The sequence below is a fragment of the Drosophila santomea genome, chromosome 3R, assembly GCF_016746245.2.
Source record: "Drosophila santomea strain STO CAGO 1482 chromosome 3R, Prin_Dsan_1.1, whole genome shotgun sequence".
In the NCBI taxonomy this organism is placed as follows: Eukaryota; Metazoa; Arthropoda; class Insecta; order Diptera; family Drosophilidae; genus Drosophila; species Drosophila santomea.
The window spans coordinates 10,215,615-10,283,678 of NC_053019.2; the positions used below are offsets into that span (position 1 = coordinate 10,215,615).

Genomic DNA, 68,064 nt, shown 5'->3' on the forward strand with positions numbered 1-68,064 from the left:
GCCCTCATTGAAACAACAACAATAGCCACGACTGTTGCGCTCTGTAATAAAAACAAAATGTCGGCCGAGTCGTGAGTGTGTTTGTGTGTGTGCGTGTTTGGCTTTGTGATTGTTGTTGCCAAGCGCCGGTTATCAGTTCGCGCTCTCTCCCGCTCTCCCTCTTGCGCTCTCTCGCTCACGCAGCCGCCGCCCAGTTGACTTGGCTGTCCGTTTCGCTTTGGAATTTGTCACGTTTCACGTGTTTTATTGTATGCCGCCGACTTTTGTTGTTGCTGCTCGCCTTGAGCTTCTGCGTCGTTGTTTTCTTCAGCTATTCGTATATATGCACATTTATTTTATTTTTCCTTTTTTATTTTATTGTTTTTGCCCGGAGTGGACCCACTGTAACGGTAACTCTCCAGAGTCGAAATTCGTACTTGAGTATCATATGGCGCGCACTTAATGTTAACCACAACCATATCGGTATCGGCTCGGCCAACTAAATGCTTATAAATATACATATATAATTCACACGCAACTCATTTAAGAAAATCTTGCAACAACAATAACGCTGCCAGTGGTCTTGTAAGTTGCGTGAGTGTGCGAGTACGTGTACGTGTTGTCTAGTCATCAAGCCCCCAAATGTCGATGATACAATGGAGCCAATCAGGGTGATTGGCTTATGTCGAATAGAATGCATTTCGGGCTTTTGAAAATTAGAAATGTGACTTACCCTTACAAGCACGCAACATATTTTGAAAAAAAAACATTTTAAAGGAAGTCGCCATACTTGCGAGTTGTTACTCTTAAAGTAGGCAACATTTTTTTATACTTAATTAGGTGTTACTTAATAGGTGATACATTAACATGGTAACTTACCAGTTTATAAATTTGATACCTACTTCAAATTTTACGGCATCCCCTGCTTAAACAACGGCAATCTGGCAAATTGGCCAATCATGCCGTGCGAATTGTCCCTCGGGTGTATCTCCCAACGGATTTTGTGGCCATACAACTCGCGTTTCAGTCCCACTGTGGCAATCACGTTCGCCGCACACGAAATGCCTTATCTCTATTCACTCTCCCAACAACACATGTTGCTCTCTCTTTTGGCGTTCACGTCATTAATTTGGCGCTCTCTCGCCTCTTTTTTGGGGTCTCGTGCGGCCAGCGAGTTTTATTCATTCATTTCAATTCTGTCTCTTGTCGCGAACAGACGTTTGGGAAATAGTTCACGGTGCGGGTGACGTGACAGTGCAAAAATTATATACAAAAAAAAAAAGGAAAACAAGGCAAGAGGGAGACCACATAAAAAACAGCAAAATTAGCTGGAGGGGCACAACAACAAATTTGATACATACCTATATATACATACGTGCTTTAATAGTGAAACACACGCACACGCACGCACGTTGCTCGCTCGCCCGTACATATATTTATCGGTGTGTGTGTGTATATAGAGGCGGCTGGTAAAATTCCACTGTGAAACGAAAGGAAGTTATTGTTTTCTGTGGCTCTATGTATGTACCATATATGTACATATATTAACAAAACAAATAACAGTGTGTGCATAAAATTGATAAAAGCTAAAAACGTGTAAACAAAAATTAAACAAAAAACCGCGCTGCGCAATCACGTTTTCCGACACTATTTGTGTTTCTTCTGTTGTTTTTTGTGTGGATACCGCGAACGAGAAAGAGAATTGCTCCAACAAGTGCACCTTAATTGAAGCTCCAGTAAAGGAAGAAGAAGGAGAAGTACGAAAAAAAAAAACAGAAGGAGGAGTAAACGCGTTATCGCTATCGTTATCGCACCCACACACTCGCACACGCACACCCAGTGATAAGCGGAAAGAGTAAACAGGCGGTACACACTTATCAGCATTTTTCACTCGTTCCAACATAAATAAACAGGCCGCTTCGTAATGCCATTCTAAAATTTCGAATACAAATCCGGGACGTGAACGTGAAACGTGAAAAAAAGAACCCGAAAGAAAAGTATAAAATATCTCTCATCTCAGCTTTGGAAGAGAAAAGTAACTCGCCGCGCAGTGAATTCGCCGCACAGCCATCGACTCGACAACCTGTTTGCTCGCCCATAAATTCGCCCCCGGCATTTATCTCACAATTATTTCTGCACTGACGTAAGGAGGAGCACTTCCACCATTCCACCGCAACTGCAGCAAACCACGTCGACGCAGCAGCAGACGCAGCAGGCGCTTCACCAAACGGTCACACTGCCCAGGAGCGGATTCGGTGCGTTTCCAGTCCAAGCAGCCGGAGGAGGAGGAGGCGGAGGCGGATCGAGGAGCAGGAGCCCCATTGGCACCACCATGGAGCCCTATTGGAACGAGTCGAACGGACACGCCGCCCATCCGGTCAAGTATGAAAGGTAGGTATACTCAGCACAGATCCCCAGATCCCGCTGCAAGTCGAAAGCAAATAAAAGCCAATCCAATGACTAAATCAAACCACTCACTTTCACCTGTGCGCGTTTAGCTTAAGCACGCAGAGAAAACCTATCACAAAATGTGTTACAATCAGAGAATCAAAATTTTTGAAAATTGTTCAAATTTCATCTGAAACACAAAGTAAACCAATTGAATCTTCTTAGAATAAAGATGTACATCTAAACAAATCGTTAATCTAGATGCCTTAGACTTGTGATACGTTTTCTCTGCGAATTAAATAATGGTTTAGTGTATCTTAGACTCCTAGTGGTTAAGCCTAAGTCTCCGCCTTCTTCCCTATAACTAATGGTCGTTATGTACGTGCATGTCAGGATCGGGTGTGGACCATTCGGAGCTGTTTTGGGTTGTGTGGGCCGCGTATTTTTAGACGTCGAGCTAGAAAGCGTTTTGCATTTGCAAAACAAACGCGAAAATCGGGCAAAGAAAACGTGGGCAGACACTGTCGAGAGGCTATTCTTGGCCGAGATGGGTGCTTCAGTTTGCGCTTTATTTCATCTTTATTTTTTCGTGTTTGCCAGAAGGCAAAACACAAAACAAAATCCAACGCACGACTCGCCAAACGTGATGTTTCGTTGATTTTTGCCCTGCAAGTCTCCCCATCCCCACAATCCCCCCAATCGCCCATTCCATTTAGTTTGTATTTTTGAACTTGAATTTCGTTTAAACGTGTCCGAGCGGAATCAGAAAAAATTGCGATTTGCGTTGGTGTGGCCAGAGTGGGGATTAATAATCCAAGTGAAGTGGTGTGGCCAGCGCTGCAAATGAGTAATATAATCACGGTGCTTAGGGGCTTTACGCCTGTCTTATAAATGTCAACGGCCAAAACGTGGCTATAAATATCAGTTAACAACAGCGTGGGTCTATGCTCCCCCAACCAACTCCTTTGATTGGCCATCGAGTGCGTGTAGTGCGGGGAGAGGGGGGGTTCAGTTCACGTGCTCGGGTGGCCTTTCTAGCTTTTGGGTGGCGCGTTGGGCCGTGTCCTTTTGAAGGTCAACAAGTTTTGTGTTTCGCTCAGGTTTCTGTTGGGGTTCTGTGGCTATGTTTCTTGATTGAGCTTTATATTTGGCTATTTTGGTATGTGGTGACCGCAACCGGTGCTCCTGGGAACGTTTTCCTCTATAAATACACAAGGGCTAATCGAATGAGTCGCTCATCAAATATTCAGGTCCCCAATTTGATTGGCCTTTGGATATGTTTTCGTTTCATAGTCGGGTTTTTTCCAGTTCGCTTTAGTGTTTCACTGTGGATTTCGGGGGAAAGTTACGAATGGCTTACGAACAGAAAAAGAAATGATTACGTATACGTCACGTGTGCCGCTTAATTATGTGTCTAGCCGGTTTAATTATCCAAAAACATATGATTAATGAACGGAACTGGTTAAACATAATTGCTAATCTTTGCCCACGGGATCAGCACTGAAAAAAAAGTAATCAAAATAAATATTATAAATTCGGTTGCGGTGGACTGACTCCTTATCAAATGCCACTTGTGGTAAACACGCGTCTTCGTCGCGGCTGAAGTGTTTATAATTTGCATTACGCGCTGCCATCTTAATCAACACCCAAGTCAGTCATAAAAGCGAAAAATAGCAGAGAGAAAACACAAATAGAGATAAGCAAACACGCGATAAAAAGCGAAACGGGCGTGACGCACAATCGCTCCTCTCCAAAACGAAATGTATCTATCTATCTATAAGCATGGGTACACACATGTACAAAAGTATATATGTATCTATAAAGTGTCCAGAGTTGTCAAGCGTCAGTGAGATCTCGGGTTTGTTGCACGACGAGACAGTTGCTAAACCCCCAGCAAAACAATCAAAATACACCCCCACAACCCCATTTAGTACTCAGCTGTCTCTCGTTGTTTTCGATTTCGGGATCTTGACAACGACGCCATCGAATTGAAGACATTGACCCAGTGATTAGTGATACGAGGGTCGTTTGATAAGTCCGTGACTTTTTGTATTTGCCGCGCACCTGCTCTAAATACAACACTGCTCCTGTCAGCAGTTATCGATTAACAGCTGACTGTAAAATTTTGAGAAAGCTGCGTTTTTTGGTTTGCGTTTTATAGGCATTGAAAGCAGACGATCTCGTGAATTTTAACGAAAATGGAAAAAAGTGAATTTCGTGTGCTAATTAAGCATTATTTTTTGCGTAAAAAATCCATCACCGAAACCAAGGAAAGACTTGATAAATATTATGGGGACTCTGCACCATCAATTTCAATGGTTAAGAAATGGTTTACTGAGTTCCGTTGTGGTCGTACCAGTACAAGTGATGCCGAACGTTCAGGTCGCCCAAAAGAGGTCGTCATGCCAGAAATCGTCGACAAAATCCATGGAATGATATTGGATGATCGGAGAATGAAAGTGCGTGAGGTAGCTGAGGCTGTAGGCATCTCAACTGAACGGGTACATCACATTTTACATGAATATTTGGACATGAAAAAGCTTTCCGCGCGATGGGTGCCGCGATTGCTCACACACGACCATAAGCGCAACCGTGTGACCATTTCAAAGGAGTGTTTGGCGATGTTCAACCGCAATCCAAACGAATTTTTGCGCCGTTTCGTTACCGTAGACGAAACATGGATCCACCACACCACACCAGAGACCAAAGAACAATCAAGACAGTGGGTTTCTCCGGGTGAACGTGCACCAAAGAAGGCCAAGGTGGGTCTGTCGGCCAACAAGGTCATGGCCACAGTTTTTTGGGATGCACAAGGTATCATTCACATCGATTACCTTGAAAAGGGTAAAACGATCACCGGCGAATATTATTCAGAGCTTTTGGACAGATTCGATATTGATTTGAAGCAGAAACGACCGCATTTGGCGAAAAAAAAAGTGCTGTTCCATCAGGACAATGCACGGGTGCACACGTGTGTAGTCAGCATGGCAAAATTTCATAAATTGGGCTACGAACTGCTACCCCATCCAGCATATTCTCCAGATTTAGCCCCCTGTGACTATTTTTTGTTTCCAAACATGAAGAAATGGCTCGGCGGTAAGAGATTCGGGTCAAATGAAGAGGTCATCACAGAAACAAACGACTATTTTGAGGGCCTTGAGAAAACCTATTATTTGGAAGGAATAAAAAAATTGGAAAAACGCTGGACTAAATGTATAGAGCTAAAAGGAGATTATGTTGAGAAATAAAACGCTTCTTTGACGAAAAAAATATATTTTATTCAAAAAGTCACGGACTTATCAAACGACCCTCGTATTAACAGCTCACCATTCCCCCATCCCAATGGACGCCATATCTGGAGCAGCATGAGATCTCTGAAAAAGTGTGTTTGTTTGCTGACTACGTCTGTGTTGCAGGGATTCCAAATGGAATTCCTGCACAACATGAACTCACAGATGTTCAGCAAGACAACACGTCAAAAAAATCAACATGAGATTCAAGATTGAAGTGATCTACCAACTAACGAAAAACCATCAAGAGTGTTGAAATAATCAAAACGCATAAGAAAGACTTAAATGGCCATATTTTTTTACCTATCTAATTGCTTTGAAAGTGGTTGTTTTCATGAAAGTGAGATACTTTTTTCATATTTACTAATTAATGGCAAAAATCCCATATAAACACAGTTGTTTTTAATTTATTCACTCTTTCGATCGCGCTTATCACCAAAACGAATAACAAACGCATGCAGCACGCTAAAAATAGCAGAACGGAGTGTTATAAATTATATGAACAGATATATATCCGCCTGCGTCGAAAATATCCGAAAATGTTGGCGATCCTACCCGATCTCGATCTCGATCCGATTCGATCCGCATCGATACGTTTCGTTCCGTCGCCGGACTTATCGCCACCTCCACCACCACCATCATCATCATCATCGTCCGCTCGGTACGCCGTCCATTGGCATTTGAGAAGCGGGCACGTAGTCGTTCACGTTCCATGCAGGCTGACCCCTATAGCCCCCTCAAAAAAAAAACCCCCCCTGTAAAGCGACAGTCCTCAACTCACGGGCGGCAAACGTGCCGCAGATATTGTGAAATTCGCATGGTATTTGTGCAGTATGTGGCGGATTTTCGTGATTAATGCACTCGTCTTGGTGTTTTTTTTTTGCTTTGGGTCCGCTGACTCATGACCACTGCATTTGATTGCCGCTAAACGATTTAAATAGATGGATTTGAGTGTCTTTTGACCCAGTTATGGCCAGTGCGGACATTCATTTCAGCCGGGGAATGCGGATGGGGAATATGAAAATAGTTGGAGATCTGCGATGCATGATTGCGGAGGAATTTGGAGCGTACGTTGGGATATTATAAGAATACTTGAACTATTACTAGCTGGTAACCTATTAGTTGGGGATAAGCTGAAGTATATACAATCCTTATTATATATAGTCCTTCTTTTGATGGGCTATGACAAAGAGTTAATACATCGGTTCTGTTACCAACTTGCCTTCATAAGGCACCAACGCTGCGCCGAATACACAAAATGACGATTTCATAAATCAGCTCTGATTGTGATTCACTTTCCTTGGAACAAAGACAGCTCTATCTCATCACCAGCTGGATTTGCAAATGAGCCGTGATACGAAACTTCCATTTGCACTTTTCCAGCGCTACTTGAAGATTCGTTGAAGAAGCACCAGGGTATGCGTAATAAGCCAAAGGCAGCCGCCTCCAAGTGGCCTCGTATTTGTATCTACATATATGTTTTCGTTCACTGCATCTCTGTGTGTGTCGTATCTGTATCTTTGCGCGTCGTGGTTGTGTCGGTGTATCTGTTTATACTCGACTCGACTCGACTCGCATCGAATTGTTTTTCGCCTAGACAGCACGCCAGAGAGCAATTTGCCGGGGATTGTTGCCCTCGATTCCATTTCGATTCCATTTACAATATCCAATCCCAATCCCAAAGACCGAGCCCCAAAAACTGTTGCCAAGCAATCCATCCGGCACGTGTGCACGTTTGTGTGTTGGTTAGGTTGGTTAGTTGTTGAATCAACTGAAATGCGAAATTCGAATTTGTTGCGCATCGAATTCCGCTAGTGCAGCAACTTTTTTCTGGTCTTTGCACTTTGGCAAAAAACAATTATATCACGTGCCCGCCCGGTAAGTCGCAGTTTTTTCAACTGAATATTTATGACCGCTACGCGGCATATCCAGTTTCGATATTAGTTTCTAGTTTAAGTTTCAGTTCCAGTTTTGGTCATCTCACGTGATTGTGTCGCTCACCTGAACAACAGATGCTCCGCTGCACTTTTGCACTTTCAGCGTAATTGGTGCTAATCTAGCCGAGTGTGTTCGTGATATAGTAATAGAATAGAAGCATATACACACCTTATCAGCCGACCGACAAACCCAAGGTCGTCGATCAGGCGAGAGCCAGACCAGTCCAGTCCAGCCCCGCCCACTTTTGTTAATTAGACGCTGGGGCAGACTCTTCTATGCATTTAGCTTCATGATTTATTTTTTCTCTCCTCGAGCTCGGCGTCATCGTTCTGCCGTTTGTTGTCTCGTTTCGGTTGTTTTCCACTCTCGCCCTCCGAGATTTCACAATTCAAAGCAGCGCATTTCCATTGCCCAATGTCGATATGGAAATTTTTGTGACACAGATCAGCGGCGGAAACTGTTGGCATTGAATGCCACGATTGCCCACCGTAAACATGTTAGTTGTGTAAATCAATACACAAGGAGAAATATCATGAACCACTTGATTTTGACGAAAAAGAAATACTTACCTTTGCGGTAAACTTCAGTTTCTATGAAATGAATCGATTTAATCAATATTTTCTAGAAATAGGTTTAATGTGTAGTAACAAATACTAGTTGAGTGTGAACCTTGAATTAAAAACAAGTCGTACTGCAGTTTTTCAAGTGCTAATTGTTTAAGTAATAAGACGTTGATTGAATTATTATTTTTCCCCTCTACATTTGGACACGATGTAGGCATTGTTATGCTCTTAGCATCGCCGAAAGTTTCATGAATCACTTGTGCTCGAATGAGAATGAGTCAACAGTGTATGACATATGCTGTTGATTATCGTAAGATTTTGAGACCAAGATATGACTGTCCCGTAACTGATTAACATTATAACAGACTTCTGAGGTGTTTGCAGATCCCAATCTAATCAGACTTTTAATTTGGAATAACCCATTCGAAGAAAAGATTAATCAAAACCGAAAAGAACAAGTTGTTTTCGGCTTTAATCAGTTACCCCTAATACTTATGTGTCGAAAAAAAACGAACAAAACGGCATAAAAACGGAAAATAATATACTAGAAAAGTCGTCACGTGTAGCGTGGCAATCTAATCTGCAGGGTTTAATTACCCCTGATAAGGACAGGAAATGGTTAAACACAAACTTGAATATCAATACACAAGTTCATAGATACGAGTATTCATATGGGCTCTCGAGTTCGTTTGAAAATTCTATTATATGTTACTACGACACTTGGCACATGGGCTAATTATCACAGACTCATGCGTACGCAAACGTGTCGATAGCTCCCCATACAGTAAATTACGATCCGTATTGGGGAATGCTGTTCATGCCTTTGGCAACCCGCGGATGGATGATCGGAGGAACTGTCGTCATGGCGTGGGGCAGGGTCGCGGAGTACTTGTAGATGCCATCGTCAACCTCGTATTCCGATGCCAATTACTTAATAGTGCGACCACAAAAACGGCACACGAAAAGTAAACAAACGTAAGACATTTCGGTGGGCCAGCGCCATTCAAACGGGGGCACATTGCCAACTTGTTGGGGTCTTCGGCATGGCTCTCATGAATCAAACGAGTGATTCTCACTGACGTTCCCAGTTTGCTGCTCTTTGGTCAATGATTAAAAGTACGCCACCCGAGTACACGCCCTGTTCACGGGATTGTTTGATATCTGCCCGATGGCGCAGCCCCCCAAATTAAACGGGAATGATGGCTAATACGCTGGCAAACGTTGTCATCGGCGTAAATTTATCAACGACCATGAACAATTGCAGATCCATATTGCTGGGTATGAGACTTAGAGTTGATAATAACGTTTGCTTCATGTCATTCATCTCGAAATCGGATTGTGACTCTCACAAATCCTATAGCGGCTTAAAAGTAAAAACATTAACTGATCGAGTTAACCAGTTACCCAACCCAATTCTTTACTTTCCCGAGTGCAGTCAACCTGCAATCCAAGGCGATGCCACGCCCAGTCCAAATCACTCTATTTGCATTACTCATACGCAGTGTATGCTCGGCAGCACGATAATTGGCCACGGTTTATAAATCGAATTCAGCAAATTGCGCTAAACGCCAAGATGAAAACAAGTTGCTGGCGCTTTAATTTTAGGGGGTGGGGGTGGTACAGTCGGATAAACAAGTTCTAGGCGCCAGGGACTGGTGCGTTCTGGTATCTGAGTATCTCGCCATATACTAGATGGTTAATTAGGACTCATGTAGTATGCGAGATGTGCGTTTGTTTGTGGTCGCCCGCTTATCGCCCAGAGCCATGACACTTATTACTATTTCGCTCTTGTGGCCACTCTAGTTTATTTTGGTTTTCTAGCGCTTTCTGGTCGATGCTTGTGATATGTTTGTTTTGGTTTTGGTTTTGGCTTTGCTTTGAGAAATTGGCATTCAATGAGTCTGTGAATCGTAGAATTTTGTGGGTTTTCTCTTTGGTTTTACCCCCGTGGCGCTTGGCAACAGTTTTTATCGTGATATTCGTTTCTTTACAAATTATGTTCAAGTTTTCACTCAGCTTTTTATTATATTTGTTTTTCGTTTTCGGCACATGGCAATAAAAACGTGTAGGTTCTATATTTGGCTGGTCTGATATATGTAGTGGAAATTCAAAAACGTGTGTCGTTTCTTAGGGCATCTGGCGGGATAAATTCTGAAAACGAATTTATTCTCATATGGGTTTTTAGTAAAAATGGTTTTATGATCCACCCACGATCCTGACATCTTGTCCAATTCAATGTGCGTGTGTAATGGTGCGAGAGCGATCTTCTGCCTGGACTGAGGATCCAATCCGGATCCGGATACCGTATCGTATGCTAACCGTACTTTAAGGCATTTCCACCCGTTTTACTACAACACAAACCAAACAAAACGCTCGTTTGATTTTAGCCAAGCGACCAACAGCCCAAAATCCGGCTAACTGATGGAGAGCTCATTGAGGCACACTGATTGATTGATTTGGCTGATCCAAAGCGATTTCGAGTCGTACCGAAAAGATTTAATCCACTTTCTCTTTGTTTTCTTGCAGCCTTAATTTATTTTGATGCTGAATTTTCAATAAATGAAAAGAAACTGAAAACAGACAATAAACCATATTTAAAACGCATTTAACTAATAATCCTAGACTAACTAGCCTAAGTTACTACACCTAAGTTAAGCTAAGTTATGCGCCTAATAAATGCATTACTAAAACGAATAAAAAAAATTTGAAAAAGAATTACCATCTAAATACGAAAATTTGAACGAAAAACAAAAAACAATACGAAACAAAACCAAATAATATAAATCATATTTGAACAAGATTTGGACTTACCTGTGTTTCTTTATCCTTCCCACTTCTTTTTGCATATCGAAACGAATTATAGCGAAGCAGCTGTCTCCAGTTTTCCTTATTGCACAGAATCTAGTTTAAATTTTTCAACATCAGCCACGGCATACAGCGAGGACGATGCTGAATATGCCACCGGAAGACGTAATAAGACATCGAGGGTAAATATTACAATTTAAGAGCGACCCAAAACTCGCTATCATTTGAAATATAAATTGAAAATCAATTGCAAAAATATATCGAATTCGAAATCGAATACAAAACGACTGAGACAAGATCAAAGGATCAAAAGAGCATTAGAGCAGCGCCCGGATGATGACCACGCCCACTAGCTATCACACACTCTCACCCACCACCAACTACCACCCACCACACACACGTGCAATGACCTTGAGCCATGATGACCATGCCGCCATCGAAGCAGCCGCCACTTTTGACCCTTTTTTATTGTTAGAAACAAAGAGCACTGAAACAAGAACTGATGAAAAAATAATAAAGCGAAAAAAATGAGAACCGAAATTAGCGAAAATAAAATGAAACAAAATAGCAAAAGAAAATCGTCTCTCAGCAGAACAATCATTACTTAGGCTAGGGGTCTAAACCACCCACTAACTACCCTTCAAAATGGGTTCTCTAGTTAGCGGAGCTTCAAGCCATTATTAACCAGACCATCTCTACAACCTCTGCCCACAGCAAGATCCACTTTCCCATCGCATCATCGAGAAACGGAGACGAGATCGCATGAACTCCTGCCTGGCGGACCTGTCCCGCCTCATCCCGCCGCAGTACCAGCGCAAGGGGCGTGGCCGGATCGAGAAGACGGAGATCATCGAGATGGCCATCAGGCACCTGAAGCACCTGCAGAGCGAGTGCCAGCAGAAGGAGAGCGACTACCGGAGTGGCTACATGGACTGCATGAAGGAGGCGGCCAAGTTCCTCTACGACGTTCACATGCAGGACTTTTGCCACCGACTCTTGGGTCGCCTGCAGGAGCACATCGATGAGATGTTCAAGAGTGAGTACATAACTTAATACCGAAATGAATCACCAAGTAACTAATGGTTATTCCTACACAGCGGACTGCTTCAAGTCGACGCGCAGCTGCCACATGCCGGATAATGTGAGTGCCTCCAGCGGCAGTCCCCACCAGGCGTACCACCCACCGCTGTGCCACCTGCGCGACATGTTGGCCACCTCTGCCTCGGATGTGGAGCACAGTCAGGACCATAACGACGTCAAGGATCTGAGTTTCCGGAACCATCTCAACCAGCTGCAGAGGAGCCAGCAGGCGGCGGCAGCGGCAGCAGCAGCAGCAGCCGCAGCAGCAGTTGCAGTCGCCAATGGCAGTTCGCCGGCTTCGAATGCCGGCATGGACTCGAAGGTCCCGCTGACCAATGGTGGCGGCAACGTTGGAGCACCGCCAGCTGCTGATAATGTGCCCAGCAATTCCACGGGCAGTGGACCGGCAGCAGCGTGTGCTGGGGGAAACAGCAACAGTAGCGGCAGTAACAGCAGCAACGCAGCCAGTTCCACCACTTGTCCGCCGGCCGGAGGTAGCTGTCCAGCCAAGATCACACCATTGGCGGCACACCAGCAGCCCCACCAGGCGCCAGTGATTACATCGACGGCCCCGCATCATCATCACCACCATACGGACAGCAGCCACCACGATTTCGAATCGTCCAGGGAGCCGATCCTTCACACCGATACCTCTAACATGCACTCGCCACCGCCCAGGGATCTGCTGCTGCAGCAGCATCCCCACCTGGCCCATAGCCACCACACCCAGGACAGCCTGATGTCCGTGAGGATGCGCAACTATTCCGAGTCCTCGCACGAGGTGGAGCACAACAACAACTACAAGTACAAGAACCACATCAAGGAGCGGTTCGTCCACGAGCTGCACGACGAGGAGACGAGCAGCGAGCATTGTCCGGTGGCGGCCCACCTCCAGAGCGATCACTCCCACTTGCAGGCCTTGTCGGAGCACTCCAAGGACGGCACCGAACCCGAAATAGCCCCCATTATGGCCAAGAAACGGAAGTTGGCCGAGGCAGCGGCCAATGGCGAAATACCCCTGGAGGTTCACACCGACTCCAGCAACGCGGGAGCGAGTTCCGCCAACCGGCTGGACAAGCCCTCGCCCTCGTTCAACTTTAGCGACATCAAGGACATCAAGGCTGAGCTGCACAACGGCAACTCCAACTCCAGCCCGCTGCTGGCCAAGCTGAGTGCGGTGGCTGCTGCCGGTGGCCAGTTGAGCACTCCGAGTAGCACAACCGCTCCATTGCCGCCGAGGCACTCCTTCACGGTGCCAATATTCGCACTGCACGGACAGGGCAACTACTACGTGCCCCTGAACGTGGACTACAATGCACTGGTGCCATTCCTCAACGGGATGGATCTGCTCGAGAAGAGCTACACCAGCATGCCCGTGGTGCATCCCATCAACATCAATGTGAACTTCATGCCCACTTCACCGTCCGCCTCGCTCTTGGCCGCTGCTGCAGCTGCCGCCGTCGCCGTTGGCAAGCAACAGCAACAACAGGCTGTGGTGGCCGCCGGAGCGGGACATCCCCTGTCCACCAACTCGGCGGCGGCTCAGGCAGCCGCTGTGGCCGCCGCTGCGGTGGCCAAGGCCAAACTGGAGCAGGCCATGAACCAGAGCTGGTAAGGAAAAGCAATCGCAATGCAACGGGTCGACAGATGGAACAACACTACCTCAGTACTTCTGTGAATAATCATCAAATGATTAATCTCAAAACAAACACACTAAGCGACATCTGCGCCCAAGTGTATCTACCATACAAAAAGGGTTAATGAAATGAAAGGAGGAGATGAAAGCGAATTCACTGGGGGTGTTTCTTAAATCTCTGGCGGATTAAAAGCATAGTTCATAGGTCTTGTATCTTGTATTACGTTTTTGCAAGCTTTTGTCCACAGAGCATGAGCTATGTAGCTAAAACCAGTGCTGCACTTGAAACTCACTGAGTGATGATGTTGAAATGCTCTAGAGATTTTAGAAGTACACCGATTTGTTACCTTTGGATTAGTTTAAACCATAGAGACAGCCAGGAGCCGCCTCAAAGGCTGGGCACCTACTAGTGAAATGATTTCCAATTGTTAAACGAGGTGGATAAAACAACTAGAGTAGCTATGTAGTTGTTAAATATTTTGAACAAAACTTGAATGTCTATTATAGTGCATGCATATAAATACAAAGAACATATATGTACGAGTATGTTCTGTGGAAGCCAATAGAACGTATATGATGCCAAGAGTCAGTCCCACGTAAAAAATCTAATGGATTTTAAAACAAAACAATATGTGAATTAAATGTATTTTTAGAGGTTTAACGTTTTTTGCAATTTAAATAAGTGTTGTGGTTTCATATAAGGTAGTCAGATAGCCAAGTGACTCCCGTCAAACAAACAAACTAATCTATATATACAAATCAAAAATATATTGATAAAAACATATATATATAGTAAACCACTAGTCAGCGAACTTGTACGAACACGTAAAACAAAAACAAAATGGGAGAAAAAACAAATCAAAAACCTATTATATTCTATGTGTAAATATTATTAGCAAGCAAATTGTCCTTTGTTTAAGTTTGTATTTTAGTGACAAATTACGTTAAGTTGGTTGGTTAACACATGGGGAAAAAAAAAACAAAAAAGATTTGAAAAATACCCAAAAACTTTTCTATTCAAGAAATGCACCACGTTTCATTCTCGAAATGCGGTCTATAGTTATTATTATTATTATTATCTCTACTGTCTAACACTTAAGTTGATTGTTTCTTTGTGTTTTTGTTATCCAAGAAATTAAACGCAATTTCAAGATCTTTCTGTCACCTGTTTCCAATGCGAACACCTAGATATTTTTATAGGAACTTCGGAAATGATTCTGTTTTGAAAGCTAAGCTTCGTTGCGGCTAAACTAAAAGTTGATAGCACAAAGATTATTAATGTTTTATGACTCTTATTAATGTGTACGATTACTTTTACTGTACGGTACTGTTAATATACAACTACGTTACTGTTTAATATATTTTATAGATGTATACAGATGTAATAAAAAATTTAAAACGAAATCAACACTTTTTTTCTTTTTGTCGGAGGTAACTAATTGGTGAAATATTCAGTTCTTATATATATACATAGATAAATAAATACACATATAAATTATACACATATATTTTTGATCAGGATCAATAGCCGACTCCATCTGGCCATGTCCGTCTGCCCAAAGCTGCCACGCCCACACTTTTGAAATTTTTTTTTGATATTTTTTCACAGTTTTGTTAGTCTTGTAAATTTCTCACGATTTGTCAAAAAACTTTTTGCCACCCTCACTCTAACGCCCTCAAACCGCACTTCTCTTTTCTCCTTTGCACTTCCACCAGCTGAGTAACGGGTATCAGATAGTCGGGGAGCTCGACTATAGCGTTCTCTCTTGTTTAACCTTCTTTCTTGGAAAAACTGGATTGCTCTCGATGCATTTGTTAATCACGCCATAGTTTATATCCGAAGTTGCAGCAGATGACGTAAATATGGCCACTCAGCTTTATTTTATCTTAGTGGTAAAAAGTCGCCAGGCAACGTCAGATTGTTTCTGAATTCCCACAGATATAAATGTTGATTCACGTGATATCGGGGCGAAGAATCAAAGTGGTTTGCGAAACAAGTTATTCTGCCTCCAGTGGGCCAGCGGAGCAGTCATCTCAACGATCTCGGAGCAAAGTAACGATCCTGCTGCTTGAAATGAGTGGCACTTTATATTGGATCTCCATATGGAGCTTACTTTTGGCTGGTATTGCTGCAGATATCTCAGACTGCGATTTCTTTGACACCGTGGACCTAACGCACAGTTTCAAGTTTGCAAATGGATCGTATAGATACGAGGATCTTGTCATACCCGCCAGACTTACAGGAGAGTATGACTACAGGATCCTTGACGGCGGAACCAGGGAGGAGGTCTCCAGGCACGTCAGGGGATGTATTTGCAAGCTAAGGCCGTGTATTCGCCTCTGTTGCCATCATAAGAAGCTGATGAGCATTACCGAGTGTTCCGAGGATGTAGATGAAGGCCTCACCTACAATTATGCCCTAAATATAACGCTACCAAATGGAAATGTGACTGAGAAACACATCATGAAGGACATGATCGTTCAGCAGGATCTACCGATGCCATGCCAAATCCATTATCATCTGGATGCAGAGCAGTACGCGGAAGACAAGTGGACATTATTTGAAGTTAGTTTGAAGGGATCTGGAATGGTTAATAACTTGCATTAACGTTATTTAAAATTCCAGAATGGCACCCTACTGCGACATTATGATAATGCGTTTTTATACAAGCAGGATTACTGCTTACAGCCCACAAAGTCAAAGTCTGGTGAAGATTACTCTATTGTGCCCTATAACTGTGTCATCCAGCCTTCGATGACAATGGCCTATGGTAATAGTCACCGAATCGAAACGCAACCAATCTAATTTTCCTTTTAGTCAAACTAGCGTCCGTAGTGTTCATGGCCATGACAATTGGTATCTATTCGTGGCTTCCCTTGTTTCATACCGTCCATGGCCAATGTTGCATTCTCTACTTCGTAAGCCTAATGGCTACGTTTCTACTCAATGTAGCCAGTACGTTTGGGGTATTCGTAAACGATCTAATGTGCCTAGTCAACGGTGAGATTCTACGATGCAGGATAGACAACTTTATATTTATAAGTATCTTTGTACTATAGGATACGCGGGATACTACGCAGCGATGGCCACTTTTCTATGGCTTTCCGTGATCAGTTTTGATGTCTGGAGAAGATTTGGCTTGCATCAGAATCGAGAATTCTGCAGAAGCATGGGAAATAGATTTCTTCATTACAATCTCATCGTTTGGAGCACTGCAGGCATCTTGACTTTGGGTGTTCTTGTAGTAGATCTACTCTTTCCCTATTCCGGCGACTCAGATTCAAATTTTGTGCCAGCTGTGGGCGTAACTTCCTGCTGGATCATGAGTAAGTTTATAAGTGCTTCCTTGGACTCCATTAAGCCTAAGTTGACTTCCTTTTCCAGCCGATGGCTGGTCGGGTATGTTTTACTTTTATGGCCCGATCTTCCTTCTTATTTTAATGAACGGGGTTATGTTCTATTTAACAATCCGCAACATTCGAGCGGAGAAAAAACTGAGGACAAAAGTCATTAGAAATTGCGACGAGAAAGAAACGTCGAGACTCCGTGCTAAGTACTTATTATATTATTTGTCCTTTCCAAATGAGAAATCAGTATTACTTGTAATACTTTTAGTTTCGGCCTATATGTGTACCTTTTCGTAATTATGGGTGGCTGCTGGATTCTGGAGATAATGGCGTTTATATGCGAAACCAAAAAGTTTTTGATGCCATTTACCAAAGCGAATGACCTGATAAACTGCAGTCAAGGCATCATAATATTTCTTTTAACAATTTGCAACAAGGAGGTACTGAAAACCATAAGGGACCGGTATGTTTTTTGTTTTTAATATTATTTTATGCTTGTTTTTAATACTATTAATTATCTTCAGAATACAACCGAAACGCACTAGTGGCATTGAATTTGAAACTTGCACAATGACGCAGGACTGTCACCTGATGCATCAATTAAGCTAGTTCCAAAACATTCTTATATATTTTTGAAACTTGTTTGCTTATCGGTCCGTAGTGTAGTAGTCGTTCTCTCAATAAAATGTAATATAGTTATACCCGTTACTCGTAGAGTAAAAGGGTATACTAGATTCGTTGAAAAGTATGTAACAGGCAGAAGGAAGCGTTTCCGACCATATAAAGTATATATATTCTTGATCAGGACCAATAGCCGAGTCGATATGACCATGTCCGTCTGTCCGTCTGTCCGTCTGTCCGTCTGTCCGTCTGTCCGTCTGTCCGTCTGTCTGTCCGTCCGTATGAACGCTGTGATCTCAGGAACTACAAAAGCTAGAAAGTTGAGATTAAGCATACAGACTCCAGAGACATAGAAGCAGCGCAAGTTTGTCGATTCATGTTGCCACGCCCACTCTAACGCCCACAAACCGCCCAAAACTGCCACGCCCACACTTTTGAAAAATGTTTTGATATTTTTTCATTTTTGTATTAGTCTTCTAAATTTCTATCGATTTGCCAAAAAACTTTCTGCCACGCCCACTATAACGCCCACAAACCGCCCAAAGCTGCTACGCCCACACTTTTGAAAAAGGTTTTGATATTTTTTCATTTTTGTATTAGTCTTGTAAATTTCTACCGATTTGCCAAAAAACTTTCTGCCACGCCTACTATAACGCCTACAAACCGCCAAAAACTGTGTTTAAGACTCTCCTTCTCCCTTCCACTAGCTGAGTAACGGGTATCAGATAGTCGGGGAACTCGACTATAGCGTTCTCTCTTGTTTACATATAGAAATGCACTTTATCAATAGCAAACCCGAGTATCCTTGAGTATCGCAAAGAACATAAGTGGTTAGTTGGCTTATATAACGACTAATCGCCGCTCTTTGCAAGAAATGTTCATGTGCAACCTATTTTTAAATATTTTCAATCTTGTGAAGAAAAATGCGATAAAGGAACCAGCTGAAGTGGCCTTTTGCGATCGGACATTTATTCTGCGTCGAGCAGTCGCACTTAAAAGTCGGTGGAGCGGAAAATTTACCTATTAACTATAAGTGAATCACAATGGGAACGTTCAGCATTAAGTATTTACTCTTAAGTATCCTTGTGGTTAGTGTTCAGTCCAGAGACATTCCCAACTGCGATTTTTTCGATACGGTTAAGTTAAGGGAAAGTGAAAAGCTTTCTAATGGATCGTATAAGTACGAGGATGTCGTTATTCCCGCGAAACTAACAGGAGTGTATGACTACGAGATTGACTACGATGGCGATAGGGTTTCGGTGCCCAATCACATCCGTGGCTGTGTGTGCAAACTGAAGACTTGCATTCGGTTCTGTTGTCATCCCAAAAAGCTAATGGCGGGCGACGAGTGCTCAAAAAACGTGTATAAAAACCTGACCTACGAATACGTCCTGGACATCACGCAGCTCAACGGATCAGTAGTAAGGAGACACGTCTTAAAGGACATGGTCGTGCAGCAGGATCTTCCGCTTCCTTGCGAGAGACACTATTCATTGGATGCGGAGGGTTGCCAATACGATAAGTGGTCGCTACATGAAGTGGGTTACGCACAATATCAAATATTAAATATAATAATATTTAATGGACCAAAACCTTTAGAATGGATCGTTATTCCGGCACTTCGATCAGCGATTTCTTTCCAAGCAGGAGTTTTGCTTGCAGCCCAATCCGACAAGTACCGGGAAGAACTACAGCCTCATTGTCGCCTTCAACTGCATTAAGCTACCATCTATGAAAATGGCATATGGTAGGTTTGAATATGTACGGAGATCCAGATTACCGATTGCTCCTATTCCAGTGAAGTCCAGCTCCGTCTTCTTTATGGTCATTACAATTGCGGCGTACCTTTGGCTGCCGAAATTCAGATCGCTGCATGGCAAGTGCTGCAATCTGTACTTCATCTGCTTGGCGGTCACCTTCTTACTGAATGTCATCAGCTTGTTTGGAATTTTTGAGCTGAAGACCCCTATTTGCTATCTCACCGGTAACCAACCACCAAGTTCTTCCATCACAAAATCAAAAAAGGATTTTTAATACTGACTGAAAATTGCAGGATATGCTGGCTACTTCACTGTGATGGCCACTTTTCTCTGGCTTTCCGCCATAAGCTTCGATGTTTGGAGAAGATTCGCCATGCGAAAGTTCCACGATTTTTACCAGAACAACAGGAGCAGTTTCTTTAACTACAATATCATCGTGTGGAGCATTGCTGGACTCTTAACATTCATAATTTTTTTAGTGGATCAATTTGTTGAAACAAATGTAGAAAATCCTTATACTCCTGCAGTGGGAGTATTTTCTTGCTGGATATTTAGTGAGTAAAAATCTCATCTCGTCATTATTATACTTCATGTTTTTGAGTAAACTATTTTCAGCCAATGGATGGTGCGCAACGATTTATTTTTACGCACCATTGGCGATTTTGATAATTCTGAACAGCGCCAGTTTTTTCCTAACAACCCGATACATTTATGTGGAGAATAAACAAAATCAGAAAGTGCTAAATAAAAGCGAGCAGCAAAAGCTCTCCAGGAACCATGCCAAGTACCAAGTAAAACACTGTTCCTGATAAAAAAAAGCTCATTACCCTTTTTTCCAGCTATCGAATATATCTTCGACTCTTTATCATAATGGGCGGAAGTTGGTTTCTCGAAATCATTGCCTTCGTATGCGAGATGGAGAATAGGTGGATGCCCTTAATCGTTCTTAACGATTATTTAAACTGCAGTCAGGGGATTATAATATTTATAGCCACATTTTGCAATCAGGAAATGTTCAGGTTAATACGCAAGCGGTGAGTTTACAGTGAAAGTATACCGTCAGATTTTTAAATTATCATTTGCATTCTTTCAGCATCCAAAATCCAAATATTACTTCCATAGACTTGACCAGTACGAGTCGTCCTGCGGAATCTGAGAAAATGGCCGACGTGGCACTAAGGAAATGAGCTAAATTAAGTAACTGATTTGCCTTTATTTGCCAGCACTTCATTATTGGACTGTAGACTTCCTGAACAATATCTTGAATTGTATTTCTTATATTTAATATCTTGAAACATAGTTCCTAGGCTTGATTACATGTGTATATTTTCCACATGCTTCTTCTGTGAAGCATGAGACTAATTAAATCGGTACGTTAATTACTTGTACCGCAATTCAAAAGACATTGCTAACTAATATTAGAGCTAATAGTTGAATCGAAATGTCGAATATCAAAAGTATATGTACGTATTTGTATGCATGTGTAGGTATGAGCAGGTTGGAAGTCGAGCTTCGCGTCTTAAAACTAAGTTGTAGATTACTTAAATGACTTCAGTCGAAATTAGGACGCGTTTCAAGTTTTTGAAAAGCGTTTCGTTGCACTAAGTAAGGTATAGGTAACTAAATACTAAATACAGCACACGTTGTTTGTGTTTAGAACTGAACTAGATGCACGCAACCTTAGCGAGTCTTACAAACTAAAAAACTGGTTATAGAAATTGGTTCACTACGGTAAAAGCTGTCATATTTCAAATTTGTTTATCAAGAAGTTTGCATTGAAAGTTTTAAAAATTATGACTGTTGACATTTTTGCAGCTTTTCTATTTTTACCAGTCCGTCTATGCATTTGGGTAAACTGAAAAATAAGTTCATAGCATCTCGTGGTGTGTGCGTTTCAAGTGAAACTCCACCATGTTGTCGAGATCACTGATGAACATCTTGGACTTTCGGATGTCCGAGTTGAGCACGCGCAGATTAGAGGTGTAGTCGGGCAGGCTGAGACTCAAGCCGGCGGCCATCTCTTTACCCATCTTCTTAACCATCTGGGCAAACGTAGGTCGCGCCTTGCCCAGCCGCTTTAGGGGGTTGAACTGCTCGTGCACCTCCTTTAGTTCGCCATAGTCGAGCACCAGCCATTGTCCGCTCTCCATGTTCCAGGTAAACAAGATGCGGCTTTCGTACTGCCTGTTGTGAAAAGCACAGTCCATTCGGCCAGTGCAGTGCAAGCATATCGCCAGCGGCTGATCCCGCGCCGAGAACTGGGCCGTTAGCATGCAGGCGATAGTCTGACTTAGTGGACACACGTTGATCACCTCGTACGCCCAGTCGTAGAACACGTTGTAGATCTTCTGGTGCTTCTGACACAACAGGCTGATCACGTAGTACGTGAAGGTCTCCAGATCAAACGAGTGCTGGGTGATTACCACGCTACTACAGCGTAGCCGCTGATACGACGCTTGTGAAATCATCTGCATTTCTGAGTAACATGAGCCGTGCACTTCCATCGGCAGCGATGTGTGATAGCCGGGTGATATGCAGTCGTCTGATGAGAGAACAGATATTCACATTAATGCTTACTGTTAAACGAATTATTTTACCCTCTTCGCTGGTGATGACGGAGGTGGCATCATCCTCCTCTACATAGCGTCTTCTTAGCTTCTTCGTGCACACCGGCTTCTCTGGCATTACACCGCCCTGCACAGGCATTTCCACAATTCGTGGCTCATCGCGACGCGGTGAAAGAAAGCTCAGTCCGGCGTTTGGGGACATGGAACCACCGATTTCGAAACGCTTGGCCAATGACATCTGGAGTGGGGAAAGCGCTCCCAGCGGACCCACAGGCTTGTAACTAAGCATTTGCTGTGTGGCCTGCGACAATGGTGGCGATTTTTGGTTGAAGAGCTGAGCCGAGTTTGCATTTCGGCTTGGCGAACGCATTAGCATGGAACTGGACGGTGGTGAACGGAATCCCAGATGAGGGGGCGTCTGTGCCGGCTGGGAAGGATGTGGTGAAGAGGAGGGCGAAGCGCAGGGCGAGTTGTGAAAGAAGTGCGCCGTGGGCGAAAAGCGATGGAAGCTGCGAGAGGTTGTGCTGGCAGTGGATGAGTTGAAAGACCGACCAGCCAATCGCACTTTGGTGAAGGGTATGATATTCTCCGAGTTGTCTTCCGAGAACTCATACTTCTTTTCCGCCAAACGTCGCTTTCGAAAAGTGGAGATCTTTTCGTACTTCTCGTTGTCTTCCGAAAATTCATATGCATTCGATTTGTCCGTCATCGAATTGGCAATGGGAGGGCTCTATGAATTAAGACAAAAGTATTACTCGATGTACCTAAGTTAATTACTTAAACTAAACCCCACCTGCAAATCTATGGTAGTAATTCCATTACGGAACTTGGTGACTATGCGATGGTTGCGCCTCCGTGGCGGACTAGATTCGTTGGCAAGCGGCTTTGTGACCGGCAGGGTGGTTTCCGGCAGAGTCATACTATTAGGGCCCGTAACCACAGTGGGGCTGTAGTGTGGCGTGAAAATTAGCTTATCGTACGCTTTTGGCGAGCAGTAAATGCTGCCTCCGGGTTGCGACTCATTATGGTTATGACCGGGTTGACTAGAGCGATGCGTCTGCTCGGTTTCAATGTCGCTAAAGTCGGCAATTATGCGGGCCACCACACTTTGTTCATTTCCAGACTCCGCTTCCGATCCGGACGCTGTGAAAGCAACTGAGGAGCGATCCTCCTCGCTGGCCAAAAGCGACCTGGGCAACAAAAAGGATTGCGCTTGAGGTTGCGCTTGAAGACTGGGCAAGATGAGGCTATGCTGCTGGGGAAGGTAGCCCGAGGTCACGGCCGGCGTGTCCATATCGATGCGCAGCATGTGCATAAATCCATTGGATATGATCAGAATGCGCTCCGGGCAAAGCAGATTTATTTTCGGCTCAAAAGCCGGATCAGTTTCAGTCGAGGAGTATTTTGTGTGCACTGTTAAGTGGCAGTTAAGGCAGTGCGCATTGTAAAAGGAATCTAATGGCGGAAAAGGGCTTAGGCTCATGGGGAACTTAAAAGATTGTATTTCTAACACCTACATGGACCGTCGTCGTTGAGTTTCTTGCACTCCAAGCAACCCAGCCTAGGAACTTTGACATATGTGATATAGCTATCTTCACCCTCCTCCGTGGCAGCACCGTGGACAACTAGGATTTGATGCTGCGCGTTTTTCCACTGCGTCATGGTTACAGTCTTAATGTTGTCCACCATATGATCGTCAAAGAGGCGACGCGAGAAGAAGTGGCGCAGCCTCTTGTGTGGTTGGAACAGCCAGAGGTACAGACTTTGGGGAGAGATATGATTAATATAGGATATGTTAAGAGAGAAGGATCTTACGTGTATTTATAGCCCATGTTGAAGGAGTAGTGGTTCAGCGACGAGCTGTCGTTGCACACCACCCGATGGCTGAGCATGTACTGGCCGCAGGCAGTAAGACCCATGAAAATGTGTCTGCATGGATATCCAGGTTATAAGCAGAATACTACAAATTATGACTTTAAGAGTATCATACCCCTCCATCAGATTGCTGGCCATAACATCCTTGAGATATAACTTTAACCTATTTGGCACTCTGTCGTAAGGAAGCTGTTGCTTTTGGCCAGCCCTGGAGGAGCCAGAGAAGTATCCAGTGCGCTGAGAAGAAAAAAGTGTTAACTAAGTTATAGCTCTGTTCTAAATGAATGCAGTTACTGACACAGACAACTGATTAGAGATAAATATAAGTAAAACTATCAAAAGTTCCATTCTATGATAGTCATGCGCATGTCCTTTTGTAAGCCTGATAACTTCTTCTTTTAATTATTTTTTTTAATAATCTAGAATATACACTATATATTCGCTTCTAAGAATTCGAAATGTGTTCGAAGTTTCCATAAAATTAAAGGTAGACCTTGAACTGAAATGTTAACCCCCTGATAGGTTTTGCATAATTTATATGTTAGTCTAAATGATCTAAATACTATAACAGTTCATAGGGACCAGATTAGGACTGGCGATACCCTTCTGACCCACCTCTCTGTCGTAGAGCATCTGCACCAGATTCCGTGTCCTTGGAGTTGATGATGGCGTGGGAACTGGCTCTTCCGCAGACTCGTCCGAGCTGTCCACCGTGGAGAAGTCGTCCTCGTCGGAGGACACTCCCGACAGCGACTCCACGTAGTTCTGGTAGTCAGTCTCCATACCCGAATCGCTTAAAATCAGACTTAATTTATTCCTCCTACTGCCTCGTCTCCTGAAAATCGGCCGTGTTCTTCCAGCTCCGGCCGAAATGCGGCTGTGTCCTGCGTCCTAGCGCCTCCCCATCGACTGGCACGTGTCGCCAGTGGTGGACATTGGACTCTGGACCTTTTTAACCGCCGCTTGAGGGTAGGGATATTACAGCATCTTCGCTTTTTCGTTATAAATAAAACGAATTGCAAAATCTCACTGTAACCGCTAGAGCTGGAACAAAATTCTGTGTTGATTCGATACTATCAACAACAATGTGAGTAGCTGTAGTTATCGATTGAACTACAATCAATAATTGAAGTTGACTTATCGATATGAAGAGCTACTAGGGCGGTTTGTTTAAATGTTAGTTTCTGTAGATATGAACTGCTATGCGATTTAAAAATAAGCATTTTTTTCATGTATGTGAGTGAAAAACCACATTCCAACAGTACAGTAAGTAACGAATGTGGGGAATTGTAGAAAATGTTTTATCTTTCATTTTGTAACTACATCGGTTTAGTTTCGATGAGGTTGTAACGTTTAAATCGGCAATAAAATGACCCAAAATACGCATATTCTTGGTTCCAACAACGTGACTATTTGTTCATTAACCCCTGGCCGTATTTGTGGGTCAATTCGGTTGCGGAAACCAACCGTGGCCCCGCCTTAGCCCCCTGAAACCGATCCTATAACCAGCATAGTTGATGCCGGGTTCAGTGCGCCGGGTTTTGAAGCCGAACAAAGTGCAGTCATGAAGAAACCCAGAAGCGGGCTTCAGAATTTTTGGTAATTCGGCAGAAAAATGTCGAGCATGCCAGAAAAACAGAAAGCCAATTGCCGGGATCAGCGAATTTTGCCAATGGAAATTCGGAGCAGAAGCGATCGAGCAGGAAACCTGATGCGCTGGCAGCGGCCATTGCACCGTGCTTATAAGAGCTGGATGGCCAACTCTCAGGATTTAGTTCTGGAATAGTACGTGTCGCGGTTGGTAAATCGATGTTCTTCGATCCCACGAAGAATCAGTACAGATCATAAAATATTTGATGGCCACAATTGCCTCGGAACTTCGATCGCGTCCTGAATTTATATCGAGTTATCTAAGGAAATAGTAGCCGTGATTTTACCCAAGAATTTTTCACATATCACAGTTGCTGTTTCTTTTAGATAGCTCTTTTGTAAGCAGCCTAGTTCCGAATGCGAATATCCGAGTGCATTGCGTGTATCCTGGATGAAAAGGTCCTCCGGTTTCAGTTTATGGGATACACACAGTTCAGTTTTGTCACACTTCAAGCATCACTGGGCTTTGTTTATCTCATGAGAGCGAAATTTGTTCAACAGAAACCTTAAATCACAAATCTGTTTATGAGAAAAAGCACAAGATTGGAACATCTTTGATCGACTTTTAAGCTTCATCAGAACACATAAGTAAGTGCATTTTGCTAGATATGCAAATACTTTTGTTATACCTCGTTTTATTTGTCATAAAACGAAACAAGTATTCAATATACCGATATATACAGTTTAATTGGATACCAAGAATAAGGGCTTACTTTATTGGTTTAACCAGGTTAGGGAAGCACCACCACATATTTAAACTTAAGGTACTACAATTTACAGTGTAGAAATGCATGTGGAATATACATAGCAAAAACAAAATAATATGGGTTGCTTAAGAGAGCATCTTGCGAATCATGTAGTTGAGGATGCCACCATTCTTGTAGTAGGTGATGTCCACCTCGGTGTCGAAGCGCAGAATAGTCTCAAAGACGGTGCCATCAGCCTTGAAAAAAGAAAGAAAAGTTCATTAGCATACCATGGATCAGTAATGCAGCAGCTCCAATAGCCTACCTCCACTTGGATCTTCTGACCCGGCTTCAGGCCGCTCTCGGGCAGGGCTATGTTGTACACCTCCCGGCCAGTCAGGTTCAAGGTCTCGGCACTCTGTCCCGGCAGGAACTGCAGAGGAATGATGCCCATGCCCACCAGGTTGGAACGATGGATGCGCTCGTAGGACTCCGCGATCACCGCCTTTACGCCCAGCAGGAAGGGACCCTTGGCGGCCCAATCCCGAGAGCTTCCGCTGCCATAGTCCTTGCCCACGACGAGGACCAGAGGAGTACCCTCCTCGCGGTACCGCTCGGCGGCATCAAAGATGTCAAGCTCCTCCTGGCTGGGAATGTGCACGGTGCGGGGTCCAGTCTTCGCGACCAGTTTGTTGACCAACCGAATGTTGGCAAAGGTGCCGCGCGACATAATGGCATCGTTGCCACGACGCGATCCATACGAGTTGAAGTCTCGGGGTGTAATGTTCCTTTCGGAGAGGAATCGAGCAGCAGGCGAGGTCCTAGCAATGGATCCTGCCGGCGAGATGTGATCCGTGGTCACGGAATCGCCCAGGAAGAGCAGGCAACGTGCCTTCTGGATGCTCTGCTGCTTGGGAAGATCGCGGCTCATGCCCTCGAAGAAGGGTGGTCGCTTAATGTAGGTGGAATCGGCACTCCACGAGAAGAGCTTGCCCTCGGACACCTGCAGAGTCTGCCAGTCCTGAGAACCCAGCTCGATTTTGCCTGCAGATGGAAGTTACATTAGGCCAAGCTCAAATGAAAGTGGCACACGAAGTACTCACTGTACACCTCCTGGAACATGGCGGGGATGACATGCTTGTGCTCCACCTCCTGGATCTCCGATCGCGTTGGCCAGATGTCCTGTAAGAACACATTCTTGCCATTGGCATCCACTCCCAGAGGTTCCTTCTCGAAGTCGATGTCCACACGTCCAGCGATGGCGTATGCGATCACCAGCAGAGGACTGGCCAGATAGTTGGCCCTGGTGTTGGGATGGATGCGACCCTCGAAGTTGCGGTTTCCGGACAAAACTCCAGCGCACACGAGGCCATTCTTCTCGATGGTGTTCACCACATTCTCCTCGAGCGGACCAGAGTTGCCAATGCAGGTCATGCAACCATAGCCCACAATATCGAAGCCCAACTTCTCCAAATAGGGAATGACTCCGGACTCCTTTAGGTAGTAGGTTACGACACCGGATCCAGGCGACAACGAGGTCTTGATGTAGGGCAGGATGTTCAGACCCTTCTCCACGGCTTTTTTGGCCAGCAAACCGGCACCCAGCATCACCGACGGATTCGATGTGTTTGTGCAGGATGTGATAGCCGCAATGACAACAGATCCATGCTGCAGTTTGTAGGTCTTGCCATCATCCCACTGGAACTCCCCAAACGCCGATTGAGCTTCCGGAGCAATGGCGAATCCCTTGAAGCCCACCTGAGGTGACAATGAAGAAAACCACGTTTAATTCTTAATTATTTCCTATTGAATGAATTTTTAACTTACTGGGCTGGACAGGCACGACTTGAAGTCCTGAGGCATGTCAGAGACGGAAACGCGATCGTGGGGACGCTTGGGTCCTGAAACGGAGGTGACCACCGTCGATAGATCCAAGGTGATGCTCTATGGAAGGGAAGTATGTTAATTAAAGCTTAGATTCGGATGTATATTGTTATATTGCCAACCTGAGTAAATTTGGGATCTTGGGCCGCATCAGCATAGTTGCGCAACTGCTGGGTTGCCTTCAGATACTGCCGAATGATGTCGATCTTCTTTTCGGAGCGATCTAAAATGTTTGTTGAAATATGAATGAAATATTGTTTAAACAAACAGTGTAATTTCCCGTACTTGTCTGCTTCATGTAACCGAGGGTGTTCTCATCAATGGGGAAATATCCCACAGTGGCTCCGTATTCGGGACACATGTTGCTGATGGTGGCCCTGTCGGCAATACTGAGTTCCGCCACTCCCGGACCGTAGAACTCCACGAACTTGCCCACCACACCCAACTGGCGCAGGTGCTTGGTGATGGTCAGTACCAGATCGGTGGATGTGACCAGTGGGCCCAGTTTGCCCTCCAATTTGTAGCCAATTACCTCGGGCAACAACATAGAAATGGATTGTCCCAGCATCACAGCTTCCGCCTCGATGCCTCCCACTCCCCAACCCAGTACTCCCAGTCCATTGATCATCGTGGTGTGGGAATCAGTGCCCACCACACTGTCGGGATACAGAATCTTGGAGCCATCGGTGGCGTCATTCTCAAACACCACGCGGGCCAAGTACTCCAGATTCACCTGGTGGACAATTCCAGAGCCAGGTGGCACGATCAGCATGTTGTTGAAGGCCTTGGCTCCCCACTAAGTTGGAAAAATAATATTATTATAATGTTATAAGGATAAAAAGTTGAGAAAACCCACCTTCAGGAAGGTGAAGCGCTCCTTGTTGCGCTCAAACTCCAGCGACTGGTTCTTGGCCAAAGCATCGGGAGCACGTGCAAAGTCCACCTGGACCGAGTGATCGATGACCAAGTCGGCGGGGCAGATGGGATTGATCTTCTCGGGATTGCCGCCCAGATCCAACACAGCATCGCGCATAGCAGCAAAGTCCACCACTGCAGGAACTCCGGTAAAGTCCTAAAAGCAAAATATTCCAAGATATTAATATAAATTTGATAGATGGCCGTAAGAAACTCACCTGGAGGATGACACGGGCTGGCTTGAAGGACACCTCCACATCGCTGGATCCCTGCTTGAGGGCAGGCGACCATCCCAGGATGCTCTGCACGTCCTTCTCTAGGATGTGGAAGTTATCGCAGTTGCGCACCGCCGACTCCAAAAGCACTCGGATCGAGTAGGGCAGTTGGTCTACGAGTGGAATATGTTAGGTGTTAATGGAAATGTTTCGAACTTGAATTTCATCACAGGTACAGTAATGTCTCGTACAGCAATTAGCCGAACTAAACGAATATATCTTTAAAATTGTAAATTACTTTTAGTTGCGCTTGTTTAAGTAAAATTAGCGAGTAAAGTAATAAAAGTACCTCGCTTTTGTTATACACATTAAAGCTGCATTCAAATGAAGCCATGGAAATTGTCCACCTTAGGCAGTTTGAAAAGTGCTAGTCAGATAGCAGTCACTTCTTATCACAGGTACAATGATTACGTTTGTCCAGCACTTGATACGATTCACAGGCGTCACTATATGCTGGGAGCCACCTTAGAAAGCCCTCACCTCAGACCCCCGATTTCTGGACACGCGTTGCTCCAGTGAAAACATTCCACTGGCCGGGAGATATCTCGGAGCAATCGGACCACGACCCCAAATCAGCAGATCTGTGTAGTCTTAATCCGCTAAAATGTGAGCACGTAAAATTGGGAAATAAAATTTGGAGGCACACGATTCGTTATCACCGCTAGACGAGCCCCATTATGCGGCAATCAATGCGGTGGTGATAACTTTCGCTTTCGGCGCGGGACAAGCCTGCCGCCCATGGAAAACTATTGAAAAGCAACTTAATGCACCGGGAGCACCTTCCACTTGACATCGCTTGACTTGCAAATTGAGGTGTTCGGCGTTCGCCGTTCTCCACTTTTTCAATTCAGGGGTCAAACTCCAACTTCAACAGGTGCTTTTGGGGAGCTTAATTAATCCCAATTTAGCTCTGCATATTTACACCAGTTTATGGCGACCACGTAGGCAGACACGCCCACTTAAAACGCCTTCTAAAGACCGTAATCACTTACCATATTTACTGTCGATGGAGGCGAGGTCAAAGTACTTGTATGTTGTGCCGGCCTGGGAGAAAGTCTTCTCGAACTGAGCGAAGGGATTGGCGGCTGCGACGATACGAAGGTGTTATATAAGCCACAGGATTCGGGGAACAGGGTACGTGGTAGTCGAAGGAACTGGAAAACTCCGGACTGGCAACCCACCTGACATCTTGTTGGGACTCTTTACTGAACTTATTCCGGACGAGCAAAGCAAGAAACTGATTGTAGCAGCGATTCGGATTGGAGCTGGCCAGCTTTCGGTGACTATCGATAGGTAGCGTATATCGCCAGTCGGAGCATCAGTGCATTATATACCCGCGCACTTTTAATTTGTTTAGGACAGAAACTTGGCTTAACTTCTCATAAATGTATTTTGAACTTTTCACCTTCCAAAATGAATGGAGAATATTTTAAGATGGTATGTTATCACTACATGTATTAATTGCGGTAATAAGTATTCAGATATTTATTTGAAATTAATACATATTTGAAAAAAAGAGATTCATCAGCCTTTAATATGTGCAATTATCAGTATATTAAAGGACCAAAATAATTGGATGTTATGTTATATATGATTAAATTTTACATGAATAGTCCGCCCGCCAAACTAATCAGTAATCGATAGAACTCGTGCAATCGCCACATCTCATAGCATCGATATGTCGAGGGAAGACTGGCATCGTTATCGAAAAGACGAGGCGATAGCACGCGCACGTTGTTTTCTTTGAATATTAGGAAAATATAAAATTAATTTACCAGCGAAAATGGACGTGGAAAAGGACAAGCTTCGCCAGATGCACTGCGAATTCAATCCCTTGTCACGTTGCGACGGATCAGTGATGTACAGCCAGGGTAAACCCGTGTTTCCTCAACTCTAGTACATGGCCAAAACCGGCTAACATGGTTTTTACCAATTGCAGGTGCCACAGGTCTCATAGGCGCAGTTCTCGGCCCCATCGAGGTGAAGACCCAAAACCTGAGCATAGATGGCAGCTACCTGGAGTGTAACTACCGGCCGAAAGCGGGCCTGCCCCAGGTTAAGGAACGGATTCGGGAGGCGGCCATTCGAGATGTTCTGGAACTGGCACTCCTGTCTGAGGCTCATCCGCGATCAAAGATGTCCGTGCAGATTCAGGAGCTGGAGGATCGTGGCAGTGTAGGATTTGGAATCTCCTTTATCTGTATTCCCTATAATAATATATATATTCCATCAGATTGACGCCTGTGCCGTGAATTGCGCCTGCCTAGCCATGCTAATTGGAGGCCTGCCCTTGAAGTGCAGCTTTGCGGCCGTCCACTGCATCATCAACGAGCAGGGCGAGTATGTGCTGGATCCAGACCAAAGTGAAACCCTCCACCAGCGCGCCAGTTTCACATTCGCCTTTGATTCCGTCGAAGGAAACCTTCTGCTGGTCCAGACAAAGGGCGCTTTCAAAATAGCCCAGTTCAACGACATCGAGTGCCTATGCCGGTCTGCCAGTGCCGAGATCTTTCAGTTCTATCGCAGCCAAGTTGCGAAGTATCACGGCAGAAGTGAGGCGACGGCTGAGAAGGCGGAGGTCATGGAGACGTGATGTGATGCTATTAAAACAACTGCAACTAGGTACGATTAAAGTTCATTTTATTGTAATAACTGTCTGCTGTGAAAGTCGGTAATGCTGCTCAGCTCGAGGGGTGTGCCCTTCAGCACCTGAGAGTTGGATTCCTCAATGCGGACGGCCAAAAAGTCGCCCACGCCAAAGGATCGTTTGGCTGTGGGATCTCTAGATATGGGTACATCTATAGAAGGAACTATGACCTTGATATTGGCATCATTCCGACCAAACCAATGAGTATCGGACCTCTTGCTTTTTCCTTCCACAAGGATGAGCTGCTCCTGACCTTCCATTTTACGGTGCAGCTGTGTAGCTCCCTCTCGGAAAACCTGAACCATGCGCTGCAGTCGCTCATTCTTCACGTTCAAGGGCACATCATCTTTGTAGCGCCGATGGGCAGTGGTCTTTTCCCGCATGCTGTAGGCGAACAAGTAGGCCACGTTGTACTGCACTTGCTGGATGAGAGATACTGTGTCCTGGAACTCCGCTTCCGTTTCGCCGCAAAATCCGCAAATAAAGTCGCTAGACAGCCCCACATTGGGCAGAAACTGTCTGATGTGCTCCACAAGTTCCAGATAAGCTTCTCTGCTGTAACCACGTCGCATCCTTTCCAGAACTTGCGTGTTGCCCGATTGTGCCGGCAGGTGAAGTTGCTTGCACACATTCGGGTGATCTCTGATGACCTCCAGAACTTCGTCGGAGAAATCCTTCGGATGCGGCGAGGTGAAACGGATGCGCATCTCTGGAACGGCATGAGCCACGGATCGGAGCAACGCGGCAAAGGGAGTGCCGCCTGTTTTGGGCTTGTAAACAGTGCTAAAACCGGGCACTGGAGTGGCTTTCAGGGACTCCTGTGCCTCCAGCGCACTTCTGTCTCTGTACGAGTTGACATTCTGACCCAGCAGCGTCACTTCCTTCACGCCCTGTTCCGCCAAAGCCTTGACCTCAGCCACAATGGATTCCAGTGGGCGGGAGCGCTCGCGTCCGCGTGTAAAGGGCACTATACAATAGGTACACATGTTGTCACATCCGCGCATGATGGACACAAAAGCTGTGGGGGATTCGGAGTTCAATCGTACGGGCATCACATCCGCATAGGTTTCGTCCAGCGAGAGGAGCACATTGATGGCCGAGTTGCCATAATGCCGCGAGATGGCCAGCAGTCGCGGCAAGTCCTTGTAGCTATCTGGTCCGGCGATCACATCCACACATTGCTCCTGCTCCAGCAGCTTCTCCTTCAGTCGCTCCGCCATGCAACCCAGCAGTGTCAGCTGGAGAGGATGCCTCCGCGTACTGCGCTTGTTCTTCATGGCGCGCAGGTGCTTCAATCGATTCCAGATCCTCTGCTCCGCTCCATCGCGCACCGCGCACGTGACGAGCATGATGACATCCGCCTCCTCGGGCTCCTGGCATCTCAAATAGCCATTTTCCTGTAGGATACTAAACACCACTTCCGTGTCATTCGTGTTCATCTGGCATCCGTAGACCTCAAAGTGCACCTTCCTGCCATTTCCATTGAAGTCGATCGAGTTCAGGTACGGAACACTGGTGTCCACAGGCTCCTCTTCGTCAGTTTTCAGCCTGGACGCGGGCTTGACCGCAAAAAAGGCTTGGAAGCCCGGTCCGCGTTGAATCCTCTCCAGAAATGTGGCACGTGCTGCCGGCTCTGGTTTTACTTCACCCGCTGCCCTGGAGGCCGCCGATGTGTTAGCTCCTTTTGAGGCAGTGGTGGAGGCATGCCGCACTTGGCGAACAAATGACCGGCAGCTCCTTTTCATGGCAGTTATTTATGTAATTTTTATGTTTCTGTTCAAAGAACTGGTATTTTAGTTATGGTATTACTGTGGTATTTTTACAGGGCTGGAGTGCATTGTTTAGCTGCAACAGCTGAGAGGGTGATTTTCATTCGCCACCTAGTGGCGAGTAGCGGAACCTTTTAGTTCCGAAACCATCCGCTAGTTGTTTTAGTAGTTAGTTGTAGATTATTCCGATAGTCTTGGCTAAGTCCGTTTAATTTAAATTGATTGATTTAGTTCTGAATTTGTATTTATATTTATTTAAGCGTGTAAAAAAATACCTTAAGCTGGAAGCTAAGTAGTTGTTGCGTCCAGACTTGTACACATTCGTTGACACAAAACAAGACATCATAAATTCAGGCTTAAAGACTCTTCATGCCAGGCAGGTAATGCATTCGGCTTCCTGCGCAGATAAACACTCAAAGGGGTTGGTCCAGCCGCACATTTGAGGACAGGTTGGCCAAAGGCGGCTCAGCCATAAGAAATTAGCTCGGCCTCATTATGAGCTTATCGTGGTCGGGTTAATAATGCGCAGGTGAAGACAATGCAATCGCCTCCGTTTGCTCCTCGATTCGGATTCCATGTCTGTGCCTACAATTTGCGGCTTTTGTGGGTCAATAACTGAGTAATTGCATTGCCAACGAGTGTGGGCCATAAATATAGCCAAATTCGTCGGTCGCAGTGCTCACAAGCTAATTCCATTGCTTTAAATTACTTAGCGAAATGTATAATTTTACAAAACCGGTAAATATGGCATAGAAATGTACATAGTAACATATTTTAGTAGTATTACTTATTCTTATTCCAAACGGAATACTTAAAACCCTTTGGGAGTCTCCAGTTGAAGTGCCTAAGTTTCCCTTTTTCGATCCTCAACTTTGGGGGAGAAAATTGGGAAGTGGGAGCAGCCTAGCACACATATTTTGTAAACACTTACAAGCAGAAATATTTTAATGAAACTGAAATGAAAATTCCACTTTCGGCCAAAAGAATTTCGTAATTACAGCGAAAAAATTCGGTAATTAAATTCATGAAGTTTTCGGCTCGAAGGCGACGAGTCCGGAGGGAGCCACTTGGAGCTCGCCGGTTCCCCGGCACTCGCATCCTTTAAGTGGACTGCTGCTGGCTGAAGGCCTTATGCTTGCCGCGTTCTGTTGGTTAAGCACTTTCTTGTATTTTGTCGGCACTTTTCCGCTAAAGTTATTTTCCCATGAGCTTTCCCTCTAGTCGGCTGCTATAAATCTTACAGCTCGCTTCGCTTTTTTTTGGGGATGGAGTTGTGTGCTCTAGAACGGGAGCACTATGTGCGAAGTGGGTTTCCTACTGGCTTGTGCATACGCCGGGCAGCTTAAGCTCAGCGCTAGTTGGGTCCCACCCAACTTGTGTACATCTCGGGCAGCTGTCAATAAATAATAAATAATTCAATTGTACTAATGCCTTCCATATTTAGTGCTGGCAATTAATCCGACAATTCGACTGGAAAACACGCTCTTCTCGCCAGTTGACATTTTGCAAGAGCTTTTAAAAGCGGATGGAAAAAATAACTTGAGAAATAAACTCGTATTTGAAAGATTAAACATACACATATTTATATCAATGGGTAAACCAATAAACCACTTTTCTGGGTTGCGGGATCTGTGAAAGCCTCTGCGCTTTCTGCAGAGTAACTGGGTATTTGATAGTTTGATTGAACTCGACAATAGCCTTCTCACTCGTTTTCTTATCAGAAATCAGAAACAAAGTTCAACTTTGCTTTTGATCTTCCACACGCACCTTACGCTTATACAAATTCGAATGTGATTTTAAATCCCCATAAGGCACGCCTCCAAAAGACCTTCGTCAACGTGGAACCCCTGTTGGAGGTGGACCCACCCTTCGGCGGAAGACCCACTGAAGAGCCACCGAAAACCCACCAACGACACTTTGAGGCCCCATAACGCGGGCACACGCATAATGATCCTTTGAATGGCTCAATGCGTGGAACCGCTCCAGCCGGAAAAGTTTACTTACTGCTTACGGATTTCTATTTTTCGGAAAACCATTTTCCCACCCACCGGGCGTCAACCCTTGGGGGCGCGTTTTCCGTTGCAAGAGGGGGGAGGCAAGGGGTGTTAACGGCTCTGCGGAGAGCAATTTTCCCCACGCAGAGACAGCAAAATACGGAAAAGCGCAGAGACAAAGGAAGGCAAGCCAATGTTAATAGAAAATGGTTCGTTGTCGTCGTCTTGGCTGTCGTTAAATTGAAATTGTCGCGGAAATAAAAATTTGCATATTTCAGCATTGATTTCCCCTTATACCCCGGGGATGCATGTCGTATACGCACCGCTGCTGTAGTGCACTCAATAAATTGTGTTGACTTAAAGTTTTTTAGAAATTGATTTAATCTGAAATCAAGGGAACATCTTATGTACTTGTTTATAACTATTTGTTGTGTAATTAATTATGTTTGATTAACTCATTTAGCTAATCTAGCAAATCAGTTAAAGTTTGGGGTGCTGCTGTATTTTCTGTTTTAAACCTACTTTTCAAGGCATTCGGCTTCGTATACGCAATGTCTGCATGCACTCGGTACATTTGACAAAGCTGGCGAAAAATGCGCAAATTAATTTCGGGCTAGTGCATAAACTAAACAAAATCCAATGAGCAAACAGTGAAGGGGGTTCTCGATGTCCTGGCTTTCTCATTACTGACTGCCAGTTCCAGTTGCTGTCCCCAGTAAATCCTGGCGCTGTCACAATAAAATCCACTCAAGCTAAACATACGTCAGCAGTGACGAGAGCCCTCCTTCTGGCCCCGCCTTCTCTGCTCCTGCCTTCTCCACGAGCACCAAGCACCAAGCTCCAAGCTCCAAACTACAGGCTCCAAGCACCCAGCACCAGGCTCCAAGCTCCGAGTCCAAGTCCGAGTGCTGGCCAAGTCGCACAAATTTATGCCCCAGAAAAAAGGCAATCTCCTCCTCTTTGGTTGTGGCTCTGGCTTTGGTGCTGGCGGTGACTCCGAGGCGCAGGATATAATACCAAACTGCTCATTGATTTATTTACGAGCTACACTGATGGGCCAGCTGCCCACTGGGCAAGGGGGCGTGGCCGGAGGACCAGCTGCAGCAAGTGCTGCTGGCCAGGGATACCAACCAAGGAATATAAGACGCCAGATAAACCAAAAATATACTTGCACGTTCATTAAGAAAACTAAAATAGAAAACTTCATTTATCCATGTTTATTATGGTTTTAATATTTGAAGTTGTTGTAAGAAACTTGGATATTTTTTCGTGACCTCAAGCATTGCATCCCTGCCTCGCAAATTGCAGCTAAATTTTCGCTTGTCTCAACTTCCACAGGACCTCGCTTTCCACACCCCCCTCCACCATCCGTCGTCTTTGCCATGTCAGTGTGACTTACATAAAGTGTCCTCGACTTGGCCGAGTCGAGTCATTTAGGCGCAGGTCGTAGATCTTGCAAAGCAATGGCTTTTGACACCCAATGTGGCCCTCGTCCTGATGCCTCTGATGCTGCGGCGCTTAAATATTTACGCCGCCAGACCAGCATCCTTAAAGCCGTAGGATCTCGATACTGGTACTGGGTATTGGGTGCTGTGCACTGTGTACTGGGTCCTTCGGCTGCCTGCGGTGTTTGCTGGTAATTTTCATTGTCACGTGGCGGTAATTACCGGTGTTGCAGACACAAACACAGATGCAGACACGCGGCCAGACACAGACACATACACAGACACAGACATCGAGTCAGTCATGGCCGTGGCTTTGAACTGCACACGCCTGCACTGGAAAAAAAATACCCTTGATTGTATAGTGGGATATCATAGATGATATCTCTGAAGACTTATTTGTTCTAGACTTTAAACTCATTTTTATTGATGATGACTTTTTAAAGTTATTAAGAGCCTCACTGAAACATGACAATGCCACCTTGAGTAACATAAATATATTCTCAGTGCACTGGCAGTCGAATTCCTCCGCGTGCATATGTATATGTGCGTCTGTTGATTTGTCTGTTTATCTGTGTGTTTGGGCTATATCCTGTGGCGTCGCGACGCGCTTTACAATTTCAATTCATTGAATTTTAACAGCGCCTGCAGCGTCGACCAACCAGTGTCCTTGTGCCTGCGAGCCCAGTTAACCGAAAGTTTGTAAAACGTTATGTGCAACATTTGCAGGACGCAGGACATGGCGGCCATGGGAGCCACGAGGGGCTATAGTCCTGATCCCGAGCGAGGTCCATTGTCAATGGCTTCGTGCAGGTTGGCCGCTGATATTAAAACGTGTTTTATCACCCGCCGCCATTTCGCGGCCGGGTATTCATTCCAATTGCGGCCAGATTGCACTTTTCAAGTGCGTGTTAATGCACTGCGTGTGTGCGGAAAGGGGGCGGGGCCAATGGGGCGGAATGGGGCTTAGGGGCTGTTTTGGGTGCTTAAACATGCAACGGCGTCTGCGACTGCAGGCGGCACTTAAAGCTGACTCAGCCCCAAAACGATGGCTATTCAAATTAGGGGAAAGGCGAGTGTCACAAATGTAATCTAAACAAGAAAGTGAGAACGCGAAATACTCGACTATTGGATACCCGTTACTAGCTAGCGATAGAAACTAAAAAATACTAAACACCACAATCACACAAAAATCTAAAAAATTTTCAAAAGCATGGGCGTGGCAGTTTTGGGCGTTAGAAAGGGTAAAATCAAGCAAAAGAGATTGAGCCAGGAGGCAAAAAGGCGCAGTTGAAGAAATGGAGAGACCAATGGAACTACACGCTGCTAAAATATGAACAAAAATTATATATATTTAAAAAAAAACTTGGAAAAGAATATTTGCTTCTAAATGTTGAGAAACGGAGTATGTTACATGAAGAAATATGTAGTTTAAATTCAATAAAGCTTTTCTTTAGGCCACAAAAAGACTTACAAAATATTATTACACATTAATGTATTGTTTCAAAAATGCTATTTACAACCTTAATTGCACCCTTTTTGTTTGGCAGTGTGAAAGGTGTTCTAGTGTGCGTGTGTGTGTGTGTGGTATCCTAGTAGCAGCTGTTGTTTGTCCTTTGCCGCCATTTTGTGCGTGTGTGAGTGGCATCCCTTTCACTCCGGAGTCGAGTTTGTTACATTTTCGTTTTGCAATTTCATTAAATTCCAACATCCGCCATAAATCTTCCACTCTTCAGCACGGCTTCTGTGCTTTGAAGCGATAAAGGTATGTCTGCTTGTTTGTCCTTGTATCCGCAAGTGTGCAAGTGTGTGTGTGGGTGTGAGTGTGGTTGGGGTATTGGGGATCCCATTCACACACATACACGCACACGCAGGCACAGGGAGCGTAACGTAACCCAAAATGGCCGTTGAAGTGGTTGAAAGCGATTACGCTGACTGCCAAAGGTTGACGCCTGTGATTGTGTGTGTGTGTATGCGTGTGTGTGTGTGTGTGTGGGAGTTGGTGTTTAAATGTTGTATGAATGAGCTTTTTGGGGACACTTCTCGCTCGGACCCTTGGGTGAGTAGAATTATGTGGGGCTTGGCTGGTCCAGGACTTTAAGCTGCCCAACATAAACTTGGCTCAGTTACACCCAGATGCTCTACTAATGTGTCCCAAACTGCCTGCCCTAAAAAACCTTATAACCCATCCCCTCCCCCTACATTGACAAGCCATTGAGCAACTTTATGTGAGTTGTTGAAATGTGCCCCGCCCGGAAAACATAACTTAACAACAGATTAAAAGGGCATAAAGCGTGTTCCACTTCTGCCTTTGCCCATATCTATCATAGCACATACATTCTTGGGCTGCCCGACATTCTATCACGATTCGCGTTGAATCTCTGGTCCAATTTCGATTCCAGTTCATCGACATTCCTTTGGCGAAGTATGCTAAATATTATGACAACCCAAGGGCGCCCAATGAGCATCCTCCAACCCTCCAACTTCCGCACTCCATTCACTCCACCCCTCTCTCCATTCGGTTGGGGGAAAAAAGGCTGAAAACTGAAGACCCAGCTGGTTGGGTTCGTCTGGCGCTTATTAAACTGAAATCCCCGTCTCAAGCGACTGCCATTGCTGCTGCAGTTAACAATTTTTGCAAACCACCAAGCAAATTATTATTGTTTTTCTTTCCCAAATGGCTCTAACCGAGCTTAGTGTTCTGGGAGCCAGCGAGGAGTAAATAAACGACTTCTGAGTGCCCTAGCATAACATATTGTGCCTTTAATTGTATTCCATTAAACAACGTATTTTCTCCAATTTTACTTTCTGTCTAGTTTCTATACAATATGTATTGTTCCACACAATAAAATCAATCAAGAACTTATTCAGCAGTTCTGCCAGTTTTTAAACTTGGATCATTTTAATAAATTTCATTCTAGTAAACATGCTAAAAATGTTTGGCTTAATCTATTATATCTAGGGCATTATTCCAGCGGTTTCTCAGCTTTACTTTTCGCCACATCCCTTTTATATAAATGTTGTAAAAAAATATATTTTTAAATTTTTTCCATTTGCCAGCGCAGTTGGTTGACAATTCCATAAGCCAACAAAGCGCGGACTCCTTGTCGCCCAATTTTTCTCCGCCAGCTGACTTCGTCCTGGCCTCCTTGTCCCTTTTCCAGCTCCATCTCCAGTCTCTAGTCTCCAGCTCCGTCTCCGTCTCCAGCTCCTGCTCCCAGTTTTTGCAGTTCTGGTGCCGCGCGTGGCGATATAATTGAATGTCTCAGGTGTTTTGTCAGACATTGCTTAAGCCTTTTCCGGGGATTTTCTACGGGTGTCCTCTGCCAAGGCGCCCAATACGGGATTGTCCTTTTAAAGGTCCTTAAAGTGTTGCACGACCGTGTTGCTCGCTGGAATGGGAGGGTTTGGGGGAATGGGGGTGCGCTGCCATTCCGTGTGACATTCAAATCCGCGTCGTTTCATTCCACAATCCAAAGCCACGCCGCACATTCACCTGCCCCGGCCTAATTAAAACATTCATCTTCATTTTCACCTTTTGCCTAATTAATTCACACAAAAATCAACTAAATTAATATGAAAACCAAGCCAAGAAGCTGACAAGCTGCTGACCACCACCCTCTATCCCCCTCCATCACCCTCCATCACCCTCCATCCCCCTTCACCCATTTTGCCACCCGCCCTCGATGTTATTGCTTTTGCTGTTTGTTGTTTCTGCTTTTCGGACGCTAACGAGAATTAATGGTTTGCAGTGTGGCACACAATTACGACAGGCAAAATCTTAGGTAAGCAGCACCGAAATTGTCACCAGGCTCAGGACTTAGGACGCAAAAAAATCCACAGAAATAGAGGGAAATACAGCTACACATAATTGGCTTTGTGGGGGTGCTGTGTCAAAAACTGCTCAATTTACGCGTCGTGAAATTAATTTATGCCCAATGCAATAACCTCGGCGACGTCAATAAAATACATTAAGGCCAGGAGTCCTTAGCCGGGGATTGGTCTCGTATTTTGGTCCTGGCCAAAGCACAGGACGAGGAAAGGGCCACAAAGGACCAGCAGCCTGGCCCAGACGGCTGCCTAATTGCGCTTTGTCAATTTGAAATTAAAATTGCCCGCCTCACGCGCATACACAAAAACTGAGGAAAAATGGCAAACCAAACATATTTCCTAGTTACTGAAAATGCTCTTTGAAAATCTATATGTCAAATCTAACAATTTCAGATTAACCCACCTGATATGACATGATAAATAAATTGAATGAAATGATGAATGCAAAGCCATTTGAACAACACATTCTAGCGTAAGAATTAAATAGCATGAATATATTATTTACACAGCTAAATCCGCATAAATGACATTGTTTTATTCGATAAATATATAGCTTTGAGATAGAATTTTATATTACTATTATGCCTTCAGACGTATATTTAATTTACTTAAAACTTTTCTCTCAGTGCTTCGACACCAACACATGCTCATAGACTTCGGCACACGTAGAGTAAGAAATGCGCCTTGCAAAAAATTTCCATAATTTAGCGATCTAAATGCAAGTGGCGCAATTGAAGCGTAATTAGACCCTGCCAGTCAGTCACCCTCACATCCTGGCACTCTGGCATCCTGGCATCCGCACCAATAGTGGCACACGTGGAGTAGGAAGTGGCGCTAATTGGTTTCTGGTCAGCTCGAAGGATGCACGAGTCCCACAATTCCACATTTTTTTTCCTGCTTTCAGCGGGCGCCAATTAAAAACGTGCTCACATTATGCTTTATTGACTTTCCCCCGCCGCGCACAAATACTAAATTCGTACGGATATCTTCAATACCCAAAGGACTCGCTACCTGAATTGGTTGGAAAATAGGGGAAGATGGAGGGGGGGGGGGGGGATGACCCTGGTGGGCGTGCCTCTTAGCAATAATATCGTCCTCGGTTGGCCATAAAACAAATCATGCAAGTTTATGGTCACCTTACCTACATTGTCCACTGCGAAACTTTATCTTTTGCTATGCGGCATTATGGCCACAGATTAGACACGGGATTTAGCACAATGCCCATCCACGGAGGGCAGGTGGAGATGTACGCATATGTGCCTATCTCCATATGGGGGGTTTCCATTTTTTCGATAGCCAGCATAACGAATTAAATATGACCATTTGTATAATAGCCGAGACTCGAGACTCGAGACTCGGGACTCCAGTTGGCAGACCAACTCTCCGATATCTAATACAATTATGGTCGGGGTAATGGGCAATGGTGAATGGGCAATGGACTTGATCCCATGGATGAGTATGTGCCCATTTGGCTGCTGGACAAACTCGAATGCAAAATGCATGACGTTTCCTGTTTAATTTTCAGCCGACTAAGTGCTACGGCTTAGTTCGGGATCTGCAGGACAACAGGCGTAGTTGGAGTGGCCAGGATTCGGGGGATTGCTGATTTGGTTTCACATTGTTGGTTGTTATGCTATTGTTGCATGTGCCTCAAAGTACAGATATGTATGTTACTCCCATCAAGTCTGCTGCCTCTGGGCACATTTTTCACACAATTAAGTGGGTTTTTGATGGGCCGAAGTATATGATAGGCTTGATAGGCTTTGTAAAACCAATAAGCAAAGTGTTTGTGGAACTTTCTAAAAAATTTATATCTCGTATATGTAGAAATACTGGCTGTTGGATTTAAGATGAAATTAGATATTATTATGTGGCTTTCTTCTTTACCTTAAGTTTAGTGATAATTGCCAAACGTTTTATACAATGTACTTATATATTTAAATGACTTTCATTCCCCTATACCTCTGCCATATAAGACAACAGTCTCGGTAGATTCTAATTTGATGAAGTTATTTGCCGACCGAAAGCCATAAATAACAATTTTTAAGGAAAAGCAAAGGCGACAAAGGCGATGTGAAATTCAGAGGGAAAGAATGAAGCCGAGCGAGCGAGCGAGCGTGGAAATGTAAATTAGAAGCCAACTGTGACTGTCTAGATAAGAATGTACTTATATATATATATATATATATACGTATATACGTATATCTGGGATGGGCAGGATGTGGTGATGATGCCGGGCTGCCACCCGGACACCCACATCCAGATACCCGTAAAGATACCCGGACAAGGAATGCGGTTCGTGCTCGACTGCGGCTCGTGGGGCACCAGTGTGCGGCATTTTATTTCGCATTAAGAGATTAAGATCAAAATTAAAATTTAAATTACCCCGCGACACGCTGCGAGGCTTCTATGTATATGTATGTTTTGTATGTTTTGTATGTGGGTGTTGTCAACGTTTGCTTTGTTCTCTTTTCTGCCCCTTTGATTGCCTTAAATTGTTGCAAGAGCGCAAAGGGATTCATTTTTAGGATTCTTCAGTTACTGTGGCAAATCTTAAGAACGAAGAACGAAGAACGTAATTAATTTGTGCGAAAACCTGGCAGCGGCAATGAAACTGCCTGATTGACAGACAACTTAATTGGGTTTCTCGGAAATATTCCGCCAACACTTGCAATTAGCAGGCTTGTAAGTTTGAAGATATTTTATAAGGATTCCTCGCAGCAATCCAAGTGCAACTATTGCTACACTTAGAGAATGACTAACCACATCCTGTAATTAACTAGCCGCAAAGTAAGTTAGTCTCGCTGAAAAACTACTACTTAAAAGAGGTGTTGCACATATACACATATATACTATATACTATTTACTTGTATTTAATATATATGAAAATATATGATTCCCCGAAATTTGGCCTGCGGTTTGCTGTTTCCGCAATGTATCGGTGACCGAAAGTTGCCGCTATGTCAGCATCAGAATCAGTCTGCTTCTGAGCCCGAGTCCTGGATCCTGGGCGGTGAGTCCTGAGTCCTGAATTCCGAGTCCTTGGACCCACTCCCACCTGAGCCCACCCACCGAGCCGCAAAAAGGGGACTGCAAGTGACGCAATGCAAAATCCTTACCGCAATCCCTAGAAAAATTTATGAGCACTCAAGTTGATTCAATTTAAAATTTCTCCATGCGGCTGCTAACCGAACCCTTTTCCCCGATTTTCGCCGCTTTTCCTCGCTTTTCCTTGCTTTTCCACCACTCAGCCAGCCTTCAGTGGCAGCCCCCGAAATTGTGACGCTGACGTCTCATTTTTATAATTAGGCTAAGCCCAGGCCCAAAGCCAAGTTGTGCCAACTGTGCCTGCGCTTTACTCTCTCCAATTTCCCTCGACTTTTCCAGCTTTTCCCGCTTTTCCTCCGCTGCGCTCTGTTTTGGCCCGGCTAATTGTGCGAAGGCTGGCGAGGCATCCGTTGCCAAGGTTTTACTACTCCAGCGAGAACTACTAGTACCAGTATTTGGTGGTAAAGTATGAAACAATGCGAAACTTTGTTTGATATTGTTGGCTCGGACATTTGGGGGAAATGCGAAAAATTAGCAGCTGAAGCAACAACAGCAGTTGAGAAGCAGCAGCAACTAAATTTGCAGCCGGCGAAAAGTTTTGCGCGTTTTGAGTGGCATCAATTTTGACATTTACCTGCAATGTGGCCAAAAAGAAAAGTTCACTGCTCAGCTTTCCTGCTAACTGGTCTGCGCTCCGTAAGCCGATTTTAAGTAATTTCAGCTTTAGATTGTTTTCCTCTTCTGGGTGAAAACTTTTCGTGATATGCCAAATTATTCAAAACAAAATAAACCAGAGAGAACGCTTTAGCCGACTATCAGATACCTGTTAATCAGCTAGGGAACGATGTGCGGGATGTGGTGGAATCCGAAAACTTTGGGCTGCAGGATCTAAGCTGCAGGATTTGAGCAGCAGGATCTGTGATGTGCACTGGGATGTGGAATCTATGGGCTGCAGGATCTTTGAAGCTCTCTGGTGGTCTTTGGGGAACCTGGCTCTTGTCTCTCAGCTTCCAAAAGCGATCCTTCTACCTACGTTTCCTGCGATTCATCGAATCGAGTATATCCTTTTGCTCTGCGGGCAGCGGGCAGCAGAAAGCAAAGAAAGCGAAATGCAGAGCAGGAAAAATTGCAACTAAAGTTCGGGGCATGGAATGTGTCAGGATGTATAAGTCTGTAAAAATTCCAGCTCCGCTTTTTGTGTTGTTCCCACTTTTGTTGTTTCAAACTGGAAAACTTTTTGGCGCAACGGGCACGGATGTTGCAGACCAAAGGAGGTGGTGGAAAGGCGGGTGAAAAACAAGGCGGTGGAAAAGTGGGCGGTGGAAAAGTAGGCGGAAGTGGCGCATGCAAAGTGCAAAAGCTCGTTGAATATGACCGGGCATTAAAGATGCCATAACCGTGTGTGTGCGCCCCTTTCGTGTGTGTTTGTGTGGGCAGGATGTCAAAAGTTTGGCTAAGTAAAACCTCATGTGCATCTAATTAAAAATATAAAAAACTTTATTTTAAGGCCGCCAAAGAAAACTTTGTCTCCAGCGGAAATGAGTGTCTCGGTGAGTGTGCGTGTGCGTGTGCGTGTGAGTGTGAGTGTGTTGACTCCAAAGCGAAAGGATTGTTGCCTCCTGCCGTATTCGGTTGCATTTAAAAGTTCCAAGTTGGCATGTTTATCAGCACGAGTGTGTAAAGGGATTTTTCGTTTCGCAAATGAGCTGCCAAATTGGCATAACTTGCTGCGCGCAAGGTGACAGCCAAAACCGAGAAGCGCAAACTTTGAAAAAGCCAGCGTGGTTAATTAGTTTCGTTTTCGAGGGCTTTAGGAATCTTGGATATGCTGAAATCAAGACAAAGCATAGCAATAGATGCGGAAATTATATGATTGCTTATGTATTTTCCTATTATATCTATAACGTGAATACTGTATGGGATGGCTTGAACTGCCTCTATTCGTTATGAGCGTCGTCAAGTCGAGGGCCTTATGGTTTGCTTTTGACAACCAAATGCTGGCCAGCTTCAATGGCTGCAAATAGTATTGGATAAAGGAGTGGCATTTTTGGCAAGAAGGAGAGTTGCAGCAACATCCCTGACCAAACCAGACGGATCCACTGACAGTCACAGCCGCAGCCAGTTTGAGTGACTGACTCTGACTTCGACTTGCACATGCCATCAGTGCGGCTGATTCGGATTCGCATACTGGTCCATAGTGCCCACTTCCCCAACTCTTCAACCCTTTCGGACCGATGTCATTAATGCAACTGGAGGCTGCAACTGGAGAGCCCGCCTTAACCCTTTTGGACAGCCCCAAATGCTTTGCATTTCGACTTTGCACTGGCCGCATGTGCGGCTACTCTTCAGCCTCCCAAAAAAGCAACCAGTTTTCCCCAGTCTTTCGGTTCGATGGGAGCAAAAAACAACAAACGAGCACAACATGAGCTGAAAATAAGATTTTTGAGCCATTTCGTTTTGTTGCGTTTATGTTGGCTTGCCCATTGCCATGGTCATGTGTGTGTGTGTTGTGTCTCTGGTTGTGCGTACTGTGTGTACTTGTCCTAGCCTTGGTAACATCGTCTGGCCGACTCTGCGCCTCACTGGCTGATGTATTCATGAAATCGTGTGATTAATGGCTCGCACAACATTTGCACACACTGCTCCAGCTCCTGATCCTCCGGCTTCTTCTCCTGCTGCTGCTGCTGCTGCTGCTGCTGCTACTGCCACTGCTGCTCCTTGCATCCTTTTGCTCATCCTCGACAGGCGGCGTATCTGTCTGCGTGCAGATAAACATGCCCGAGCCGCTCCTCTTTTCAGCCACTGAAAGAAAAAAGAGGGGAGTCTTACACTTGGCACGGCCTACTGAAAGTTGCAAATGTGGATTATATCCTATCTTAGGTACTTAATAATAAATATTGAAAGTTTGATTTATAGTCTTTTTACTTCGATACAATTCTGTGTGGAATTCATGGTAGCCGTTGAATTCTTGGTAGATCCAGGTATTATTTTTTTTAAACGTGTTTTTATTCATATTTTTTCAAGTGCACCCGCTGCCAATCTCCGCCAGCAAATGCTGCGCATGCATAACGGGCGAAGGATGTGTGTGGACGAGGACGAGAACGTGGACTCGGCTGGGGGACGGAAGGACACATGCAGGATATTCAGGACAGCAGCAGCAGCAGTGACGACGCAGCAACGACGACGACATTGGTCACAAAAATTTTCCGGCTCTGCGCGTTTGTCTGCCATTTTATCATAGCCGGCCGAGCCGAGTCGCATGAGGCGTTGAAATTAACAAACATCCTGGGGGCCTCCGCACTCCCATCCTTTCGCATCCTTTCGCATCCTGGCCGAAACAAAAATGCGTCGTAATTAAACCGAATTTAATTGCTTTCGCCTGTGCCCCTTCCCCAAATGCCTGCGCCATTCCATTCCAGTGCTTATAACTATGCTATAATCTTTGACACTTTTATTGCGGCTCTAAAAGTTATTAACTTGATTTAATAAGCGCCTTGGACAGCGGCAGTGGCAACAACAACGAATTGGAATGTTTAGCATTTTACAGTATCATCGGAGAGGGAAAAGTTTGCCAAATGAATTTGATCGCCTTGGCATTCAGAACGTGGCTTTAATTAACTCATTTTTCATTGGCACTGCCAGCGGGGCGTCCTTGCGGCAGGACGAGGGGTGAAATCCAAAGCCGAAGCCGAATCCAAAAATGAATGAAATCCGTAACCGAGGGTTAGGTAATCTTATCTGCTAGGTGGGTCGTTCCACCGTAGCTCGCGGGCCTTTCAGCCCGAGCCCATCACTCATCCGGAGCCCAAGCCTTTGTCTCCCTGCTGATAAGCCCAAGAAAAGTCCCCATCTCCCCCCAGTTAGCTTGGCTTTTTGGTTTTATCAGCGTGAACAAATTTGAATTAGCCATTTGAATTCGGAATTTTGGAATTGGGAATTTTCATGCTGAATTATGCGAGGCAGCGTCGCCTGGCTGAATTTGCATCGATTCGCGTGGAAGGCAGCAAGATAAATAGTTAAATAAAAAGAGCCCATTAAATTGTCTTTAAGGCTTTAAGTGATTGCCCATTCCTGGAAATCAATTTTTCCCCTCACAAGAAAGACGAACCATTTTTAAGTTCATTTTTGCCACAGCTTCGAGTGCCAAGCAAACTAATCCAAACTGGGAATTAGCCTCCATAACAATTGAGCTTAATTTGTGGGGAAATCTGCCATAATACGTGCTTTGACACACAAGACAATGGCTCTGTCACTGGCACCTCACAGCAACAAAAAAATAAAAAAAAAATTAACCAAAGACTCCCACAAGTTGTTTCATTTTTAATCAAGCTCGTGTTTTTGCATGGCTGCCATTTAGGTGGGTCAAAGGTAAATGCAATGGAAAATGCAGACTTCGGAGCCCCGAAGAAAAGCCAAGAAAAGCCAGACACAGATGCAGACACTTTTTATGGGCAATAGAAAAACCTCAAAATTGCAGATTTAATTTTATTTTATTGCACTTCTCCCTGCTGCCAACGCAAATTGTTTCTTTATGCAGGATCTCCATTGTCCTGCCGTCCGATGGAACGGAAGAGATTTCTGGCGGGTGAGTGCGGAATTTAATCAAGAAAATATTCGGGGACACTTGCAACTCAAGTCAAGTCAACAATTTGTGGCTGCCGCTGGATAAACTAAGAAAATTCCATCTCGTGCTGGGATTATTTTATTATTAAGCCTGCACTGCACCGAATGATTGCTCATTAATAAACATAAGCAACAAATTGCTCGACAAAATCAAAAAACCAAAACCATTTACGAGCTCAGTGAGCAGGATTGAAAAAATTCCAGAAAAAATGCTGGTCTGAATGGTGGATGGGTATTTGCTGCGGTATAATATTTGTAATCAAACGCAGTCGGAGTCATAATAATCAAGTCGTAAAAAACAAATCCATTTTCGCGCTTGAATAAACAGCCAAAACAGAGACTCTCAAGTCTCCAGTGGAAGGATCCCCAGACAGGGTCTGTGTCGTAAGATGGGCAGTAAAAACAATGATAGTAATGGTGGAACATTTTTACACCTTCCACGGCAGCCACAAAAGGGATCAGGATAAGCATTCTGTGGTAATAAAAAGAAACAGCACAAATAGCTCAATGGTTGTGATTTTGGTTTGTAAGCTTGTTTTTTACGACCAGACAGGATGACAACGTGTAAATTTTGCGCTTTATTTAACAGGGGCAAATGACAAATCTGATTCCATTTAATGATCGTAAAATCACTCATCAAACGCTGTAAATTGCAATGTAATAGAAAAATAATAAGCGACTGCGATGCATCGAAGATGTTATCATCGTAAAAGCCCAGAGTCGTAAAATCCGAGAGTCCTGGTCCTTCAGCTTCAGCTTCATCTTCAGTTTGAGAGAGGAAGGTCCTGGCGTTAGTTTTCACACCCAAAACAGTGTCGGCTGGGCGGATGCAAAGCTCTGGCATCGTTACACTTGAGTGTTTTACAACTTCCGTTGAGTTGAGTTCGCCCTGGCCATAAAGTGTAATCTTCATGTTTTTATTAGGCGAATGGGCGGATGGGGGCGATGGGTTGTCAATGGCTCTGAGGACATCAAATTGACAGCTCCTTGGAGTCGTAAAACTCAGCCACCGTCTGGCCATTCATACTACTTGTATATACATACATATGTATGCACATATGTTGGGGGTAATGATTGTCACCGGCTAAACAATTAAATCGAGGTTAGGAATGGCGCATAAAAAGCGCATAAAAAGGACATAAACACAGACCCTCGCCTCGACAATGATGACCATGATAATGATAATGATGACGATGACGATGTCGTCAACGCATCGTAAACATTTTAACATTTTAAGCCAGTGTTTATTTTCATTTGGCAGGGATAAGAGCGGAACATGACCCCTATGCGATCTGTGGGCTCGTAAAACTCAGCTGATAAGACACTCAACTCGCCGCTGGTAATGATAATAAAATTATAAGTTACACACCCACATATGCTGTGGGTCCTTGCGAATGGGTCTCTATGGATGGGCACTTTACTTGGGGTATTCCCCAACCCCAACTGACTGCCTTCTCATCCTCTTGCCGCCGTAAAGTGCGCTAATCAGCATTTAAAATTAACTAAATGCCCGCCTCTTAGAGCTAACTTGATGAGTTTGGCCTTTGGCTCGCAGGATATCCCTGGGTCCTTGAGTTCTCGGGGCTGTAAAAGCAGGTTTATGTTGTTCCCGGCCCGTTAAGTGGATGGAAGATGCGTTTTTCATGTAGCTGCAAATGGCCGGGGCATGTGGCAATGTGGCATCTTAAGATCGGGCCATAACACTTAAGTCTGTGTGTGTGTCAAGTGACATTTGATTGCTCCAGTTCAAAGCGTTTGGAAAGTGCTGAGATGCTGGATTCGCATCCAACTTAATTGACAGACATGTGTGGGCAAATTAAATTGAAGGCGGAAGTGCTTAATTAACTATCGAATCCAATCGAAGATGGTTTATAGAGTAGATATGTTTTAATGGCAGAAGTTGTGGTCTTAGTTTGGTATCTGGTTAATCACATATTTTACTCAATAAGTACTTTGTTTTAGAAAGTCTAAAACAGGCGGTGTAGAATCACTTTAGCTTTAAATACTGTAAGCTTCACTCTATTCTGATTCCACTTTAAGCCCCATTATCATATGGCACTCTCCGCTTTTAATTGGGCCCCCAGTCGGAGAGTGCGTGTCATCCGCACTCACAAACACACTTACACACTCGCACACTCATGCACTCCACACACACATAGAACGTGCACCCACACAAAGGGAAGCTTACTTCCGCCATTTTCTATGATGAATTGCTACTTTGGCTCAACACACGCACACCCGTTCGCCGAAGAGAAGAAGATGCGCAGACGGCAGAAAGGAACAGAGATGAGCCGAGTACAGGCAGGAGCTGAAAAGGACGAGGGACAGCAGGGCTTGCATAGATACACATTTATCCAGCTGTCGGCGGCGTTGACAGCGGTAGGAAAAAAGAGGAGTGCAGGACTCCGAAAAGGAGCCGCTTACCGGGGCAGGTGAGCCCGTGCTGAGGACACGGGAAGTGCACTTTGGACACGGGACACCCACACATCGGGGTGCTTTTGCCGCTTATTTATGTCTGGCAATCATAAAGCGCGCTAAAGAGCGAGCGAAAGCGATATAGCGGCGAGAGCGAGACGGGGCGAGCGAGTGCAGGTTATGGCCTTCTATAACTCAGACCTGGGGAAACACTCCAGGACCCGGAACCCGGAACTCCCAGTGCTCAGAACTCGAACTCAGAACTCAGAGCTCTGAGCTCTGAGCTTCGGAACTCACATGATGCCGCCTCTTTCTGGCCAACGTCTGCGTCCACTTTCGTTGGCTGCTGCTGATGTATTCCATACAAATTGCAGGTTTTAGTGTTTTTATTTTTGCCCTCCAGCGCAGGGGTGAAATCCCTTGGAATCCTGCCGACTACATTCGGGGTGTACTGGGTGTAGTGGCTGTGGTGGGTGGAGTGGGTGGAAGGGGTGGAAGGGGCGGCCGAGTGGCTGAATGGGCGAGTGGGCAGGCGCATCATCCATCAATGGCATTTGCGGCAAGGACAGCGGCGAGTGCTCTCGGTGAGTGCTTCTGACGTTTTTGTGTCGCAGACACAACAACACTACAATTGGGGGCGACTGAGGGAGGTCCCAGAATTTGGATAGCATCCTCCTTCTTTTTTTGTTTTTTTCGTGGCGAACTCATGCGGCGAAATTTGTTCAGTTTTCGCTGCAAAACAAGTTCCAAATCTCTTCACTGAACGGCAAATGGCTTACATGAAATTGTTTAGATTGAGATGGTAATTTATAGACATCGTAATATCTGCATAAGAACAATATGTATACCCATTTAAAACTGGATGATAAACGTAATCATAATCATAATGCTGAATCTTACAGCTTTATTTCTGAATTATAACTTTTAAAGTCCAGAGAATTATCTTCTTATTATTATATACATTTTTAATACCATAAATATCTTTAGGTCGCCCAAAAACTGTATTGGTCTAGCAACTCTCTTTCTGCATTCCATTCCCTTTCTATTATCTCTTTGCTATCGTCTGTGGAAACCCCTCCCCTTGCCTGCCCTATGCTTTGCTGTTTGTAAAATAATAACATAAAATATGGCTGGCCTTGAACAATTTACTTTTATTTTATTATTATTGCCCAGCCTCCGTGGAAATGCCGCCTCAACATGTGAACCGTTCTTCCCTCTCTTTCTTTTTGTAAATGTGTGGGTGAGATGTCTGCATTGTTGTTGCGCCTCGCTTTTAGCTTCATTAAATTTATGTTGCAACCCCCCCGCAGCCCCCTCTTACAACAAATATCCTGGGCCTAGTTGCACGTGCCGCGTGGCCGTAAAACAGATCGTAAAAGTTTATTACTTGCGGCTTTTGTTTGTTACTCTGTATGTGTGCGCCGCTTTCTCTTTTCCCTACCACTCTGTGTGTGTGTGTGTGTGGCGCGCTCTCTTCTTTTCGATGTGTTTGTGTGAACCGCCGTCGCTGTCAGCTGTCAAATTGAATTTGTTTATATTGCCAACAGCTCGCCGCTCCAACAGGTTTCATTTTCACTCCCGTCCCGGAAATCATTGCGTCATGCTGATATTTTGTATTTTAACACCCCTCCGCAAACTCCCCCCGACTGCCACGCCCCCTTTTTCCGGCCATGTCATCCTCAGGCTTTGTGTTTAGGCTGCAAAAGTCGATTTTTGTTGGTTTAGGTCAGTTTAGTTAGCTGGCTTTGACAGCTCAAAGTCGAGGTCAACTTTTGTATGCCCATCATCAGCTGCTGTCTCTGTGTTAGTGTGAGAATGAGTGAGCGTGTGTGTGTGCGCGTGTGTCTGTGTGTGTGTGACTGGGTTTCAGTCGGTGAGTGTGTATGTCCTTACACAGGATATATTTATGGGCTCGCTGGTCGAGACGCTTATAGCCGCTGCGACGCGTCCTTGTCAGTTGCCAAAAACATAAAAAATCGATTTTATTATAGCCGTCAGTCTGGCCCGTCTATATAGATTTTCTGTCACCGCTGATATTGCCTCTGTCTGGGTATTTGCTGTGCCTGTGTGGGTGTTCCTTGGTGACAGGCTTTAATTTCCGGCGGCCCTGCTAAAGTTCGACTACTTTTTAAAAGATTTAACGGAGTGAACGTAACGTATACGTAACATGTATGTTAAATAGGTACAGAATACTCATGAATTTAAGTACTTAACCAGAGAGAACGCTATCAGATACCCATTACTCAGAGAGAAATTTACAAGACTAGGATCGACTCGGTAATTGATTCTGATCAAGAATATATATACTTTATATACTTTTTACTCTTCGAGTAACAGGTATAAACAGGTAGTGAATGCCCTAGTTAAACCAAAATACAAAACCAACATACAAAAGTGTCAAGATATAGAATTAAGATAGGCATTCCAATTATGACATCACAGAAAGCTCATTTCGCCAATCTTTGCAACGAAACCGAAACCAAAACAAAAGGAAGAAAAAACATAAACAATATTAATCAAATATTCACCCGCTGGGCAAGAGAGCGCACTGAAAGCTCTGCCAAGCTCACTAAAAGTGAATTAATCAAAAAAGTTTTCAAATCGAAAGTTACTCTCAACTTTTTAGTCTGCAAAATGTTGTCAAAGCAGTGGAACGCAAATAAACAGATCTCTGGCCAGATCTACCAGCTATGCAGGGGAATGGCCCAAAAGGTGAAGAAAAAATATCTTAAATATATATTAAATTCACATCTATTATAACAAATAGGCCACTGTGATGAGCGTGGAAGAGGCCAAACCTTATGCTGATATTCCGGGACCCAGCAAATTGCAATTGATCAGAGCTTTTCTGCCGGGCGGTAAGTAAAGGAAAAGCTCTCCAGTATGTTCTCATTGGAGAATTGTTGATCTGTTGTTGAAACGCTCTCCTAAGGTCGCTACAAAAATTTGCCGGTCCACGAAATGTTTCTCGATATGAACCGACAGTATGGAAGTATCTTTAGGATGCCCAGTGTGGCAGGCACAGATATGGTGCTCACGATGAACCCTCAGGACTACGAAGTCATCTTTCGGAACGAAGGTCAGTATCCTTACCGAAGGAGTTTTGAGGTAATGGACTACTTCAAAAGGGTTCACCGGCGGGAAGTATTCGATGGCTATGATGGGTTAACTTCGGGGTAAGTCAACTAGATATAAGAAGTAATTATTACTTGCTAATATGTATTTACATACTTTCAGAAATGGTCCTGCTTGGGGAAAAATGCGTACGGCTGTCAACCCCATTCTGTTGCAACCACGTAACGCCAAGCTTTATATGACGAATTTGCTGCAAGTAAGCGATGAGTTTCTGGAGCGGTAAGCATGTTAAGATTTATACTAAAATCTAATCGAACTACTTTAATTTGATTTAAGCATTCGCACCATTCGAGATCCTGTTACGCAAGAGATGCCAGATGACTTTGCCGTGGACATTCGGCATTTGGTGATCGAATCCATTTGCTCCGTCGCCCTGAACACACATCTTGGTTTATTGGGAGAGCAGCGGGAAAACAAGGATATCAAAAAGCTAGTATTGGCTCTTCAGGATGTGGTCGAGCTGGGTTTTCAGCTTGATATGATGCCCGCCTTTTGGAAATACTTTCCCATGCCGAATTTCAAGAAGCTCATGCGTTCATTGGATACCATTACGGACTTTTGCCATTTCCACATTGGTATCGCCCTAAAACGGATCGAGGAGGACGCCAAGGCTGGAAAACTGAATGAGATTGGCCTGGAAACTAGCCTGCTGGAGAAGCTGGCCCGCTTTGATCGCCAAACAGCTGTGATTATTGCCATGGATTTGCTATTCGCAGGAGCTGATCCGGTAAGTTAACAATTTAATCACTCGAAGAATATTTATGTTGATAAAACTCTACGGACAGACACTTGTAACTCTAGGAGGAATCCTATTCAGCCTGTCCAAGAGCCCCGACAAGCAGGCTCGACTTCTGGAGGAGATCAGGAGAATATTACCCAGCAAGGACTCATCGCTGACCATTGAAAGTATGAGCAATATGCCCTATCTGAGGGCCTGCATCAAGGAGGGCATTCGCATGTATCCCATTGGTCCGGGCACCCTTCGTCGAATGCCCCACGACGTGGTGCTCAGTGGATATAGAGTTGTGGCCGGAACGGATGTTGGCATTGCGGCCAACTACCAGATGGCCAATATGGAGCAGTTTGTGCCCAAGGTTAGGGAATTTATCCCAGAGAGATGGCTGCGCGATGAGTCCAACTCCCATTTGGTGGGTGAAACTGCCACGCCGTTTATGTATCTTCCCTTTGGCTTTGGACCAAGATCTTGTGCAGGAAAGAGGATTGTGGATATGATGCTGGAGATAGCCATTTCGCGGCTGGTTAGAAACTTCGAGATCGGGTTCGACTATCCCATTGAAAATGCCTTCAAGGCCAAGTTCTTTGTGCAACCAAATATTCCGTTTAAGTTTAAGTTTGTAGAGCAAACCGATTAATGCTGTTGATTTTTGCGAATTATAAATGCTTACTCACTTAGGAAAAAACGCCTTACAATAATACAAAATTAAATTCAAAACAAAAATAATAATAATTACAGTTAATTTTCTCTATATTAAAGGTTTCTTAGTATACACACATCTTTTTTGTGTGAACAACTTGTAAGCGCCTGGTTAAAGACTTTCAAGTGGTTTTGGTTGCACACACATGTCCTTGTCGCTGAAGTGTCCTTTTGAACTCAATACGGCAACATCCACTTCAGCCAACATATCTTTACTGCTGTCCCAAAATAACTTTGGCATTTGCCGGCCCTCTGAAGAGGACTCTTGACTGGAAGAAAAAAAATACGGAGTGTAATTTATGTATGTGGAGTTCGATGTCTTGACAATTTTGAGAAAAAGTATTTTAAATGAGCTTATGTTCGCAAACATCCTTAAAGTCTAAAGTAAGAGGATCGTATTGATTTTGAATTAAGCCCGTAAGTATGCAATAGTTTTGAAAAAGATCACTTGTGGCGCCAGCTATGTGTCAGTTCACGTACTATTCACTGCCTTCAATCAACGTTTAATCAGCTCATTTATGTATTCGCTTTAAGCCATCTATGTGGGATACTAGCCTTTACTAGTCGTATGTCCACTCAACGGTTGCCGCTGCCCTGCCCATCCTTAATTTCATGCCGTCAGACGAGTCCTCGTCCTTCGTTATCGGTTGTAGTTGGACAAACAAATGCGCCGACATAAATAATGCAAAAGTATTCATTTTGACATCGAATAGACAAAGTTGCATTGAATTTTCATGCTTGTTCCTCTCGTTCTTTTATTTCTTTCAGTTACTTGTGCCGGATCTTATCTGACCCCCTCGCTCGCCCCTCCTCGCTAACTCTCTCTCTCTATCTGTTTTCTGCTAGAAAGTCCTGCTCGTATGTCCTGGATTTTATGCTGCAGACCGGACTCACTCGTTGGTCGTCGTCTTGTGCATTATTAAAACTATTCTGATGGCGCTTCCGAAGATGGGGTCCACTTGAAATGTCAATGCTGGGTCCGCAGCTCCCTGTTTCTCAACTCCTCTACTCCAAGCTACCAGCTCCTTTGCTCCTTTGCTCCTTGTTCCCATTTTGCAGTGCATAAAGTTTTATCGCTGTCGGGAGAGGGGACAAGGAGAAGGAGAACCCGATTCCGATTGCGATTCCGATTCCGATTCCCTGCCTGCTGTTCTGTCACGTTTCCTGGCCAAGGACTCGACTCGCAAACTTGTGCCCGGGACGAAATGCATTTGCAATTGCATAAATGAATAGCACGAGGAGGAGGCGAGGCGAGTGGCCCAGACAAAATGAATGGAATTCATTATTGACCAGGAGATGTGTCCTGCCAAAGGTGGGGGGCGTGGCCGAGGTGCTGGCCTTTAAATTGAAAATACATGTCAACTATCGGCTGCCCACACAAATCACAGTTTCAGCGCGCATTTCGCAATTTTCGTTGTTGGATTTTCAGAGGGCGGGGTCTCATGCACTTTATGACATGGCACTATCCGTCCCACTCCCCGAAAAGGACCTCCCTCCCAAACCCTTTCGCTGCCCATAAAGTGAGCAATTAGACAATGTCCCAGCCTACTTCGCCTCCCACCTCCTGTGCTCTGCATCTTGGCAATCGGAATTTCGGCTTTTCGCATTGAACTTTGACTTGCCATCAACATGGGGTTCGAATAAAGTGCACGTGCAGAAAATGGCAGTGGTAGTCGTGAGTTTGGGTATATAACAATATTACACATATTTAAACTGATTCAATTTTAAACGAACCTTAATCATATGTTGTCTTACACAAAAATATTGATGTCTACAGTGATGGTGAAAGTCTTGATAGTTATGTAAATATGAAAGTTCTCAGTTTTAATTCACAGTCTCCTTAGGTTGATATTGTCATAATATTGTTTAATAATCTACAAAACATTTGAATTTCCTGTGCCTTTGTCACGGTGTTCATATTGCGATTACCCCTCGGCCTCCTGGCGCCAGCTCCTGTCACATGACATGATGGCCGTCCATTGCCGAGCTGCCAATTTGCAACAGCACGGGCGTGGCAAACGGACCACGTCTAATGATGGCATACATAACCTGACTTCCCCTGAACGCCTCCGACCTGGCCAGGCACACGCCCACGCCCACGCCCATGCCCGGTCTTTGGTCCTTGGTCCTTGGTCCTCCGAGCTGTTCCTAGTCCAATTTCTATTCCTGGTGCCTGTGACCAGTGCCTGGTCGTGGTCGTGGTCCTGGTCCTGGTCCTCGGGCCTTGGTCCTTCGCAAGTGTCATGTCACACAACGCACTCGGCTGGCTTGTCAATTTCGCAGCTGGGCGTGGCTGGAAGCCAGGAGCATGACTTGAGCCCCAGTGGCAGGCATTAGCATGTTCCACCGAGACACACACAGTTTAAAGGAAGGCAAGGAAAAAGTATCAGCATTGCAGTGCAGGACAATCAGCAGGCAGACGTCCCACCCACTCACCATCACAAACTCACATCAACATCCACTCCCACACCCAAATCCCCACCCACTTTACCCACCCACTTTCCACCCCCTCCCCCCCCCCCCCAGGATGGCGACCCGCCCTGACAGGCGTCCATGATTAATGGTTGTCAATGGCATTCCGCTCGGATCGGATCGGTTGGGCTTGACTTGGCCTGCATGCGGAAAGTAATTTTGTTATTTTAAGAAAAGCCCTCGCAGGCTCTAAGGATTCTGTTTTGCAGGAAATTGATTCCCCCGCGTTTTCCCTTTTTTTTCCAGACCGCTGCCGCAGGAATTCCCCAACAAGTCGCAATTTCGCAACCTTTTGCACCCCGCGATGCTCACGGCGCTCATGAAAAAAAAAAAATAAAATAAAACGAAAATATAAATAAAAACAGGGGCTAGATGGTGTTAATGGCATTGGAAATTTGCGTGGGGTGCGGTGGAAGAAATTTAATTTATTATTTCGAAAAGCAAAGCATTTCTAATCGAATTGTATGCCAAATATGCGTTTCATGGGAAATTGAAAAATTGCGCCCCAATTGGGTGGATTTCCTCCACAGACACAGATAATGCCGCCAGAAATTTGAATAGGTTGGTTTTTAAGTGGGCGGGGTCGATAATGTCTATTAGATTGTTTGGCATTAATGATGTCTTGTGCAGAGGACACCACTCTTGATGAACTGGCACTTAGGGGAAATGAATGAATTCGGTACAATTCAGTATTGACGTATAGAGAAGCATAAAACATTATGTAATATATCAAAACTAACTAATCATGTAGGTAAAACAAAAAGGGTCCAAAATTTAATAAAATTCTTTGTGCCATAAGTAAGAAAAACTGATCAAATATGCAGGTTTCTCTAGACTTTAAGGTTAATTGGGAGCTCTTTAACTCGCGCCCCTTAAATCGCCCGCAGGACCCTGCTGCTGTGCATATATTTTTATTAATTTTCCAAATGAATTCCTGACAACGACAAAAAGACAGTGACAACGATGACAACAACAGCGGCAGAAGCGCCGGCCCAGACAGAAAGCGAGTTATCCTGCCCGCCAAAGGATAACAAAACAAACAAGGAAACACAAAATGGGGGCAGCCATTGTTGGCCACTGGCAGCCCACTGCTGTTTCCCCCTTTTTTCGGATTTTTCAGCTCTTTTTTGGTAACTGTTGGCGACATTATTACGTTACTTACTTTACGCCATAAATGTTGTTACGTCATGGCAACCACCCGACGGACCCCACCCCACCCAGCTACCCACATGTGCGCTAAAAAAGGCAAAACAATGAAATCAGAAGGAGCAAAAAGGGGCAGAAGGAGCAGAAGGATGCGACGGCTGCCATCATTGTTATGTGAATGTGACGACTTTTTGACTTCCGCCACGCTGATGTGTTTCCGTTTCCTGTTTTATGCACAACTTTTGTCCGCCGCCTTTCCTTTCCTTCGGCTCTTCCTTGCGCATCCTTTGTGCGCTTGTTTCTTTATATTTTTAAATGTTTGCCGCTGATGAAATGTAGCCAAGGATAACTGCCTGACGATTTCACGCCGCGTTGAATTCACCACTCCCCTCTCTCGCCAGGATATTTTGCCCGCCCGCGCTGTATGTGCATCCTCAATTTCCCTTTTATGTTATTTTAATTTTATGTTATTGTTATGACACAATGAAAATAAAATTGAATTGACACTGATGTCCTTGCTTCCTTTTCCCGACTTTGGGGTCCTGATAAGTGCGTATAAACGTATAAGAGCGAGTGCCGTATCTCCCGAAAAAATGCGTGTGTGTGTGTGAGTGTGTGTGTGTGTGTGAGTGTGCCGGTTGGCAGTGACGTTTTTATTACCCGGACACACGGGGTCCAAGTGGCAGGCAGGGCAGACAGGGCAGACAGGATCACAGGATATTCAAATGGGCCATAAGTGCGGTTAAAGCGTTTCGCTCGCTTGACTAAATCTCAATCCGAGTCCCAATCCCAATCCCAATCCCATTCGCAATCCCAATAGCAAATTGGAATAGCCATGCCAATCCGGCACAGAAACTTTCAATTTTTGACGCTGCCAGCTGGCGACGCGACCTCTCACCCCATTCGCCGCCCGTAAATCCAGCCTCCCCCAATCGCTGACAATATTATTTGTCGCGCAGGTTCAAAACAATATCATAAAGTAATTTATATGCCTGGCAGCACGAAGGACGAAGGACGACGGACGAACGGAGCTGTGGGCGTGGAGAGCGCCGAGCGGAGCAAAACGGATCGGATTGGGGGCGGACTGCTACTGCTGACTGCCTGACTGCGATGATATATGGGCGAAATGGCTTTTTAATGACAACGACGACAACAGCAGCTTGTACAAATTACAAGCCAGCACACACACACACACACACACACACACACATGCACTCACACGGAGATTGTGATTGACCAGGACCTGCGATGTGCTGTTGCTGTGCGTTAATTTGGATTGTCTTTGGGCTGCAGCTGCCTGATAAATGGGTCACACGTACTGCTCCCATCCCGGCTTCCATCGGGTGAGTGGCTGAATGGTGTTGTGACGGCGCGACTTCATCAAAATCTGTCCCTCTAATGGGCCTCCCATTCCCATGAGCACATTGATTGCTGATCAACAGACTTTGATTTCTTTTGGGTTCCTTTCGGTGTGGCAAAGTGGGGTAAACTTCGCAATATGAGGTGTGCTTTACTGGACTTAGCGGATTAGAGCCTAACTTGCATCAATTCTAATTCCTTTTAACACAGATCCTTGAGAAGTGAATATAAATGGATAAATGTAAGATGCATGCCCTTATAGATATGTATGTAAGATACATTATAAGCAAAAGTTTAGTAAACTACTAAAGACCACTAGTTTGTGGAGTGTTCGAACGAGACATGTTGAACTGCACTTGATTTGACATGAACACTTATTGCTCGCACTTTTAAAAATTCATTTGCTACTGACACTTGGCCAGGACATGAACGGCGAACAAAGAGGTCGGGGGCCAAGTTGGCCGGCTTTCGCTGTGGCTCTGAATCCGGCTTCTGGCCTCCAGTTTGGTCTGGCTCTGGTCTGGTTTTTGGCCAGGCTCAGAGTCCGATTCCGCTGCTGTTGCTGCTGCTGCTGCTGCTACTGCTACTGCTGATGCTACAGCGCTTTTGGCCAGGCCGGCAATATCCTGGTGTGGCTGTTGTGTTGGCTTTGCGCAGATAAGAGAATTGTCCTGTCAACCGGAATGATATATGCGCCAGCGCATTCAAATTGGGCTAACAGACGAACCAACGGCGGACTGGCCGTGCGATTGAGGATTTTCCTCTGCCCATTTCCATCTCCATCCCCATGGTTTTTCCCCACCCCATCCACACCATCCACACCATCCACTCCACTCCATTTCCATCTGCAGGATGTGTTTTTCTCGCACATCAGCGTGCGTTTCCCATGGAATGCTGATGATAGTCCTTCTCCCCAAGCCCCCGAAACTCCTTCTTATATGAGGGGGGTTAAGGGGCATTCTCTTTTTTCTGTCTTGGCTGCTGTTTTATTTTCAGCGCTTCCTTTTTTCCAAGCGGGTTTGTCGAGTTGAAAAATTGGTGTGAAAATTCAAAAGGAGCTGCGAGTGTGTGAGTTATGTGAGCGCTTGTGTGAGTGTGTGTGTCTGTGTGTGTGTGTCTGCAAGGGGTGTTGCGAAATTACTTCGTGTGTAAAATTATGCGAATTGCGTATGGGGAAAAAAGTGGGAAAAAAGCACGGAAAAAAGGAGCTGAAAAAGGTGAGCGAATATTCATGCACGTAGCTGCGAATGGAAAAGTGGGAAAATGGGCGGGGAAAATGGGAAAAGGGAAATGGGAAATGGGTCTGGGATGCGGGCTTCTCACTGCTTGGCATCTCACTTTTATTGCATTTCAACACTTGAGTATGCGCGCATGCAGAATTTCTCATAATAAATGTAATAAATAAAAATGTAACCTGAAATGTGACAGTTTCGTTTGATGGGAACGGGTGAGTGGAATATAAATCCGCGACACACAAAATGTATAAAAAAAAAGGGAAAACAAGGACGATAGCAGGTGAACCCAAGTGCCTGCACCCACATAAGTCATTAACAAGGACTCTCTCTGCGTGGCTCTTTTAAACATTGCACGAGACTTAAAATTAACTGAATAACTGACAGCGCGAGTGGATTTTCCTGCTCGCAGGATATTTGCTTTATCCTCGAACGAGTTGACCGATGACGTCAGTGGAGTGGAGCTTTCGGTCATCCTCTCGATTTTTAGTGATGCCATCCTATGGCCACACAATTCCTTATATTTGCTCAATTATCGTCCATCGATGTGGTTCTCATCCTCATCTCCTCCAGCTCCTTGGATTAACTTGCCCTTACTCTGCAATTTGTCAAACTACGCAGTAAATACAACAAAACCACACAACAACTCATGCCAATCGAAAAGAAGAGATCAGAATCGAATGCTTCAATACGACGAATAGATAATATACTATCTTAAAATTGAAAAAAATATTTAATTGTGGAAACTTTACATTTTTATTCATTATTATTACCTGATTATAATCAAACAATTACACACCGAACTAAAATAGAAGCCAAGTGGACCTTCGTTTGTATATTGTACAAACTTCTGAGTAACTTACATTTAAGTTTGTAGCAGCGCCACTAAATTATTATTTATTATGCCATATCAACGCTACTCGTCGTCTGGATCTCTCTCAGGGTATTTCAAGTCAATGATATATACCAATTGTTTCATGCTAAATCAGCACAAAATTTTCAACGCCACAAAGAGCAGCGTCATCAGTTACAAGTCAACAACATGGAGGAGTACGAGCCACGAGAACGATGGGGACAATGAAATAATTGACGCCATTGATGCCGTTGCCAAACTCAAACGCAAACTCAAACAGAAAAGCCAGAAATCAGAAATCTGAAATCTGAAATCTGAAACAGGATGCCCCGATGCCAGGACACCAGGATGGGGCATACAACATTCTTTGGGAATTGAGCTCATTATGGCATCGGCATCAGCCGCATCACGAATACCATGCCAGCGCCACGCCTCCATTAGTGTAAAAAGCCCTGCCTCCGGCCAGGTCCACGCCCCCTTTTGCCGCCCACTTGCACGCCCCCGGCCAAAAGTCACAGTGTGGTCAAAATCGGGCTTCTAATGGAGAATGGAGGCGTGGGCTAAATCAAAAGGGTGGCGGATGGATAATGGTGCTCCGGCTGGCTAACGATTCCAAATTGCGTCAAAGATGAGATACTATGCCGAAAGGAGAACATGAGGGTCCTCTATAGCGGGGTATCAGGATGGTTCATATTTTGGCAAAAGATTACATGTTTTTTTAAAAAAGAATATACTTAAAGTGTTGATAGTTGAGGCACATTCTCTTAATTATCTTTATCATAAGCTCCATTGCATTGTTCCCCAATTAAGTGAAACTCAATTTTGTATTAAAATGTGTTCAGTGTTATCATTTCAAAACAGTGTGTATTTTAAGAGTAGCCCTTATCAAATTTACTTTGTGGCATTCCGTGTAAATATACCCTGCTATCCTCCAAGTGCTGGGTACCACTACGTGGCTGCTGTTCGTTGGGGCTCTTGATTTCTGTTTGGGCCAGCAAAATGGGCGCCAAAAGTGCTCTTGCTTAGGCGGGAGATTGATGCCCGGCAAGCAAGTACCATGATGACTGCCAGGCCCCCATTCGTGCTCCTTTGCCTCCCCTCCACCTTCACCTCCACCGCCACCGCCACCTCCGAGGAACTGGTCCTGTTCTATCGAGCGTTTCGAGGATAACCCATTGCCACCCCTGGCACCCTGGCATCCAGATGCCCCTGCTCCTGCTCCTGGCATGGCCAGCCCATTGGAACGGCAGTGAGGCTGCTCTTTGGGGCGTTCAGGCTGAATAAATGGGTGTAAAGGGCAAACAAAATGATTAATTGCCCTGAGCTTTGATCGCCTGCATGCACAGCAGCAACATCAGCAGCCGAACAACAAGGAGTCGTGGAAGGATGTGCCCAACAAAGGGTGCAAAGGATGTTGATGTACATAGTTGTGTACTATGGAAATGGCACTGCAGGGCCAGGGGGTGCGGCGAAGGGAAAGGGGAAGGGAAAGGGGTTCAGTCCCTGGCGTTATAACAGAACGACTTTGCTTCCGTTTGAATAAACAAACACGGAAATGTAACCCTTGCCAGTACAGCGACAGGAATTGGAATAGGAATAGGAACAGCAGCAGCCGCAGCAGGAACAGGAGCTGCAGGAGCAGGAGGAGTCCAAGCTGGGTTCAAACTAATGCCGACCAAATGGCCAACGGCTAGCTCAAAACTCCGCCCACTCAGTGGGTGCACTGCGGAAAATACCTGTGAAGTTGCAGATTATTTCACTTTCATACATGATGTTGCATTATAAATCCTTAGGTTTATTATTTGGGGAATTAAATGAAGTAATTTGTACTATTCAAGTAATGTAAAATATATAACACACTTTCCAAAGTTGTATTATATGTTCATCATTATGTGATAAAGTTCTCTGTATTTGTTTTTTTATTTATTGTTATTTCTGTTATTTAAAAACTTATTTTTGAGTGGACCTACGAGTTTAGCTAGGCAAAGTATCACTCAACAACAAAGCGCATCGCAGCGCGTTTTATCCTTTGAAATCCTCTAATGAGAAGGGTTGAAAATTGCTGCGGTCGCCGCTTGTGCAGCTTTTCCTGCTTTTCCCGCTTTTCCCGCTTTTGCTGTCTTTGCTGCTCGTGCTGCTCTTGCTGATAACGTGGCCAGCAGCGTTGGTCAGCAGTGGTCGGATAAAAGGATAATGCGGGTCTGCCCACGCTCTGACCGCTTCAGTGTCTATCTGTGTGTGTGTGTGGGTGTGTGTGTGTGTGTGTGTGTGGGCTGAAGTGTAATGTAGCATGGCAGGACTCTCTCGAGTATTTGTTTTAAAATTACATAAAAATTGCTGTGCTGAAAAATGAAGGGAAAAGAAAAAGGACTCCTGGTAGGCAATATGAAAAGCACATTTTAGTGCCATAATTTCGCAGGACATCGTAAAGTACTTAGAGCTAGGCCTAGCCAAGGAAATTTAATGAAAAACGTTCGCCCAGGCCATAAACATTAAGAAATTTTAGCCCCGCCCAAGGAGCCAAGGCAAGTATGGGGGCGGGGTGGAAAAAAACCTGGCTGCCTGGGGGCGTGGCCGGGCTCGAACCGACGATAAGCAGACAAATCGCTGAGAAAAATACGCAATTTAAATGCATAACACACACAGGACATGCCTAATGCCAATAATAGAAAAGGAAATCCCGTCACAAATCCTTCGAGCGCTCCCAGGGCATGCGAAAAAAATTATGTGGCCTACGTTATGGGGCACACACACAGACACATACGCACACACACACATTCGCAGAGGAAGATATTCATACATATGTGGAAAAGACGTTGGAAAATATAGAAAGTAATCTTGCGAGGCGAAAAGGACGTGGCCAACCACCTTTGGCGACATTTTGTTGCAGATTAAGTTCTATTCGCACATGGCTGGCTTGAAATACGATACACGCACACACACACAGACACACACACAGGAGCTGTGCGTGTGTGTGTTGGTGGTTGCCTCAAAGTAATTGGGACATCCTGCGAGCATATAAAGTGGATATAAAGTAGCAGGAGGAAGCGGGATCAGGATCAGGAGCAGGAGCAGGAGCAGCCCTAAGGCACAAACATCGCACCGGCTCTTTTGGCATTTTTATGCCTCATCCGCTTTTCCCCCAAACGCAATTTTATCCCCCTATCCCACGCCTGTCGGTTTCCCGGGAATTATAACAATTTTCATGCTACTTTTCTCTTTTTTATTTGTTGTCGCGCTGAGCTTATGATTTCTGAAATATGACATTCGAAATGGGGCTTTCGGTTGCCTGTTAAAGGGAGTTGATGCCCCGCCGCCATTCCGAAATATATATTAATAAATTCTCGTGCCTCATATTGGAAATGTCCCAACTTTGGCCATAATTCAGTTATTGTTTTTGCACTTTGCTGATAAAAGGAACGAAACTTTAACTACTTTTGATTAGCTTTTGCAAAAAGTTGAGATAAGATTAAAGTTTGAGCAGCACTTTCCATGCATACAAATACAACGCAATATTTAATGTTTATTATTATGATATATGATAAAGAGAGAAATCTTAACTTCTTGTCATTTTTTCCTACCTACAAATCCATTTTCCATTCCAAATTTGATTTTTCAAGACCACCAATGAATTTAAGAGACTTCTTTGTCCGCTTAGCAGTGAAAAGTTTCTTCAATTAAATCGCAACATTTGTTGCATCGTTGTGTTTGCACTTGAAACTGCAACTCTTTCCCCGCTCGACACTCATCATCCATCTAGATCTCAGCGATTTAGCGACGGCCATTGTTGTGGCATCAACATTGTGGCCAGCAGCCGCACAATCGCCATCGGACATGCAGCAATCCTGTGATCCTGCAATCCGCTGCTGCAGTTGCAAGGTAAATATAATGCAATAGATGGAATTTTTATCAAATGTAAAACGATAAAGGGGAATTGTGTGTGGGAATGGGCAGTTTTGAGTCCTCGACTACCCACCACAGCGTTGAATCCTGGATCCCGAAATCGAATCCCAGATCGGCGGACTGGCAGGCCAGAAGCCATTTGTCAAATGCGAGGCGGAGGAGGCGGCGGCGTCGACGGCGGAATAGCGGAAAAGCGGAAAATGCGCGACGCTGAGCCGCAGATAAAACCGTTCGGAAAAGCACAAAACAAACATCAAACGGGCAAACAAAAAGGACGACAACAACAACAACAAAAGCAAAACATGAGCGGGCATGAATATAAAATGCGACACAGGCACACACTCACACTCACACATTTACACACGCAAATATACAAATACACGGAAAACAAAAGGATGCGTGGCCATATTTTTCACGCATCGCCCGATGGGCGTGAGTGGGAGTGGGACGGAGATAGAAAGGGAGACAGGGAGAGCAAGGGGCATATCCTTGCGCCATAATGGGATTATGGCCGATTAATGCATTGACATGTAACGATTTTCGATTGAATTTATCGTTTTTCGGCGGCTCGAGCCATTTTATTCATTTACGCCCACACGTACGCTTCTGCAATGATATTTGCACGCACGTATACAAACACTCTCCCCGTGTCCTTGCCCCCCCCACCCCCTTTCCACCACTCCTCCACCACCCATGTGTGCGTGCATGTGTGTGTGTGTGTGAGTTTGTCGCTGCGGGTGTTAGAAAACAAAAGCGCAAGGGAACAACAGGCTAACAACACGGCACAATATGCAAAACAAAACCATCATCAAATGTTGTCTCTAGTTTTTATTATTTCTACCCTTTTCCGCATCCTGACAAGGGGTCATTTCGACTTTGCCAGCAGCTTGCAGCCGGAATTTACAAGTGGCTCCTATGAAATTCCACATCCTTTTGAGGGGGATTTATTTAACTCCTAATGCATTTCAAAGGATGAAAAGAATATTTATATACAGCATTTTTAAGTGGCTCATATCATATGTGGAGGATTGACCCAATGAACTAATTATTTCCTCAAGCGTTCCGCTTAAACTAATTTGAGAGACCCTCGAAATGGGTAAAACAATGATAAATCTGATGGCCACTTTTATTCATTACCCACTCAACGTTGGCTGAGTATCCCGCATTCGCAGCGATTTGCTCTCGAGCGTCGTCCTTGCTGGCATTACTGGCATTGTTGTTACTGGTATTGCAACTGCTATTGCCACTAGTGGGCTGCCAAGTGCATTGTTGTTCGCGCTTTTTAGACAATTAAAACTAACAATGCGCTGGCCAGAAGACAAAAGAGCCCGAAAGAGACCAGGAGCACTGCCATTCTGTGATTAACACATGTAAAGCGTGGCAGTTGGCGAAAAGCGGCGGGGGATGCGATTTCCCAGGGATTGGGATCAGAATCGGAGTCGGAATCGGAATCGGATTCGGGATGGGGATGGGGATGGATGCAGTGGAAGAGGATATGGC

At 44.8% G+C, this 68,064-nt stretch overlaps 8 protein-coding genes and 1 pseudogene across 13 annotated transcripts; 6 read left to right on the forward strand and 3 right to left on the reverse strand.

The window, feature by feature from the left end:
• The first annotated feature begins 1,176 nt into the window (after positions 1–1,176).
• On the forward strand, positions 1,177–15,087 carry LOC120450821 (transcription factor cwo). 3 transcript variants are annotated; one of them, XM_039634001.2, is made up of 4 exons: positions 1,177–2,370; positions 10,546–11,145; positions 11,678–11,999; positions 12,061–15,087. In XM_039634001.2, the coding sequence occupies exons 3-4, from the start codon at positions 11,726–11,728 to the stop codon at positions 13,656–13,658; spliced, it is 1,872 nt and encodes a 623-aa protein (XP_039489935.1). In that variant the 5' UTR covers positions 1,177–2,370; positions 10,546–11,145; positions 11,678–11,725; the 3' UTR covers positions 13,659–15,087. The 3 variants fall into 3 exon arrangements, with proteins under 3 accessions (XP_039489935.1, XP_039489934.1, XP_039489936.1); XM_039634000.2 differs by having other exon boundaries at positions 11,022–11,145; XM_039634002.2 differs by lacking the exon at positions 10,546–11,145.
• On the forward strand, positions 5,589–10,550 carry LOC120450823 (annotated as a pseudogene).
• A 522-nt stretch (positions 15,088–15,609) lies between the features above and the next one.
• Positions 15,610–17,697, forward strand: LOC120452133 (probable G-protein coupled receptor Mth-like 11). Of its 3 annotated transcripts, XM_039636217.2 has the most exons (7): positions 15,613–16,245; positions 16,306–16,450; positions 16,498–16,680; positions 16,740–17,006; positions 17,065–17,233; positions 17,296–17,490; positions 17,552–17,697. In XM_039636217.2, the coding sequence occupies exons 1-7, from the start codon at positions 15,625–15,627 to the stop codon at positions 17,634–17,636; spliced, it is 1,665 nt and encodes a 554-aa protein (XP_039492151.1). In that variant the 5' UTR covers positions 15,613–15,624; the 3' UTR covers positions 17,637–17,697. The 3 variants fall into 3 exon arrangements, with proteins under 3 accessions (XP_039492152.1, XP_039492153.1, XP_039492151.1); XM_039636218.2 differs by lacking the exon at positions 17,552–17,697 and having other exon boundaries at positions 15,610–16,245; positions 17,065–17,079; positions 17,296–17,423; XM_039636219.2 differs by lacking the exons at positions 17,065–17,233; positions 17,552–17,697 and having other exon boundaries at positions 15,610–16,245; positions 17,296–17,423.
• A 994-nt stretch (positions 17,698–18,691) lies between these two features.
• LOC120452449 (probable G-protein coupled receptor Mth-like 11) lies at positions 18,692–20,629 on the forward strand. 2 transcript variants are annotated; one of them, XM_039636680.1, is made up of 7 exons: positions 18,692–19,186; positions 19,248–19,395; positions 19,447–19,632; positions 19,702–19,962; positions 20,024–20,192; positions 20,248–20,442; positions 20,502–20,629. In XM_039636680.1, exons 1-7 carry the CDS (start codon positions 18,692–18,694, stop codon positions 20,593–20,595), a joined length of 1,548 nt encoding a protein of 515 aa, XP_039492614.1. In that variant the 3' UTR covers positions 20,596–20,629. The 2 variants fall into 2 exon arrangements, with proteins under 2 accessions (XP_039492614.1, XP_039492613.1); XM_039636679.1 differs by having other exon boundaries at positions 19,248–19,632.
• Positions 20,602–24,910, reverse strand: LOC120452448. The gene is made up of 7 exons (XM_039636678.2): positions 24,466–24,910; positions 23,966–24,087; positions 23,791–23,904; positions 23,493–23,737; positions 22,769–23,430; positions 22,006–22,705; positions 20,602–21,950 (listed from the first exon to the last, which is right to left on the reverse strand). Exons 1-7 carry the CDS (start codon positions 24,631–24,633, stop codon positions 21,277–21,279), a joined length of 2,685 nt encoding a protein of 894 aa, XP_039492612.1. The 5' UTR covers positions 24,634–24,910; the 3' UTR covers positions 20,602–21,276.
• Positions 24,911–26,178: 1,268 nt separating this feature from the next.
• On the reverse strand, positions 26,179–30,544 carry LOC120452260 (cytoplasmic aconitate hydratase). Its single transcript, XM_039636390.1, has 10 exons — positions 30,442–30,544; positions 30,253–30,345; positions 29,204–29,373; positions 28,927–29,142; positions 28,356–28,866; positions 28,193–28,293; positions 28,014–28,130; positions 27,290–27,944; positions 26,512–27,230; positions 26,179–26,443 (listed from the first exon to the last, which is right to left on the reverse strand). The coding sequence occupies exons 1-10, from the start codon at positions 30,446–30,448 to the stop codon at positions 26,333–26,335; spliced, it is 2,700 nt and encodes an 899-aa protein (XP_039492324.1). The 5' UTR covers positions 30,449–30,544; the 3' UTR covers positions 26,179–26,332.
• Positions 30,545–30,953: 409 nt separating this feature from the next.
• Positions 30,954–31,909, forward strand: LOC120453003 (exosome complex component RRP46). Its single transcript, XM_039637508.2, has 3 exons — positions 30,954–31,131; positions 31,200–31,435; positions 31,494–31,909. The coding sequence occupies exons 1-3, from the start codon at positions 31,044–31,046 to the stop codon at positions 31,851–31,853; spliced, it is 684 nt and encodes a 227-aa protein (XP_039493442.1). The 5' UTR covers positions 30,954–31,043; the 3' UTR covers positions 31,854–31,909.
• LOC120453002 (CDK5RAP1-like protein) lies at positions 31,884–33,705 on the reverse strand. The gene has a single exon (XM_039637506.2). The coding sequence runs from the start codon at positions 33,650–33,652 to the stop codon at positions 31,901–31,903; it is 1,752 nt and encodes a 583-aa protein (XP_039493440.1). The 5' UTR covers positions 33,653–33,705; the 3' UTR covers positions 31,884–31,900.
• Positions 33,706–53,632: 19,927 nt separating this feature from the next.
• On the forward strand, positions 53,633–55,593 carry LOC120453982 (probable cytochrome P450 12e1, mitochondrial). The gene is made up of 6 exons (XM_039638937.1): positions 53,633–53,741; positions 53,797–53,887; positions 53,962–54,205; positions 54,267–54,383; positions 54,441–54,891; positions 54,950–55,593. Exons 1-6 carry the CDS (start codon positions 53,664–53,666, stop codon positions 55,535–55,537), a joined length of 1,569 nt encoding a protein of 522 aa, XP_039494871.1. The 5' UTR covers positions 53,633–53,663; the 3' UTR covers positions 55,538–55,593.
• The last annotated feature ends 12,471 nt before the right edge of the window (positions 55,594–68,064 follow it).

What these genes read in the sequence shown, in the direction of transcription:
- LOC120453982 (XM_039638937.1), top strand. Translation starts at nt 53,664, where the DNA reads ATGTTGTCAAAGCAGTGGAACGCAAATAAACAGATCTCTGGCCAGATC. An exon ending in CAGAGCTTTTCTGCCGGGCG is followed by an intron (nt 53,888 to 53,961) that starts GTAAGTAAAGGA and finishes CGCTCTCCTAAG; the next exon opens with GTCGCTACAAAAATTTGCCG. An exon ending in TATTCGCAGGAGCTGATCCG is followed by an intron (nt 54,892 to 54,949) that starts GTAAGTTAACAA and finishes CTCTACGGACAG; the next exon opens with ACACTTGTAACTCTAGGAGG.
- LOC120452449 (XM_039636679.1), top strand. Translation starts at nt 18,692, where the DNA reads ATGGGAACGTTCAGCATTAAGTATTTACTCTTAAGTATCCTTGTGGTT. An exon ending in CCCTATTTGCTATCTCACCG is followed by an intron (nt 19,633 to 19,701) that starts GTAACCAACCAC and finishes TGAAAATTGCAG; the next exon opens with GATATGCTGGCTACTTCACT. An exon ending in CTCTCCAGGAACCATGCCAA is followed by an intron (nt 20,193 to 20,247) that starts GTACCAAGTAAA and finishes CCTTTTTTCCAG; the next exon opens with CTATCGAATATATCTTCGAC.
- LOC120452260 (XM_039636390.1), bottom strand. An exon ending in CAGCCCGTGTCATCCTCCAG is followed by an intron (nt 29,143 to 29,203) that starts GTGAGTTTCTTA and finishes TTTTGCTTTTAG; the next exon opens with GACTTTACCGGAGTTCCTGC. An exon ending in CATGTTCCAGGAGGTGTACA is followed by an intron (nt 27,231 to 27,289) that starts GTGAGTACTTCG and finishes TTCCATCTGCAG; the next exon opens with GCAAAATCGAGCTGGGTTCT.
- LOC120452448 (XM_039636678.2), bottom strand. Translation starts at nt 24,633, where the DNA reads ATGGAGACTGACTACCAGAACTACGTGGAGTCGCTGTCGGGAGTGTCC. An exon ending in AGATGCTCTACGACAGAGAG is followed by an intron (nt 24,088 to 24,465) that starts GTGGGTCAGAAG and finishes TTTTCTTCTCAG; the next exon opens with CGCACTGGATACTTCTCTGG. An exon ending in CGTCATCACCAGCGAAGAGG is followed by an intron (nt 21,951 to 22,005) that starts GTAAAATAATTC and finishes TTCTCTCATCAG; the next exon opens with ACGACTGCATATCACCCGGC.
- LOC120453002 (XM_039637506.2), bottom strand. Translation starts at nt 33,652, where the DNA reads ATGAAAAGGAGCTGCCGGTCATTTGTTCGCCAAGTGCGGCATGCCTCC.
- LOC120452133 (XM_039636217.2), top strand. Translation starts at nt 15,625, where the DNA reads ATGTTGATTCACGTGATATCGGGGCGAAGAATCAAAGTGGTTTGCGAA. An exon ending in ACAAGTGGACATTATTTGAA is followed by an intron (nt 16,246 to 16,305) that starts GTTAGTTTGAAG and finishes TTAAAATTCCAG; the next exon opens with AATGGCACCCTACTGCGACA. An exon ending in TTCGATGACAATGGCCTATG is followed by an intron (nt 16,451 to 16,497) that starts GTAATAGTCACC and finishes TTTTCCTTTTAG; the next exon opens with TCAAACTAGCGTCCGTAGTG.
- LOC120453003 (XM_039637508.2), top strand. Translation starts at nt 31,044, where the DNA reads ATGGACGTGGAAAAGGACAAGCTTCGCCAGATGCACTGCGAATTCAAT. An exon ending in ATCAGTGATGTACAGCCAGG is followed by an intron (nt 31,132 to 31,199) that starts GTAAACCCGTGT and finishes TACCAATTGCAG; the next exon opens with GTGCCACAGGTCTCATAGGC. An exon ending in AGCTGGAGGATCGTGGCAGT is followed by an intron (nt 31,436 to 31,493) that starts GTAGGATTTGGA and finishes ATATTCCATCAG; the next exon opens with ATTGACGCCTGTGCCGTGAA.
- LOC120450821 (XM_039634000.2), top strand. Translation starts at nt 2,312, where the DNA reads ATGGAGCCCTATTGGAACGAGTCGAACGGACACGCCGCCCATCCGGTC. An exon ending in CATCCGGTCAAGTATGAAAG is followed by an intron (nt 2,371 to 11,021) that starts GTAGGTATACTC and finishes AACGAATTATAG; the next exon opens with CGAAGCAGCTGTCTCCAGTT. An exon ending in GACGTAATAAGACATCGAGG is followed by an intron (nt 11,146 to 11,677) that starts GTAAATATTACA and finishes CTCTGCCCACAG; the next exon opens with CAAGATCCACTTTCCCATCG.